Genomic DNA, 69864 nt, shown 5'->3' with positions numbered 1-69864 from the left:
CTCCTTCTCTTTGTTGGTGCGGTAGTAGTATTCTGTACAAATTCATTTTAAATACATGCTAAATATTGCATTGAAAATCGATGAAAACTGGACATTTTCATGAATTTATAAAACACTTCAGGCAGCCTGGAGTGCAAAGAGAGGACGTATGATCACTACAACTAATAAGATGCATTATTTTATGGCGTATATTGCTGAGTAACTCAAGTGAACGCTGTGCAATACCCTCACTGTATATCTATCCATTTCTGCATACATTTTTCATTAAAAAGACTGTTCTCAAACTGCATTATGCATCTCCAGGAGCTATTCCAGTGAGTCTGGGACATGTCAGAGTAGAAGTAAGCTCGGCAGTACGAGGGACTAATGCATTGCAGGATTCCCTGGTGAGAGGGTGGTCTCTCACTCTGCCTGCTCCCACCTCGTCCTCTGAAGAAACCATCTTCCTCTCTCCACTGTGAGTTCCAACTGTTTCCTTCACCTTGCTGCTCTGATTGCTTAATTTGAACAAGTGGGTGGTTAATTTTTTTTTTTTCTCCCACAGTTTGGACGGAACAGACAGGCCTCTCTCTGTCAACATGACCTCTTCACTCGCGGATGGTGGTCCTGTGCAGATGTCAGTGTGCGTATTCAGCTCCCTTTGCCAGTTCTACAACCTGGAGGAGAGGCGATGGAGCAGCAGAGGCCTTCATCCACTGGAGGGCAGCACACTCCGTGCAGCCCACTGCCTCACCCAGCACCTCACTATGTTCGGGGCCAGTGTGTTTGTTCACCCGGGGGCCGTCGTCCTGCTTCCACCAGTATGTTGGATCAAATTCTAAAGCATCTGTTATTCTAATTTAAATGGTGCCTGAAACAAAGCTGGGAGAAAAAGAGATGAAACCTCTGTGAATGTTCCGACAGTCAGGAGGACCCGTGAGAAATGTTCTCGTTGGGATTGTCTGTGCTGCCTTGGTTCTGATTCACCTGCTGGTGGGGCTCATCGCCCACAAGCTGGACCACATGGACAGCCTGAGGCTGAGCCAGGTCCCTCTGTGTGGGCGACCGGGCCTGTTCCACTACCGAGTGCTGGTCAAGACTGGCTGGAGACCAGGAGCAGGTCAGCTGAGGATAAAGTCATAAGGATGTAGATGTGAATAAAATGAAGCATTTTTGTATTTGAATGCGTGAAACCTCAGTTTTTTCACTCGGGTAATGATGAGTACATTGGTATGACCCATCAGGCACCACAGCGCATGTTGGCATCAGTCTGTATGGTGTGAACAAGAGTGGGTCTCGCCATCTGCAGAGGGATGGAGCTTTTCAGCGAGGCAGCTTGGACCAGTTTCACGTGGAGACGGATGACAACCTGGGAGAGGTTTGGAAAATTCGCATCTGGCATGACAACACAGGTAAGCAGTGACCCCAGGTATATGGCATTGAACTATCTTGGCATAACTGATGCGGAAAACAAGAATAGTCATAGTTACTATGGAAATGTCTGCATTTCATTAAAAATAATCTTTCTGATGGAGTATGCAAACACGGAATTAACAAGTCTCTTTCTAGGTTTGGACCCATCGTGGTACGTCCAGCATGTGGTGGTTTGGGATCCTCAGACAGACCACATGTTCTTCTTCCTGGTCGAGGACTGGCTCTCACTGGACAACCAGAAGACTGGCACAGTGGAAAAGGAAGTACTTGCCTCATGTAAGCATTTATATATTACTTATATACTCAAAAAAATCTCTGAACATTTCATTAAAGGAAACCTTTTATGAAGTAATCATATTAAAGCAGCTTATCATCATTCATTCAACACAGACCTGCAGCCTGGCCAAGTTTTTTTTAACCTCTATCTCTTTATGGCTCCCTGCCACTTGATTGAACAGTAACGACAAATCTTTAACGCTCAGCTTGCCAACATGCAGCATCATGTACTTGTAATTAAACACCAGCCTCATAGTGTTTGACTCAAAACATGTTTGACACTTTGGCTACATTTATTATGAATATGCAACCTTCCTAACCTTATAAATGACACACACACGCACCCACACGATTGCCACGACCTTGAGTTCATAACTTCCACAAGAAGCCTGTCTTTGAATTGTGGGGGAAAAAGTTGAAAACCTGGGAAAACCCCTCAGAGGGACAGGGAGACCTATGAAATCCTCACAGCATCAACACATGAATCACAATATGAGTGATTTAATCACAACAAATACCTTCATTTTTAATTATTGAAATGTTACTATTTGCAAAACATTTTAAAAATCTGATGATTATAGAATATCATACTTCAAGAACATACTGTAAATCAATCCAAAATGAACAAAAAATGCTGGAAAATCTTTTTGAGTTGAATGATTTTTGTTGTGTCTGCTGTCTGACAGCTCTGTACTTAACTGTCAATGACAACAATCAGTGAAGTGATTGAATTAATAACACCAAGGCCCTGTGTATCAGATGTTTCAAGTGATAACACATCGTTTTAGCATTTCTATTTACAGAGAAGATATAGCAACCAAGCTTTTTCTTTTGTCATCCTCAGGTCCTGAGGAGTTGAGTCAGTTTCGTCGGGTTCTCTCCTCCCAGATGGTGTTTGGGCTGATGGAGCGCCACCTGTGGCTGTCGCTGTGGGAACGCCCTGCTCACAGCCGCTTCAGCATGGCACAAAGGGTTACCTGCGCCGCCCTGCTTTTGCACCTTTACCTGGCTTTCGGAGCCGTCTGGTATGGAGCTGTTGGCACCAAAGAGCACAGGTGAGACGTTTTCCGTGCAGTCCTGGAGCGTGGACTCTTCTGAAGGCATAAAACTGACTTGTATCCCTTTCACGGTAGTGAACCTGTATCGGCCAGACTGCTGGTTAACGTGGAGACCATCGCAGTTGGAATGACAATCGCAGCGCTGGTGTTTCCTCTTCAATGCTTTCTTTGTTTCCTCTTCAGAAAAGCTCACAGTCAGGTAACCCAGCAAAGGTTTTCACTTATTTCTGTAGTGTTTTACATTTTCAGATGGTCTGATTTATCTTTTTTTAAAACACTGACTTTGACAGAATGTTGGGATAACTTTAAAAAGCAGGCTGGACCTTTAACGGAAAGTGACCTTCTCCAGTGTGATTGAAGGTCATTATGGGTTTGTTCTTGCGCTGTCAGAGTGAAGTGTTCCCGACTATCTGAAAGTACTCTCAGAGGAGCTGAGGTCGCAAGCTTGTGTTTACGTGTCTTCCATCCAGGTAACTGTGGACATGTCCGTTCCTCCCTCCCCTGTTTGTCACTCTGTGGAGATGGACGTCAATCTTGGGCAGTCGGGGCTCTCTGGTCCTTCTTTTCTGTCTTTGCCGGATTCTTCGGGGAAAGTTAGAGACAGTCCTTCATCCGTGAGTGCAGACAAACATTCTTTTTTTGGTGAATTTTTCTTGTTTTCTCTAGAATCCCGTCTCAAGTGTACTTCTGTGTGCTTCTAGCTGATGGAGAGCAAGGCGTTAGACTCCAGCATCCTGGATTTTTGGGCCTTCTCTGGCTTGACAGCAGGAACACATGATGAGGAAGAAGGCGTGGTGTCGTGGCAGTCGTGCGATAGCCTCCTGAACTCCCCTACAAACGCGACGTCGACACCTGATGGCTACAAAGCTTCGCCCGCACGTGGCACCGCTCGCCAGCTGAGACGGAAGAAGGCCGTGATGCAGCTCCACCTGGCGATACCTGCGCTCCACATCTCTCCAGCAAATCTTACTTCTCCTCCTCCTTCTCATTCTCAAGATATCTTGACTTCTGCTAAACTCAGCCAAAGACCTCACCACATGATCCCTGATCCAACGCGAGTTGGAAAAAACAACTTGACATCTCTTTTAACTTTGTCCGGTGAGGAAACCTGTAATCTAAAACCTGAAAAGAGAGAATGTTTGGAGCCCTTTCGTGCATAAACAAAAGATTCCTCACACTCCACTTTTACATACTCGCTGGGACTTTGAAACGGGTTCTCTCTTTAACCACACATAATACAATATTTATGCAAGCGACTCAGAGCTGGCTAAGGAGATATAATGATTGTTCATGAAAACTTGTAATCTTTTAGCAGATTTTTCAAAGAATCCTGCGAATATGGTCAAACCATTATATCCATCCATCCATCTGCAGTAGCAGTTATGGACATAGATAACATTGGTATAAAATGTGGAGTAAATCCAAAATTGTTGGTCATATGACTGATTTAATCTAGTTTCAAAATTATTCTGGAATACGCAATCTGATGGTATGTCTCCATGTGTCAAATCAGAGGAGGATCTGTTGATGTCGATAGCAGCAGCTGAGGACACAGCACACGCTGCCAACAGCAACTCCGACAGCGGCCGGGACTCCCCGAGAACCATGTCCTCCTTCTCAACCAGGTGAGAGTAGCTCCTGTGCAGCATGCCTTTCCTCTGAAGAGCTGCCTTGTTATATTGTAGAACTTCCTGTGGGTTTCCGATTGTTCTTTTAGAAGGAGTGACTCCTGCAACAGCTGGTCGGAGCAGAGCGAGGAGAAGTCCCTGTACGGAGCTGCAACCAGCAAACCGGACATTCAGTCCGACTCCACACCGAATGGCCCCAGACTCTATAAGTGTCCTTCTGTGCTGTCTGTGGACTCGGTGGCGAGCACGTTCTTACCAAGCCCGTCCCCTGACTCCACACGCTCCCCGTCCACCACCCGCATAGGTACCACCGGAAACTGGAACTTGGAAAACACTCTGCACATTTCCAGATGGAATCAATGAAGATTTAAAGAAAAAAACAAAAACAAACATGCACCTCTAAAGCAGCGCAAAAGCAAACACTGCTGTCAAGAGATACTGGTTAGAAAGGCTTTAGAGCAACAGGTCTCAAGAGGTTCCTGCTTTTCTACAATGGAATGGTGACTTAACAAGCCCGGCAGGTGCAAATAATGAGGGAGCCAAGGATGAGCGCAGGGTGAAAGGGTTGTTAGCATTCTGATCAGCAAGTCTCACGAAGACACTCAAAACAACACTGTGAAGGATGCATTCAAAAAGCTTCCCGACTGCAAAGAGGGAAAAATGAATTACATGTTGATATAAAACCAATGAAGATAATAACAAAACTAAAAAGAGATTAAAAGATGCAAATAGATCACAATTTGGGAAATGATCAATGATTAATAGGCTAAAAAAATAAGTGTAAAACAGTGTTAAAAGTGGTGAAAATCTCCTGCCAAAAGAGAAAAGGACTGAGGGTACACATAAGGAATGCGATAGATCAAAGAGAAGCACAATTAGCACACAAATGAGACCAAGAGTCCACACAAAACAAACTAATTCACCACGGCAGTCAATGCTAATGTCAAGACGACAGATCTAAGTTTGACACAGAAAATCCAAATAAACCTTTTCTGAAAGGAGGTAGAAAATAATTGCAACGAGACCAGAATGACAGAGAGGACAACAGAACAGTTTGAAAATAGTTGAACAACAGAGACGAACAAATGAAAAAAAAGCAGTGAGACAAGAAAAACAAAGATACACCTGAGTGGAGGAGCTGTCTGAAGGTACTTTGCATCTCTTTCAGTCTTGTCAGGATCTCATTTGGTATGAGGAATAGGTCCTTGTTCTCAACTCTATCTCAATTAGCTACGGTAAATGTCTCCTTCAGAATATTACGTCTTAATCTTTCAATGTCTGCACTGTCTGCACATTTCTTTGAGGTGATGTAGGATCCCATATACATGATGTTTCACATCAAAATGCATCATTTTTTCAATTTTGCTTCAGAAAAGTTTTGCATTAACACAACAACTTTTTGAAAACGATATGGAGACACTGAAAACAATGCAACTGTTGACTGTTTTTGTAATGAAACCACACACACACATACACGTCTGAGTGTTTTTGAAAATGAAAATTCCTCTTTGGGGCCGTTTTCAGAAGCTCCATTTTCATGCACACAGATGCTCCACACACAACAAAAATTGAAAACCTTGTTGCTCGTCAGGTGTTGTTCGCGGTCAGCCCGGCCGGCTGCTCCCCCCCTGGGCTCTGAGCGCTCTCTACCTGCTGGTGGCGCTGCTCCTGGGAGCCTGCCTGGCAGCGGTGGGGCTCTACGGGAGTTTCTTCTCCAGTAAAGTGGTGCTCGCGTGGCTGGCGTCGGCCGTCTCTGCCTTCCTCACCTCGGCGCTGCTGCTGGAGCCTCTCCAGGTGAGTCCGACCCAGTCGGCGAACTCCTCACGTCTCTGGCGTTCAACTTCCTTGACTGTGGCTTTCATCCCCCAGGTGTGTGTGCAGGCTTTGGTCCACACGGCGCTGTGGCGGCCGGTGGATCCAGAGGTGGAGGAGCAGTTGGCTCGGGAGACCACGGTGGTCCGGGCGTTTGGAGAGCAGAGCGGGAAGGTCCGACCGCCGTGTGGCTACGGGCTGCTTCAGGCCAAAGAGGAGGCCCGGAAAGTCCAGGCTCTGCGGGCTCTCATGAGGGTACGAAGGAAATGTTTGGAGCTAATGCAAATAAATCCAAGTGCATCTTTCCATCATCTTTAAAAATTAAAAGCATTCTCAGCCACTGTACGATCTGTGTTGTTAGAATTTTGCTGTTTTTCCTGCAGCACTGCGTCTGCCAGCTGCTGTTTCTGCTGCTGGTGCTGCTGGTGAGCTACCAGGACGGAGTGGAGCAGAGGCAGGCCCGGCTGCTGCGCTCGGCTGTCAGACAGCGTCTTCACGCAGCACCCCCGGGGTTCCCCAACCTCACCTCACTCCGAGAGTAAGAAAGAGACTCAGCTTCCTGCTGTCAAAACATCACACACCCCTCCACACACACACCCACACACACACTCCAGACTTCAGCCACACTGAGCAAAACGTGAAGGGAATGCACTGAGCCGAAGACTCAGCAGAAAGTTGTACAAGTGACTTTTGTTAACCATGATAAGACACATTATATGCATTCAAAAATAAACTGCACAGTCGACCTGGTTCAGCTGTCAGCTGAAAGAGACCAAATATCCCACAATGCATTGCAAAGTTTGTATTTTCAGTACAGCCGAAAACCGGAAACAGACTCCCAAAACGCAATAAAAGTTTTTTCAAGTTTTTACTTGACAGTGTTGTTGCAGAAAGAGGGCTTATATTCTTAATTTTCTTGACAATAACACAGTTACTCTATAATTCCTTCTACCTGCAGCTGGTCGGACACAGAGCAGTGGATCAGTCACACCCTGTTGCCACACCTGCACCAAAACCCCATACTGCGCCTCGTCGGGTCACCACAGCTGCGGTACACGCACCTTCTGGGTACCTCGGCCATTGAACTCCAAGGAAACGAGAGCGAGACACGCCGGCTCGTCGCTGACCTGCGCATGGCAGGAACGAAGAAGAAGACCCAGTAAGTGGATTCGTTACAGCGATGCGAGTGGAGCTTCCAGACGTGCTGATTCATTAATCCCTTCATTCGGCGGTGGCTGAATTACTCCGTTCAAAGTGATGAGGCGTGCCAAAAACCCCAAACAACGCACTTTGTTTTCTTTTGAAAACAAATGAGGCGATTGTTTTCTCATGGAGATTATCAGCCCAAAACTATTTAGCATGTTTTTTTTCCGGTAGACTGAATCATTCTCCGCGTAGATAATTTGTTAAAGTGTAATTTAAATGTGTTTTCAATGGTTTGGTGCTTCTCTAATTGCTACGTTGTCTGTTCCTTCAATCTGCTTTTCGTTCTAGGTTTCAGAGGATTTCGATAGATTTCACACACCACCACAGAGAGTCAGGTTTATTTATGTGTGTGTCCGTACGATTAGCGCAGGCCGAGATGCAGCCGATCTCCTCCTCGCTCGCCATCAATCCTCTCGTCATTCCTTCATCGTCTTCGGAACCGGACCTTCAGTTTACGCTGACGGTAACAAACTCTCCGATCCAGAGGTCTCCAACTTAATATTAAATATAAAATACACATAGACCTGGACTGAAATTTGAACAACATGAATGCTAACAACAAAAGTGTACTCTGTGGATCCTGCATTCACTTCTCCAAACGGATCCACAGTAATCTCACTCTCTTCAGTCCCACTAAATAACTGGCTTATCTGTTGAGCTGCAGCATGCTGTGTCTGCCTAGAATATATTAAAGCGAGCTGGCGAAGATCAACAAAGGAGCAGTGTTGTAAGATATATCAATCAATCTGCGGTTCTGCCAGTTGCTTGTGCCCCTGAAATGCTGCCAGCTGTGCTTTACAGTGATTGATGATGAGATGAAGTGGAGTGGACTGATCACACAGGTTGACTCCAGTTAAAAAAACTGTTTTAGTCTTTTTAAAGACATGATTTGCTTGACGTGCCTCATTATTAGAAGCTTTTGAACTCCCTAACTTGACGCCGATGAGAGCCAAGCGCTCCATTGTTTTTCTGTCCTGCAGATTTTCCTCCTCGCCTCGGCCCTGCTCGTCCTGTTTGGGGAGCTGCGGTCCGTGGCCGCCGAGCGCGCTCAGTACCTGTATCGGTGCCATCACTGGTTCCAGCTCCTGTTGGCGTTGTTGACTCTGGCGGCGGCCGTCCTGCAGCTCCGCTCCCAGTCTCTTTCCTCTTCATGTCTTTCCAAGGTAAAAAAAACAAAAAACAAAAAAAACAAGAAAAACCTGGTAATATTTTTGACTCTCTGCTGTAAACATCCTATTATGTGTGTTGTTTAGTTTCGGGCTCGACCACGCAGCTTCATTAACTTCCACCGCGCAGCCCTCCTGGCAGAGAAGTCTTCCCAGTGCGCGGCTCTCCTGCTCACGCTGCTCGTTCTGAAGGTAAACTCCAGCTCCTTTCCTCTATTATACCACAGCATTGATCCCTGGTTTGAGCGCTGCAGAGACGACTCACTGCTCCGGCTGTGCTCCCCAGCTGCTGGGAACCCTGAGGTTTGTGCGGAGGTGGGTGGTGATCGGCAGAGTGCTGCAGAGAGCCTGGAGGGAGCTGAGGGCTCTGGCTGTCCTCGTCGTGCTGCTGCTCCTGCTCTGCACTCACCTCGGAAACACGGTATGAGAGGAAAAGTTCACCCGGAGCTCAATTTTCCGGAAGGGAGAGAGAACTTGACGTGTTTCTGCCCTCGTTTTAGCTTTTCTCAGGCTCGGTGGAAGGCTTCCTGTCACTGCGTCAGACCAGCGTCTCGGTGTTGTCCATCTTGCGAGGCCGGCCGGTGCTCCAAAGACTCTGCAGGGTCCATCCAGTCCTGGGCCCGCTGTACGGCCTGCTGCTGCTGGGGGGCTGTGCTTGGTTTCTGGCACGACTCTGTGGAGCCGTTCTTATCCGTACATACCGGTAAAAAACACCACCAGTCAAATGGTGATTGGATGCTTAGTTGTTTAGGTATGAGTGGCTCAGTTTAAACTTGTATGAAGTAGTATTATTTATTAATATAAAGTTTTGGTCTCGACGATGGTCTTTGGATCTATAAAATATTTATGACTTTGTCTTTCAGAGATAGCTTAAGCCACATGTAATTCTCAAGGATGTGTGGTAAAACAATAGATGAGATGTCTTTAAAAAGTGAATTTCGTTCATGTTCATAGTTGAATCTGTTGGTATTTTCCACAGGGCAGAGCAGGCGGAGCTGTTCCAACCGACTATCGAGCCTCAGGACTATGAAATGGTTGAGTTCTTCATCAAGAGACTCAAACTATGGATGGGACTCACCAAGGCCAAGCAGGTAGCTGCAGCAGTGCAACAGTTAACTCTTTGTGTGATGAACTGATGTTGACGATTGTGCACATTTCTTCTGTCCTTCCAGTTCAGACACCGTGTGAAGTTTGAGGGCATGGACGCTCCACCCTCCAGGGCATCACAGGAATCTCGTCTCTCCAGCCCCTCCTCCCCGTCGTCACCCTCCTCCTCTGTCTCCTCCCCCCGGCCCTCGTCCTCAGCGCTCTCGGTTCGCTCTGAGGACTCGTCGGGGTCTGAAACTGGCTTTGAAGTCCAGCCCTACCTGGACAGCCTGATGCCCTGTGCCACTGTCCTTCTGTCTCGCTTCGACAGGGTCAATCAGCTCATCGAAGACATCCACAACTTGGAGGTGAAGCTGGAGGAGGTTCAGGCCAGCAGAAGGAAAGCGTGGAAAAGTAACAAGGAGGAAAGTGAAGAAAGGCTGGGAGAGCTGCTGAAGCCAAAGGAACCTAATGAAGGAGAAGTTCGACACAGAAAGACTGGCCTTATTTACCCCAAGTCACGAATCTCCCTCCCGTCTTCATTCCCCTTCATTTCCTCGTCTCTTCAGTCTACGGCTGCATCGATCTGCATCTTTCCACGTATGCGTAGCTCCTACTCTGAGTCTGAGTCAATGCCGCTCCATCCTCAGCTCATGAACAGCACACTCCCTTCTGAATTCACCAAGGCTGCGCCTGGATTCAGAGGTTTGAGCGCAGGTTCTCCTGCCTTCGGCAGGCTTCCCAGAAGAAGAGCCTGGCACTCCGGTAGCTCTCATTCAGCCGACGCCACTCAGAGAGGCTTCCAGCTGCCCGGAGAAAACCTCACCAGCGCCAGACCGAGGAGTGAAGAGGGGCCGAGGGGACAGATAAGTGACGGCGTTCCAGTGAAGAGGAAGGCTTGGATCTCAGAAGAACCAGAGATCGAGTAGTATGGATCCCTTTTGAAGGACACTTTCGTGTCACCGCGTCACGGTGAACTATAGATGGTGGAAATAGGCATCGACTGTATGTTAAAGTCAGACGCGACAAATTCACCTGAACATGAAACTATCAAAAGAACATTTGGGCTTCCTTAAAAAATGTGTTGAAATATATCCAGATGTTTTGAGAAAATTAGTTACGAGACTCTCAAGTTGTCATTGTTGTGTAACATTTTAAGATCTTCTAATCTGTCAGCGACAAATAAACGTGTGACCATTTGGCTCACAATCCACTGCATCTTGTGTTTTTACGTTGCGTCATTCCCAAGAACAGACATTAATGTTCCGCTATGAATTCACGACAATTGTTGAGATTTTTTCAGCGATAACACAGGCTGATAAATATTTTACTAAATGTTATTTCAGGTCGGCAGATAAAAACCCTTCATATCTGAGTCAAAATTCTCTTTGACAAGATGACTGACTGGAGCATCTGCTTTAATCCAACTCGAACTAATCCAAAATATATCAACAAAGCTTTTCATCTGCTGAAGGAAACATACTTTATTATGTCTCAAAAAGCATAATTTTTATGCTTGTGTATCGCTACATTCAATCTCTCTAAATTTGGTTTGTAAAAACAATGCAATAAGAAAAAACTGCAAACTTTCAATCCCCATTAAGCTTCAATGGCCTTTACTGCCCATCAGTCTGCTCAGTATCTTAATGATTCTCTCCATTGAAACGTGTATGTACTGTATGTCTTATCATTGTATCATGAGAAAAGATAATCTTTTTAAAGAGAATATGTTTTGTATAGTTACTCATATTTTCATTTAAATCCACCACTGAACTGTAAACCTGCTTCTATAGCAGAGTTTAGTCAGAATTTCTTTTTTCTTTTTTGCTCTTTCTCACCTTTGTGCTTCATTAACTCATCTAGAGTAACTGTAATCTTCTGTGACTTCTTGAATTGAAAGTGTCAGCTCCTCTTGAAGTGAGAGAAGCTTCGGCGGTTTGGGGCACCGAGTGAAGTCAAGGAGGAAGGGCGTTTGAACAAAGACTGACTTTAAGTTTTGGGGTTTCAAGAGTTTCTGGAGGACAGTAAAAGCAAAAATATCCAAACAACCCTGTCAAAGTTTTTTAAAAACTGTTCCTTGTAAAATACAAAGTCAATTTGCTCAGTTTTACACTTAAAACATATATTTTTGGTGTTTTGTGACAACATATGATATTCTTTAAGACTGACTGCAAAAAGATGCAAATGGATAATTATCAGATCTTCAAATATTAACAACACCTGAGTGTTGAAATGATCCATTTCCAGTGTATTTTTTTTTATTGGAGCTCTATGAAAGGTTAAAAAATTCTTAAGCAAGTTTTGGTTTGTTTAATGATTTTCATGAGACTTCCTCGTCTATAAATGACTCAGGAAAAACCTGTGCAGGAGCAGGTCTGCTCGTCCGAACACTGATGGTATGAGGAAGTTTCACTCAGTCACATTCATGAACATTCCAGTTCAGCCAACCCTATTTGTAGAGTTCCTCCTTCAGTGGTAACCCTGATTAGTAGAACCTGTCAAACAACAGCAGGTACACGCTCTCTCTTCCTGCCTTGATAAAAACTCTGGGATTACACTGTGCAGGTGAGTGAACTTCCTTTGAACTTTTGGCTCGAACTTTGACATTTTTACGCACTGTCGCTTTGAATTAATGCTTAGTGGAAGCTATTCTTTACATCTTTTATGTAGAAATGTGTCTGACAAAAGAGGAAGAAGCATCAATACAGAACAGTGACTGGATGTCTCGGCTTCCACCTGAACTTCACACCGTTCCTCTGTATAATCTGGCCATACCAGGTGAGCAAATAACACAGCGTCACACCGCTACAGCCTCAAGTATACTCGGTGAAAAGAAATCCTATGGAACTCAAACACCCATTATGAAACATGGAGCACTTTTCTTAAATATAGAACTGATCCATATGGGAGACAGTGTTTGAAGGCATTGGCGGGATATAATTGGAAAGATGAACAATAATGCTGTTTGTTGTGACTTTTTAAAACGAAACACCGAGTATCATCAAGTCACGACAAGGAGGATTATTTTTTTAATTGAGTACATGAAAAGTGGTATAACTCTCTTTTATTTATTGTATTTGGTTTAATTACTGAGAAGAAATAGCATCTTTAGTTCTCAACGGCTGCTGCAAAATGATCCAAGCAAAACAGCTGCAGCTACAGCTTTCTGGGAAAACAAGGGATTAAACCTGCATCAGTCTGATTATTAAATCCCCTACCTGTGGTTTTAAGAGTAAAGTTTGTGATCTGAAGCTGCTCCATGCTTGGTGAAACCAAGCTGCTTTGTGTCTGTCTGATAATCTTGCCTGAGGGGTGACAGTTTCACACAGTTATGATAGAAGGAATTCGCTGAATGCAGAGTTGTGCGCTTAAAGCGAGCGAACAGTCCAGCATCCCTCTTATCTTAAATCTGGTACACTGAGGAATGTGGATGAGCGGTGCGGAGTTTATAAGATCACAAGCAGGAAACAGAAGCAGAATTCAACCATTTCTTCACTATTATACTGTGTGATTTGCTCTGTTAAAAGCAGTCTCTAGATTCTCATATTCTTATGGCAACTAAATATTCCAGATTTAGACGCATTTTTGTGTCATTTGACAAATTCAAGCCAGGTTCTATATTCCAATGTTAATTCAATTTTGATGAAGTACAAAAGTTGTCTGAGGGTTTATTGGGGTCGCTCATTTAATATAGTGTCTAATCTGTGTGTTTTGTGTGTTTTTCTCAGGAAGCCACGACTCCATGAGTTACGACTTGGACGTTAACTCTTCTATAATAGAGCCTGATAGACTGAAAAGATTCAGCGGAATTTACTGCCTGCGTAAAATAGTGCGCAGATGGGCAGCCACACAGGTAAGGGCCAGTTTACGACCTGTCAGGGATAAATTTATGCGTGCATATAGTAAAGGGTCGAAGGCGGTGGTTGACTGGGGTCGCTTCGTGCTGCAGGACGCGGCCATCGCAGCGCAGCTCGATGCAGGCGTCCGCTACTTCGACCTGAGGATCGCTCGAAAGCCAAACGACCCCAATCCCACGCGGCTGTACTTTTACCACGGCCTGTACACTCGCACCGACGTGGAGGTAACACACGTGCTTTATAGGATTATACATATACTCAGGGATCAATATTTAGGATTAAATCAAATTTATGGATCATTAGTTGCCAACTGGTTTCAGGAATTTACTGCTTCCTTCTCAGAGTCACTAAAATGATTTATGCAGATGTGAGGCGCAGTGAGAGTAAATGGAACACAAAGAGTTCAGCCCTGGTCCAAAATCTGCACTCGAGGTTAACATTTCTCTCTTTGGAAAATCAATGAAACAATTGCAAAGAGATGTGACAAGAAAAAAAATCATCAAAATTCACAGAGATGATTTAAAAGAGATGCAGCATCAACCTTATAAATCCAAATTAAGATCAGAATCAATACTGGGACACAAAGGCTTGCAAAAGAGCATAAATAGATACAAATTGATGAAAAAGAGATGCACAATTAGCACAAATGCGAGGAATACTTCGAGCACACAGCAAAACAAATTGACCAGAATGACATGCAAAAAGAAGGGTGAGCGAACGAACGAGTTTAAATGAGATGCAAACTGAGCAGAAATGAATGGAAATCCAATGCAATGCAGACAAAACACAAATAAAAAAGCATGAATTGTAGATGCAGCATGGCCGCACAGTCTGAGAGTGACTAAATGTGAATGCACACTGTCTGAAAGAAGATAAAAATTGAGCATAAAGAGATACCAAATAATGAAAAAGTAATTTAAAGTAATTAAAAGTGACTTATGGAGAACTAATGTCTCGCCTCTTGACTTGTTTTCAGACTGGTCTCAAGGAGATACATGACTGGGCAAAGGAACACCCCAAAGAGATCCTCATCCTGTCTTTATCCCACTTTGAGGGCTTCGACCCGGAGATCAGAGCGCAACTCCACACACACCTCATCAACTTCATCAAGACCTTGTTTCGGAACATCATCGTCAACAGATCGGTAACGTAGTTTAATTTCTACTAAGATCAGTCGGTGAAACCTATTTCATGAGTTGAGGCTTTTATTTTGATGCCCGACCGCAGGGTGCTCCGACCCTGAAGAGCTGCTGGGACCAAGGCAGAAACGTCATAGTTTCATATGACTATCCAGCAAACCAGCATCCAGAGATATGGGGGAAGATCATATACTTCTATGGCAACACTATGCACCCCGCGAAGGTTGAATCAAAACTGTGTCATGTTTTGGAGAAGGAAAGACCTTCAAAACGTGAGTTTACCCACATTATTGGTTTCCATACGTATAAACAAGATGTTTGGGGTCTTTCTTGGGAATAACTGCCGAACTTTGATTTGACGCCACAGGTTTTTTCGTTTGCGGCCTGAACCTGACGTTGCCGAGTGACGCCAAGGTGCTGGTGTACATCCTCCGCCTTTTCGACAGCCTCGGCGGAGTGGTACTGAGGAGCCTGCCAAAGCTGCTGGCGTGGCTGAAAAAGCAATCAGAGAAGACAGCTGTGAACATCGTGGCCTCGGACATGGTGACGCACCAGGACTTTGTCTCAACAGTTATTGATATCAACTTAAAACATGTGACAGGGTGAAGAAAACAGCTGAGAATTTTGATTGTCTTTATGTGTTTGGTCATGTATTTCAGTTTGAAAAGGACAAAAAGAAGGGACTCTTTTTCATTTGCTTCTATCATTCTAAAACTGATTTTTTTCCCCTCCACATTATGGGAAATTGACTTTAAGGGCTGTTGGGATCCATCAGTTCATCTTCTAGGCAGCTGTATCCAATTCAAGTGCTCTGGAAATATCCCAGAAGGCTTGGAATCACTGTGGACCGATCACAGGAAGCAGACATTATCAGACACAGAGAGAACATGCCAATTCTGTTGTGTCAAATAATTTTGTGACCTCCAAAGAATGTGACAAGATGAGCTGATATTTCACCCAAATCTTTAAACCAAGTCATGTATACTTAAATCAAATGAAATACAAGTTAGTTTTCCATTTCTGTATCGATGTATGCTCATATATTCTGTCATATGCCACGACTGAGGGTGAATTCACGATGGGTGGGAAATACAGTAATACCTGATTTACCCACCACACCAAAGTGACATTGTCTGTCCGTATTATTACACATTATATGCATTTTTATTTAGACTGCATTTAATGTTTATGAAGTGTTTAAGTATTTCTAGTCCATTGTATTCTATTCTGTTCTGTTCAGTTGGTTTGATTAAATGATTCAGCATTTTAATAACCAGGGTGCTAACTTCAGTAATGTGGTAAAACAAAGTACCATATTTTCCAAATGAAGAGTCCCAATTGAGTTTAAATCTGCCAAAAAAATATGTCATGAAGAATTAAAAATGCATATTACAAAATAGATTGGTGTATAAGATGCATTTGCTTTTCGGATGATGTGCATCTATAAGTTTTCTCCCAGAGCTGGCTGTTGTGTCTTCAACCCACCATAAACTTTCTTTATATTTACTGTCACTGTTTCTCTATTAATTTGAATTCTACTGTATAGCTTTTCTTTTTTATGCCTGCCCTCTCAGACAACTATGGTATGTTCTATTGCTATATTCTATTGTCACATCATGTCATATAGTCGTTCCACATTTTATGCAGGTTTTAATATTTTAATTTAATTATTCAATGCATAAATTATAAAATATCCAGGTGGGAAAAAGCCTCCCCCTGACCCGTCTACTGCTCTCTGGCGCCCCCTGGTGGAGTGCTGCTCTCTCTGATCCGGAAATGACCTTGTATCCCATGAAATGTATCTTCTTTCATTGCTTTCTCACAACCTTTGGTGCTCTTTGTGTTGTATTTTATGTTTTTTTGGGCTACTGTAGCGCCATCGTGTGTCAGCTTGCGGTATTACAGCGGATAGTGCCCTGGAAGTTTTGGTTTGTAGCAGCTAACGCTAGCATGCTACCAAAGTGACACCAGGTGGATTATGATGTTAAGACTGGCAGCATGGCGTCGGTCGGCGGCCACAAATAGCCACACGGAGCCCGCACGCCTGCTCGCCGCCGCTCTTCTGGGAGCGAACCGGCCACCACAGAGTTCGGGGGGCAAGCGCTTACTACACACTCTCCTCCCACCGAGTGACAGGTCTGCGCCGTCGCTCCTCCATCCAATCCCGGCCTACTACCTCAGGTAATGCCGCACTTCGCCATACTCCATTGGAAAAGCATGCGTTTTAACACGAACCTGATGTTTACCACCACAAGCGAAGATGACTCTCGAATACAGACTTTTATTGGCACTCCAAGTGACTTGTATTTCAATACGGCGTAACTCCACAAGCGATCAAGTTACGGGTATGTCCAATAATCAATCCTATTTTCGCAGAGCTTGCGCTAGTGCTCGTGCTAATCACTCAGAGCTAACAGCGTAAGCTAACGTCGTCCTTGTATGTTTTCTGTCAAAAATGATCACGATCCGTGTCATAAGATGGATCAGTATTTCGGCCGAAATTGATAACAAGCAAGAATGTGACTGAAAATGTCCAAACTTTTATTCGGTGAGCGTGAATGTACGTCTAAATAACAAATCAATGACAATTTGGGTTTTTTTAAGCGGAGTTCAACGTGGCGGTGTCGCAGCTAACAGAAGTTGCATTTGACAGCTCCTGCTGACTGCATGTAAACACATCGTTAATGAAGCAAAACAAAATATGCATGCTTGTTGTTTAAACACTTTCAAGCAGACGAATTTTGAACGCATAACTATATTTTAACTCTGCAGGTAAAATCAGGGACAACATGTCACACATCGTCGAATTATGTTGATATAATTGATATCATTTAAAATGTACCTGCACTGTAAGTATGATGGGACATTAGTGCTACATATTCTCTTTTAACACTGAATAAAGTAGCAACACAAAAGCTCTATAATCGTGATCGCATATCTGTTTTTCTAAATGTTTATAAACTGAGATATAGTCTCAAAACAGGTTTATAATTATGAGGATAACATATTATGTTGATACCTTATGATAAATAAACGTGATGTAAAGTTTCAGACATGTTTTTACCAGAATAATGCATCTGTATGCTTGAATATTAGTTTTCATTTATGACCAAGTATAATCAAATGTAATATTTTTAGATAAGAACAATTATTATGGATAATAATTTACATTAACAGTTATATATGCACTCTTTATTAAACAGCACAAATATGCATGTACATTAAATGAATGTGACAGAGCGATTTCTCTTAGGATATTTGCAGTAAGATTCATTAGAGTGATTGGAAAAAATGCTCTAATAAATATGTTAAAATGATGAAAAGTTTCTGCATATAGATAAATATAAAAGGACTGAGCACATAAATTAAATTGATACAAAGTAATACTGTGATTCTGTGTGTGCAGTCCACCTATCTTCAGGAGCATGGCGTCGGGGGGTGAGGGGCCTTCGTCCTCCTCCTCATCTTCCACTCCACACAAACACACCAACAGGCTGGCCAATGAGAGGTCGCCCTACCTGCTCCAGCATGCACACAACCCTGTCGACTGGTGAGTGGATCTGAAAGAAAGCAAAGCCCAAACTCTTCCTTTCATACAGTTTTTTGTTAAAGATGCTTCTCTGCAGGTTCCCATGGGGACAAGAGGCGTTTGACAAAGCCAAGAAAGAAGACAAACCCATCTTTTTATCAGGTACGGTTGCTTCATTCGGTTCTGATTTGAGGTTTGTTGTTGAGGGTTAAGGGTTTTGTTTGTTGTGCGATGGCAGTGGGCTACTCCACGTGCCACTGGTGCCACGTCATGGAGCGGGAGTCCTTCGAGGACGAGGAAATTGGCAAGATCCTGAGCGACAACTTCGTCTGCATCAAATTAGACCGAGAGGAGAGACCCGACGTGGACAAGGTCTACATGACTTTCGTGCAGGTTCGTTGTGCATTTTCACGTCCTGTTGGACCCGTTTCTCTGTTTGACGAAGTTTGGTTCTTTCAAGGCAACGAGTGGAAGCGGAGGTTGGCCCATGAGCGTGTGGTTGACCCCTGACCTTCGGCCTTTCATCGGAGGTACGTACTTCCCTCCTCGAGACCACGGACGAAGGCCTGGTTTCAAGACGGTCCTCACAAGAATCATGGAACAGGTAGCGCTCATGCAGGTTCTTATGAATGAAGGAATGGGAATGAACGCTGCAAACAGTGAATTTTGTCTGGTAGTGGCAGAACAACCGCTCTACTCTGGAGTCCAGTGGAGACCGAATCCTGGAAGCTCTGAAGAAAGGCACGGCGATCACCGCAAACCCAGGAGAAAGCCCTCCTCTGGCCCCGGATGTGGCTAACCGATGCTTCCAGCAGCTCGCCCATTCCTACGAGGAGGAGTACGGCGGCTTCAGGGAGGCTCCCAAGTTCCCTTCACCAGGTGAAAATGACAGGAACCTCAGCTTTCACCCCCTACAGAGAGAAACCTTCCAAACCACTCCTTTAACACTCTGCTTGTCCGCAGTGAACCTGATGTTCCTGATGTCGTACTGGTCCGTCAACCGCTCCACCACGGAGGGCGTGGAGGCTCTCCAGATGGCGCTGCACACGCTTCGCATGATGGCGCTGGGAGGCATCCACGACCACGTGGCACAGGTGCCGCCATAAACTGATTACACCGTTTTCCAAAACTTGCAATGGCGATTACTCCGCTCTGATTTGATACACGTCCTCTGCTTCTCTCTGTCTTCCTCAGGGCTTTCATCGTTACTCCACAGACTCCTCCTGGCATGTTCCTCACTTTGAAAAGATGCTGTACGACCAGGCTCAGCTGGCTGTAGCCTACATAACCGCTTCCCAGGTGTGTGCCTATTGGGAGGGGATAATTAGCTTCCAGCTCTTCGAGCAAATATTTGATTTGCATCCGAGTAAATATGAACCATCATGGTGGCAAATACAAGGAGGTCTTGTAAAAAACAAAACACCAGTCAGGTCAAAAACATGCAAATCCTTTCAGAAATACTTCTGTTTAATTAACATGCACATTACCTCACCATTTAAATCCCACAGTTCGATCTTTAAGGTTGACTTGTGTGTGTTTCCTCTTCTCCAGGTATCAGGTGAGCCGCTGTTTGCCGACGTGGCGAAGGACATACTGCTGTACGTCTCCAGAGACCTGAGCGACAAGGTGAAGCGCCTCTGCCACCGGGTGTATTGTGTTCCACGGGGGAGGGGTGTGTGTGTGTGTGCTGTGAAGTCATGAAAATCCACCAAATCAGGCAGTTTATGAGGATTAAGAGGAGAAAATATGAAAGTGGATGAGGTCCAAACAGTACGACACCAGCTGTTGTCAAAACTTGGCTGCGGGAAATATCAAGTGTGTGTTTTCAGACTTCCTGGAGGGCGATGGGTGGCAAACAGCCTCTTAAATCCCCCCAAGCTCTCCTCCGAGGGTCAATCCCAACCCTCTTTTTTTTTTTTTTTTAATACTCCTGATTAATGAGGCGACAGCAGCGAGCGAGGCACAATTAAAAGCACACTCGTTGCAATCATTATCTTCCCCGAGATTTATTACGTAATTACAGGCGAACGAATAACGCTGCTAAGGTAGTTTTACACTGACTCCAGATACAGTGAGTCTGATCTGTGATCTGCAAGGATATCCTCGCTGCTGCGGTCATTGCTGATGTGACATGTTGTTATCAGAGACTTTAGAGGGGTTAATTCTGTGTTTCGTACCACAATTACAGTTAGATTATTACTTAATGCTCTTTCTCATTTTGAAAGTCATGTCGCATTTATTTCAGCATGTAAAGAATTAAATGGGGGCATGGATCATAAGGATTCCACCAACACTGTGGTGTGTTTTCTGAAACAGTCCGGGGGCTTCTACAGCGCCGAGGATGCCGATTCCGTCCCGGCGTCGGGGGGAGCGGAGAAGCGAGAGGGGGCTTTCTGTGTGTGGACAGCGTCCGAAGTCCGGGAGCTGCTGCCGGACGTGGTGGAGGGCGCCACTGGAGCCGCCACGCAGGCCGACATCTTCATGCATCACTATGGTGTCAAAGAACAGGGGAATGTTGCTCCAGAACAGGTGATTTTAACATTATCACATAATTATAAATGTGGAATTGATAACAAATGCAAACACTACCTACAAATGCAACAGATATACTTTTTAATAACCTTGGCAGCTATACGTCACACAGTGTTGGAGGTTGTCCATGAAGGCGTTTCCTTGGCATCTGTTGCGCGCTGCGTTAGGTCGGTTTTTCGTGATCGCCGTCGCACCCACCCTCCTTCCCTGTCGTGCACCTTTGCCAGGACCCCCACGGGGAGCTGCAGGGCCAGAATGTGCTGATCGTGCGCTACTCGGCGGAGTTAACAGCTGCCCGCTTTGGCATCAGCCTCGAGAAAGTCGACGAGGTCCTGGCCTCTGCCAGGGCCAGGATGGCCGACGTGAGGACGCGCCGGCCACGCCCACATCTGGACAGCAAAATGCTGGCGTCCTGGAACGGTAAAGTTCAGACAAGTTCAGACTCCTCTGTGTTTACTCCTCTCCCAGGTGAATAATAGACACATTTAAATTCTGCATTAAACAAGGATGTCAAGTACGTATCAGATATTTATGCACATATTTATCAGCAGCAGTATCAAGGTATTACAGACACTTGTTGTCATTTTGTATTAGCATGATGCCAATTTAGACTCCTCCACTCACATTGTTTGTCCAGCTCTTTGTCTCAGACGTGATTGATTAGGAAAGCACACGGGCACATAAACACCGACGTGCCGCCGCAAACTCTTCTCCCGGGGCCGACGTCTCAAGACAGAATGTGTTAGAGAGGTAATGAGGCTCTGCGATCCCGGGAACTTTCCAATTAGACGCGAGACTCTCCTTCTTCCTCCCTAATGAAGAAACCTCTCCATTAATCACCTGTCCTCGGCCGCAACACTTTGAAGACCAGGCTGTGCGCTGCTCGGCGGGCTTTGATACGACACATGAAAGAGGAGTGCAGGGATGGAGCGAGGAAGGAAGGGGGGACGAGAAGGAACAGCGAGAACTTCAAAGAGCGGGAAGACGGAACCGAGCGAGAAGTCTGGCAGGGATGCACCAGTGGCGCGGTCGTTTCCAGCGAGTAACGGCCCGTCTCCTCTTCCTCAGGCCTCATGCTGTCCGCCTACGCTCGCGTCGGGGCCGTGCTGGAGGACAAGACCCTGCTGGAGAGAGCGCTGCAGGCGGCCCGGTTCCTCAAGGAGCACCTGTGGGACGCAGACCGCCAGATCGTCCTCCGGTCTTGTTACCGCGGCGACCACATGGAGGTGCAGCAGATGTAAGAGAGCATTTAGAAAGTGGAGCGAGTGAGTGGGTGTGGCTTGCTCTGATGGTACCTGGTGGGTTTTGTTTTTCATACGGTAACCATCTAGCGCTGACATGTAGAGGACGAGATTCACGGGATTCAGTGCTGTGACCTCCAGTGAGATATTTACAGCAGACTTGCTCCTTTAAGAACACGCAGTGTTTCGGTGTTCCCGCGTCGATGTCGGATGTGTCCTTGAAGATCGTGTGAGGGTGTGGTTTTTGGCACGTGGACGCTGCCTGTTGTTCGCCTCCCGGGCAGTGGGACATGTGGCTGGAATGACGATGCTCTGCGTGGCGCCTTGGGCGTTCCCGTTCCCCTCGCCCATTGTTGCTGCTTGGCTGCCTGGCCCAGCGCCATCTCTTGTCCCTGATAACCGTTTCCCATGCAGTGTGCGACAATTTCTCACTTGTGTGCTCCACCTGGCCAACAGCTTTTATCAGTCTTGACGAACCAGTGGATCCCGCCAGAAGGAGCGATGACAGTTTTGGCTAGATTTTCAGTTCCTTTCTCCAAGCGGACCATTTTCTAAAACTTGGACCGTGACATTTCTGGTGACAGATGATGTTGGGTTAACACAGCAACTTCCTCCACACTCCACAGCAACACTTCCTGTCCTCTTTACATTTTCCCTCAGCTTTTAAATAAGTAACTTCAGGGGTGCAGTGACACTTTTATTGTGCCCCTTGTTGATTATTTGTTGAAACGCTTTGTATTTTCAAGCATATTTGACATTTTTGTCTTAAAAATAAAACCCCAGCAGTGAAAAGGCCAAAGATTTTTGCTCTTTTGTCACTCTTATATTTTGTGTGAAAATTTCCCGATAGCTGTCAGTAGGGAATTCTCCAGTTTTTAGGGGTCTAAGTGACAGTCTGCTCAATTTTTGATCTGCCATCAGACTTGAAGAGGTTCCCCAGGCATGTTTGAGAGTCGTGAGCTCCCTGACACCGGGTTTTCTTGGGTCTTCCCTGTTTCTGTTTCCCTCCTGGTGTCCAGTGTAGGACTGTGCTGCTGTTCCTGCTGATTTCCAAACATTGCTCCTTTCCCAAGTGTTGCCATCCAGATGGAGCAGCCGTAGCTGTTGCTCTGTTAAAGAATTAATTTGCTCCGTGTTAAATGAGATGAATATACTGTTGAGTTTCTCAGTCAAATATTTTACTGTCCATTTATCTTATGCATGGTAATGATGTGCATATATTTACATTCATCAGCTGCTCGACCTGCGTCTTCGCACAGATGGAATCTTTTTACTTCTGCTTGTCCGCTTCACTCATTTAAGCCAAATCGTTGTAAATAATTGCAAGTTGTTTTCGTCTGTTTGGCTCCGAGACTGGAATGAAAGGCGTTCTTTAGTCACATCCATAGTTAAATAAGTTTGTCTCCCTCAAACTGGCAGTTTTAATCTCCAGTCATCCAAATTAGATTTGCTGTCTTCTTTTCACCTGTCGGTTTCTCATGTATTGGCTTTTTCTTGGCACTTAAATGCCACCTGTCAGTCAGCGGAACCCTGGGAAATCATGATGTGAGTGCGTTCATGACTGAAATGCAAACAAAGCGAAGTTAACATTCCCATTTCACCGCTCAAGGTCAAAAAACTTTCAAGACTGCCTTTGAATGATTTATACGATATCTGACTTAATCAATTCATTTTCACGCTATGAATATTCAGTTAGGTTGTGTGATTAATGCTGCCAGAAAAGGTTCAATCGGTTGGTAAATTTACTGCCGCACTTATTTTACCCATGTTCAGTGACTGCTGTTGAGCAGAGGAACAAACCATCCCATCGTTCTGGTGTTTGGATACTAATAATGTTGTATTTCTATTTCTAAATCAACCAAAAGTCAGGAGGGGGATTCCAAAAGTTAAAAAAAAAAAAAAAAAAAAAAAAGAACCAGGTCATGCATCATTGATTTAGCTGAGTTGACACTGATTTCAAGATGTCAACACACACAAACACTAACTCGCAGCCGGTTGTCGATGCCCGCCCCGTTCTCCAGGTGTCCCCGTTCTGTTGGCCAGCCCTGTGCCCCAGTTACTGTGAAAGAGCGAGCGTGAAATGCCACGGAATCAGCAGAAAAAAATATGCCAGCGGTCCCACAACATGCATGATGAAAGGCATACATTTTTAAAAACACACGCGTGAACTGATGCACACTTGTAGCCGAACACCGTGGCCTGGTTCCACAGCGCTCTCCTCATTCGTAATTGTCCAATTCGGGATGGTGTCAGCACTGGGAATGCTTACCAAGGCTCTTTTCTCAAGCCCGGATTAAGCCTCCATGCATGGGTAAATCACTCTGCCGTGCCAGGGACAGGTGGGCTGCGGGCCAATTTACCAGGAGGAATGGTCGGTGCTCAGACTAACTGGGTTAATATGCAGTGAAAGAGTTGAGGAGCTGATGCCGTAGATTTCTCTCCTGCCTCCGCCTGGCACTCGATGATTGAGAGTCCCATCGGTGTCTTTAGAGACCCGAGGTAGGCCTGAGAATTGCTGTGCTCTCGTAGCGCCAAACGGCGTCTCTGTGGATCTGTAGTCATAAAGTCTTGTCAGTGTCTTTGGCCGTGGATTGTAACATTTCACGAGGTCATTAACCTTATTAAATGATAACTCTAAATTCAATTAATCTTGGAAAAACGGGGAAAAAAAAGCGCTTGCTTTCCAGATTCATTGAAGCGTTTTGATTGTTTCCTCTAGCTTATATTTAACTGTCACATCTGTGAGCGGTTCTTTGGAGAGTGAAGCTAAATCTTCAGAAAATTACACTGTTCCCAGTGTGGGAAATGACACTTCAACAATGACGGCCTTCCCTCACACTCAGCGGAAAGTATGGTCTTAGTGTCTGCTTGTAATTTGTTGTATTTGTTATAATATACGAGTCTCTCTTCCTCTCTCTCCTTGAATAGAAAATGGACAGTTGCGCCACTCAAACAGAGTTTGTTTACTACGCCGGAGAGTTCTGCCAAAATTTGGCAGAACTCTGAGGTTGTGTCCGTGGACTTCACATTTTTCAATGGGTATTTTCTATAGGGCAGAGCTGTCAAACATAAGGCCCGTGGGCCAAAAGCAGAAGGCTCCAATCTGGTCTGAAAATCCACCAAGAAAATAGTAAAAAATTTAAAGAAGACATTGATTTTTAAACAGATTTCTTCATAGTAGCTGACACAACTTAACACTGAGACCTGAGCTGAGCTATTGGTGATGCAGCCATGAGAGTTTAAGAGAAATGAAAATCCTGACCCTCGCTTTTTCTCTTGTGTTGATAAAATCCACAATATCCTACGTTCGCCTCTCGACTACATATTTCTTTAATCAAAGGGCCTGGTTAGGTTTTCTGTTTCATGACCGAGTCAAAACAATGGAGTGAATCTGTGTGAATGAAAGGAATGACCGGTATTACTGCTCAATAATAACTCGCGAGAATCACCCTGTCGCTCTGAAATGAATGTAGGAATATAAGACGCCGTGCTAGAAAGCGAAAGATAAGAAAAACACAGTGTCACTGCACGCACCAGTGAACAGAGAGCAATTAGAAGAGTCGCTCGGGTATAGCAGATGAATTCTGGGGGTCTGTGGATTATCCCTGAAAAACAAAAAAACAAACAGCAGCTACATCGTCTGATAAATGAGCCAAACTGGGAAATCTTTCTGGATGCCTGATAGTTTTTGTCCTTCTTTCCTATCATTCTTTCTCCTGTTCACCTCTGCTGGCATTTTTTTTTTCCTGTGACATTATTCTCCGTCATTTCATATGCAATTGCGCCGCTCTAACAGTACATTCTGCAGCACGAGCGGGCATATTAAATTAATCTCAAACGTAAAGGTCGCTGCCGTTGTAAAATATTACGGGGCTCGGTGTGTTTACGTGACCCACATGGCGTTGGAGGCTCCCTACCTCAGAGGCTTATTCAGGGAGGTAGTTGGTTATATCAGGGAGCCATTGTGAAGCCATTATTCTAACTCTGTCTCCGAGAGCTATGATACGCCAGACTGACAAGGTGTTTTATCTCTGCCTTCAGGGAAATGACTCATTTAACGAGCAGTACCAAAGGCGTGAATGGAAAGACTGTCGAGGATCTCTGTTCGACTGTTGTATTGGGGATTTTCTTTTTCTTTTTCTTTTTTTTTTTTTTTTACTTGAGTGCCACTGAGGTCCTCTTGAGGTTGAGTCTCGGGCTGTCAACCCTCCGGTGGGAGTCACCTCCGACAGATGACGCCCCACCGTGCGACTGAAGAGGGGAAATCTCAGAGGGGAATCGAAAGCAGGGTTCAAGGGAGCCTCTCGGCTGGGAAATTCTCGATGTGAGAGCAGAGGCAACGTGGCGACTAATCACCAAAGTTTTGCGAGATTTGCCCCATAATCCTCCTGCTAGTTTGAATCTGCAGTTTATGCAGGCTGCCTTCGTCTGTCTTTGTACTTTCGGCCATCGCTGTAATGAGTAACAACAACCCTGTCCTCAATAGTGGGGCTGCTGAGAAAAGATCTTTGATGTGAAATGAAACAAAAGAAGAATCATGCAGATATTAACACAAAAGCAATTAAAAAGGTCTGCTGTAAACAAGTCTGTCTTTCACCTACATACTCTCCTCTTGGTGCTTACTTTCTTTTATCCCAAAGTAGAACGTCCTCGTTGTATCCACTCTTTGACCGTCTGCGTTAAAACTCTTTGATGGCTAAAAGTATACAGTCTGTTCAAGGCATTAGCGAGGAATGTGGCCGTTTGTCTGTCTGGGGAAGATAGGTTAAGATAAAAACTCCCAACCTCTCCGAGCCGTGCGCTTCGTCTCGTAAAGCCTCCGCCTGATTCCACCCTCTTGACCGCCGGCGACCGGCTCTCTCCTGACACGGCGCAATCTGGCCTCCTGTCACCGTCCCTCCCCGTGCACTCACTCAGGCCGGGTGGTGCTGTGAGAATTGGAGGGCGGAGATAAGAAAGAAATGCCTGGAGTGGGACACGGCAGAACCTCGAAACTGATTTTGAAGTAAAGGGCAAACTCTGACGACTTGTTACCGACAGCGCCGAACCGCACGTCTTCAACCGTCATTCACGTTTAACATTGGCAGCAAAGAATGAGTCGCTAAATTGATGCCGATGGGTATAGGCAACACGTGCAAGGTGTAGACAGACATCAAAGATAAACAGAATAGCAAGTAGGAAGAAACTGTAAAGTAAAGAAAGGTAAGGGGGAGAATGAGGTATAAAAGTAATCCCAGAAGGAGGAGGGATATTCTAATTATCATCCGATTTCTCTAATTATTGTCCTGCCTTGCTGGAAACTCCAGAGACCTCGTGTGCGCTGAAGTGTGTGCATACATGAGAGTCTTTGCTTTTACCGCCGAGAAGGCAGATGAATAATTTCACATGGGGAAATGCTTTAGGGAGAGATATCAGCTCGCTATGTATACTGGAACGGAGCCCTGCACCGTCCCAAATAACTGCTTCGATGTCTTTGTAGTCTATCTTTAAAGGCAGTCCACGTGGATTTCTATACCGTCTTGACAGAAACTGTCTTGATCTTCCCCGAGCGTCACAAACAAGCTTTTTTTTTTGTAAGCTGAGAACAGGGCGAAAAACAAGAAGCTGAACTAGTTCACCAGTGATAATTCATTTCAGCGCTCCTCGCATTGATCTATCAATAAATTCTTAATGAAAACTGTCCTCGTTCTCACTCCCCCGCCACTGATTTCCCATTTTTCCTCCCTCTCTGCGCCGTGCAGATACCCGCCCATCTCCGGCTTCCTGGACGACTACGCCTTCATCGTGTGCGGCCTGCTGGACCTGTACGAGGCCACGCTGCGGCCCGAGTGGCTGCAGTGGGCCGAGGAGCTGCAGCTCCGGCAGGACGCGCTCTTCTGGGACCACCAGGGCGGAGGCTACTTCTGTAGTGACCCCAGTGACGGCACGGTGCTGCTGCAGCTGAAAGAGGGTGAGTGGCCAAGGAGCAGTCGTCTCTGCAGGCTGTCGATCAGCGGCACGGATTTTAAAAAGACCCTCAGTTAATCAAATTAATTACTTTGATTAGCCTCATTAAAAGTTTGTATTGAGTGCAAGATATGATATTGTAGTGTAGAATAATAAGTCTCTAGAGTCACCCATAGCAGGGTATCATTGTTTGCACTGTTTCCATGAAAACAGACCCTGTTTTCACAATGTTGCCACATAAGCAACACTTTTCTGGAACATTGTCGTCTGAACAGGGCCTGAGCTGGAAGCATGGAAGCAGCATGCTTCAGACAAAGTCTCAGAATCCTCCATCCCGAACACCGCCCCACCCCCCCCAAGAAAAAAGAATGATGATGCTGGTGCTAAATTATACTCAGCAACTCAGCAGTATTTAAACATTTCTTTTTAGAAAAGAAATGTTTGTGTGAGCAGCCCCCAAAGTGCACGCACACACACACACACACACACACACACACACACACACACACACACACACGCCATGCAAGGCGCTCAAGTCTACTCATTGGGAAAAGTTTGAAAGTTTCAGTTTCTTTCCATATCCTGGTGCAGTCTGTGTCACTCGAGCGCTCAAGACTTTTTAATTGTTCAGGGTGATATGATTTATTTCAGTGCCATAACTGTAGTCTTAGTAGAAAAAAAGATAATGTGCTTTTTATTCTGTTAGTCTCTATTATGCATAAATCATCAGAGAAATTTTGGAAACAGTCCACCTCTGAACAATGTCGACTCACCAGTCGAAATATAAAACCGTTATTATGATACACTGAGTGCAGCCATGCCAGTTGCTCTGTGATATTTTCTTTACTGTGTGCTGAGTTGTTTCAGTGTGCTGTTATGCTTCCAGTAATGATATGCTGATTTTCACCTGGTATTCTCTTCATCGAGTCCCTACTTGAAAGTCAGTTCAGTTGTTGAGTTTGTGGACTCAGGATGATACATGTCAACCTCACGATCATGTTTCCTCTTAAAATTGAAAAAGTCTTCCAGGAACTCTAAATGTTTCTTCAAAAACACCTGTCTGGATGTCCTCTTTTGATTGACTGGGCAAATGTCAGTTGGAACTGTCTGACTTCACTGGACTCCACCCTTCCAAAGATTTTTGACTTTTCTGCTTGAATGATTTTTTTTTTTTTTCCCTCAGCCAGCCGACTCTACTGATCGGGGATACTCAGCTCATGACTTTTCATGTCTGGAGATCTGTCTGCTTGTGGAAAAATAAATAAGGACCTGATTCAGGTGCTGGCGCTGTGAGGCCGCGCTGCCCGGAGCTCCGGAGGATTGATGGACGGGTGAAGGATTAATGTTCCTCCCGCAGCATACCTCTGTGGCTCAGACGAGGGTGAGGATGGATCGGTCGGACAGGGTGCGAAGGCCCGCAGACACTCCAGACAGTCTGCTCATATCAACACATGGACACTGACCTGAGGGGCCTGGAGGAGAAACGCATGGATTTCCTGTTGTCTGTTGGAACGACCGACGAGCCTAATGGATCGGCGTAATCACTCATTTATTTGTTCATTCTTCATCCATATCTCTCATCTGCCGAAGCCCATCGCCGTATCGATCCAGCTTAACGAGACGGAAGCCCGCGCTGTAAAATCCCTGCCAGTTTCGCTCCAGTGCTACACTTAAAACCGTAAGAGAGGAAGCAGACATAGCGGATGGCTAGATACATGAATAGGCTGAGAATAAAAGAGGGGAGCAGAAGAATATTGACCTCTCCCGTCGAGCTTCAGCGCCCCGCAGCCCGCCCTCATTGCAGCCGTACCCCTCCGCCATGAAAGGCACTCAAAGACCGATGCTCTGATTCTCCGGTTTCTTTTATCATCAGATCTGCACAATATGTCTCCATTGTGTCTGTGAGTCCACCTGCTTCCCAGATACTGGAACGGCATCACAACTCGATCCACTTTCTGCCTGGTTTTCCCGGCAAATTAACTCCTTATTTTACATTTTAAATACAACTTTGTTTTTTTTCTCAGACCTCAGGTATAAAGGCTGCATCAGAACAAACCAAGAGCTGCTGATGTTAAATAAACATCATATTTTTCTCCTGTGCATAATATGCTGATTGCTGTGATGAAATTTGAAGGTACCGTAACAAATCAAGGCTCCGTCCGTTCGCCTATGGCTCTAGCGCTGGATCTGTCACTCCAGATTAGGGAATGTGAGCTGGGCTCCGAATAGAAAAATTAATTCAAAGTGCTCCGCTGGAACTGCCACGTTCAACTCAACTACTTGGAAGTTACCCTGCAGGGAACGAAAGCTGTTGCTGCTCGCTGCGCTCGCCACGTTCTGACCAGTTTAGCACGGTTTAACCCGATAAGCTCCGATCCCACCTGGCCTCACACGATAACGCAGTTCATCATGACAATGGACCCTCAGGATCTACACCCACTTAACCTTTGTTAGATTTAAGGGCTTCAGGAAATATGTTTAGAATGAATACGCGGCGCCCCGGAGGCTAAACGATAACCTCTAGTTCAGCACGGCACCAAGTATTATTTAATGTGGTTAATCCTTCAAAGATCTGTCGATACATACCGTTTATTTTGGGGACAGTGTTTAAAATAACTAATTTGTGCTAATTTTGGGGTTTGAAGAGAGTTTTTCTTTCTTAGAATACTTGACTGGTCTCGAGGGAGATATGGGAAAAACACATTTTGAGGGATTATGCATGTGTAATCCCATATAGCTCCCACCAGGTTCAGACCCCTATCATCCGTTCTGTGAGGCTACAGTGATAACCGCCACATCGCTGCACGGTCTGCAGCAAGGCTCCACCGGAAGACATATCGACCCTTTAATTGCACTCTGATTATCTGCTCTGATTCTGCCGCGCGGCCATGAGATTATTATTTTCATGCTGGCTGTCAGCGACTGTCAATGGATTGCCCAGAGTTTTCTTCGCGCAATCACGTCCTGTCCTTGAAAACTGTTTTTCTCACCTCTTGCCATTATTAAGTCAAAGTTTTAATTTGCTTCTCTTTTTTTTTTTTTTTGGAACTGCAATTCATCAAGAAGTAACTGCAAAACTAATCACACCCCTGTCAGACTCAATTATGTTGTGTTGTCTATACACTGTGTGGGTGTGTGTTTGGCCAAAATTACAGAAACATTCAACACACCCAAATGTTTTTTTTTTTTTTAATTCAGTCTGTGATTGCTGTTTTAGCAGAGGTAAGTCCCCTTTGCACGGCCCAGTCAGCCCTGATGAATGAAGTTATGGACTCAACCGGACACCTGGAAGTATTCTAACGGTGCCGGTCGTCGAGATCCTGATCCTGTACGTCTTCAGAGTCTGGAGCATCACTTGATGTGACTGAGACTTGGCGCCAAACCAGCGCTTTAAAGTCCTTCAGAGATTTTTTTCGTTATAAGGCAATGCTCAATAGCTCGTTGGTTGATGCTAATAGGTGTAGTTCAGACTGCCTCCATTTATGCTTTTCACAAAAGAGTGTGTTTCTGCCGTCCTTTGCTACCGTCATCTACCTGATCCATCTGATCAGGCCGCCTTCTGAAATCCACTAATGCCTTGTGGACTCTTGATCGCTGGTCTTCTATGACTCTTAAAAAAGTTTCCACAAGACTTTGAGTTTGCTTTGTGTTACTATGGTATTTATTCAGCTGTAGTGCGAGTGTACAGGAGCAGCATATCAGAGAAATTGCACATTTCCTCCGTTTACACAGAAATGGACTGGAAGTAGTTTTCAAAAAGTTGCTTTTTCATTGGCTCCAAGCAGCATTGTCATGTAAACAGACCTCCCAAATGCATCAAGGGTTTTTTTCCTTTTTCACTTGAAAAGATTGCCGTGTAAAGCAGGGTACACTCATACATGTAAATTAAAACAAGAATTTTTTTCTTTAAAAATAGTTCCAAGACCAGCGTCATTATGTCTTCTTCCATGTTGCCTTCTTGTTGTTGCTGCTTCTTCATTTTTGTGCGATCACATGAGATTTCTGGCGTGGAGGACTCGATGCTTGAGACAGAATCGTGTGTGTGTGTGTGTGTGTGTGTGTGTGTGTGTGTGTGGTCCGCTGTGTTGAGACTATCAGAGCACACCGCACACAATCCGATCAAAGCTGATCAGCGCCTGATTTTTTTTATCTTCACATGTGGGAGCGGGGCCTGAACGTCTCCCGATCTGTGTGGTCCGTACCTTTTGCTCATTTATTCTCCCTGCTCCCATTACATCAAATAAGAACGCTCTGTTATGTCAAACTCAGTGTTATTCACATCATTCGTCAGACACTAAACTGTTATGGCTAATCAATATTGCATGTCTGTGTCCGCGCTCAAATACATTTATGAGTCGCATAAATAACAGAGGTAACTGACAGCAGCCTCTTATCGAGAATAATTCACAGTCTGTGCAAATAAACAAATATTTAAATCTTTATGCAGCCAAAATGTTACAATTCTGTAGATAAAGGAGTTTTTTTTTTCCCCCAAGGACTGATGGGATATAAATATAAATGTGCCTGACCTTGATGTGCTCTCCAGCCTCTCTTCAGCTGCCAGTCCATTCCTCTGACTGATGGCTGCTGGCACGTCGGAGAAACTGACACTTTGTAGACATGCAGACATTTACCTTTGATCTGTCAGACCCGAGTTCCCGGTTTGGATCGAGTTGCCGGCTTCTTTTTTGTTTTTGCTCCTGAGCTGCTCTGACAGCGACCATCTATTTTAGCAGCTCCCTTCGCCCACTTGCATTTTTATTCCCTTTCTCCTTTCAGCTCCACTCAGCTGAATATTTTCTTCAGTAATAAAGGGCATGTGCTATTAGGCCCATTTTACCGCGTTGAATTGAAGCTCCCTTTGTAGCTGCTGTGTTTTCAGTGGAACATTTCAGGGGTGTTATTTTGTATAATTCATAATGTCATCATTTGTTTTTACTTGCTCTTTAGGAATAATACTTTTTCATATAAGAAATATAATTAAGTGTCTGATTTCTATGCTCCAGGCTGCAGGTCCGTTATTAGATCCACCAGTGTGCTGATGTGTGGCCACAAACGGAAGCTTTCGGACTCCTAACGTCATAAGACAGAATAAAAGGAATGAGCAGGTCTACATGCAAGGAATAAAGGCATCAGATGTACATATAAACTGCATTTCTGCCACCAGTTGTGGTTGGAAATACTTATTGTTAAAAGATGAATTTGAAGAAAAAACTGTAACAGAAGGATCGAATGAACACTTTGCTGCAATATTTAAATCTCAGAGTTAATTTTTAAGATTTCTGGATTCTTTTTTTGTTTTGTTTTTCTCCCACAAGGCTTGTTAGTGAAATCATATCAATGATGGCAGCATATGGACGAATGCAGCTGTCTGCAGGAATGAAAAAAACATCTGTCAGAAAAAAAAAGACGCCCAAAATGTCTCAATGAATCCGATCCAATAAATCCATAAAAATGGCTTTATTTTAATTATAAACACACACGTGCAATCTGTCACGCTCGTATAACTTTATTTAGTGGCTGAGCTTTTTCGTATTGCGGTAGTGTGATTGTGCGAACATTTAATCTCAGGAAAACACAATGAAACTCCAATCGGAGATTTCTATTCAGTAGATTGTCAGTTTTAATGTTCCAGGTGCCACGGCTGTGTGTTTTTCATACTGAGGAAACAGTGACACGCCAGCACACCTACCTGCCTGTAACGGATTGCAAGCGGTTCAATCAGGATTGGGATAACTCAGAAGAAAAAAAAAAAACAAAACAAAAAAGCTAATAGTTATGTTTGATGTGAAGTGTTGGCAGATCAAGGATGATGGCTGCGTGTGTGTAATCGCGCGGGGGAAGTGGATGTTCCCCGTGCGTCGTCACACCCACGTCTCTTCTGTGGCTTATCGGAGCCGACGTTGGAGGCTTTTTTTTTTCCTCCGGGGGGGATTGACGGCACCATTATGGCGGCGGCGCCGCGTAGGGCCGAAGCCCATTAGTGACGCTACATGGGCTGCAGCGCGGACGCCCCGTCCCAGCAGCATCACCTGTCACCGCAAGACGGATTACCCCACCAACGCTGCCACTCTGCATCTCACAGCCCTGCCAGACCCCCCGCCCACCCCCGTGTGTGTGTGTGTGTGTGTGTGTGTGCTTCCCAGAAGTAAGGGTGAAATTCTGCAAACTGACGTGTTTGTTTAGAACCGAATCTGCTGCGCAGTCACACACGTGTTCCCATTTGAGGAGTCAAAACTATTCAAGATGCCTCCAACCTTGGCCACTTCAGAAACGTCGGTGTGAGAATAGACTTTTAAAAAGCTTTTAGCACGAACGAGCGGCGTTTTTTTTTTTTTTTGTGAGTCTTTCCACGTGTACGTGAGCCTGGCAGCTGCTCTGTCACAGCCCTCTGTGCGTGTGACCTCTTTCCACGGTTTCTCATAAGAGGAGAGAAATGTGGAATATAGGAGGCTGACGGACTCTGACATCTCTCAGATTGTGTATTTACAGAGTGTGTATGTCGGTGTGTGCTGTGTTGAAACCTCCCTGCCATGGGGCTCAGGGAGAGCTGACATACAGTATATTGTGGGATAAAATCAAATTATTTCTGCAATTTCGTCATGCACGAGTCTTCACATGTGTACGTGATTGTTAATTCATGCCTGTCGTAAAAAAAATATCGAAGATGGAATGTGCATTAATGGATCTGTGACGTTCCCTTTGCTATTTATAGGATTTGATGTAAAATTTTAATTAAAAATGTCAACTCAAAATGTACTCATGTAGTTAAAGGAAGACCCCACGAGCCGACATGTAGCGCCATTATGAGAAAACCACCTCCAGGCCTGAGCTTGTTGATAAAAAGGCACAGATGCCAGTCACTCAACGCAGCCGAGTCAAGAGGTCGCGCGCTTGGTTCATCACATCACGACCTTTAGAGACTCCGGGTTCGCTCTGAGTCAGGCGCTACAAACGAGGCGTGGACTTTCCTGTGGAAAATTTGTGGGAACCGGATGGAGAAGAAAGCCCAGCTCAGCCTCCACTAATCTCAAAGGTGTTGGATCGGGTTGAGATCGGGGATCCGTGCAGGTCAGTCAGGTTCTTCCAAACCAAACTCAGGCGGCTTTGCCTTTAATTAGAGCTCGCTTTGTTCATTGCTCATCGTCCCGCATCAAGAGAGAAGAACCTTTACCGAGCTGCTCCCATGACATTGAAAGTGTTTCAGGCTTGGCTTCAGTATGCTCAAGAGTCAGGTAGGTGGAGTCGTTTACAAACCCCAGGCTCGTCTAGAGGAGTGTGATTGGTGTCTTTGCAGAATAGATTTCCACCGCTTCAGAGTCCAGTGGTGTTGCGCATTACATTACCATGTCGGACGCCTGTCACGCGGCGCCATTAAAACCCTTGCTATGTAGCTTTTTTTATGCTGATAAAGAAAGCTGATGAGGTCTGAAAGTCGGCGGAGTCAGCAAAGTCTCGGCCTACTGAAGTATCCATTGTCTCGGTGCTTGGCAGCTGTATTCCATGACTTTCATACGGCTGAGCTGCTTTACTTTACACCGAGACGACACTTCACTATCATACTTTATTACAGTTTAATGCTGAATATCTAAAAGAGGAAAACCAAGGCAGGTAATGTCTGAAAAACATGTTCAGTGAGACTGTCAACATCCCAGTATGCAGAGGAAGCATTATAAATGGGAGATTAAATTGTGCTTTAAAACCCATTAAGGAAAATGTTGCATGTCTTTCTTCAAGTCATTTTATGTTGCAGCATTCCAGCGGGACATGACATATTTAAGTTTATATAATGATGTTTCAAGTGAAAACACTGCATTTCTGCAGTTCAGCATCAGAAAAGGTTTTTGCAGGGCTTTGTAAACGTTTCCTCTTTACATGAAAATGGTACGAACTGAACAGGAGGACACGAGTTAGTGTGCTTCACTTTCACAACATGTTCAATGTTTAAATACTGCTGGGTTTGCAGGTGTAATTTGACACCAGCATCATTAAAGCGTGCATTTTTGAGACATCTGGAAAAAAAAGCACCTCATTGTGTTTGTATCTGTTAACCTGAAAATGTTCCTTTACTCGTGTCTCAGATCAGGACGGAGCAGAGCCCAGCGCCAACTCGGTGTCGGCCACCAACCTCCTGCGCCTCTCGCACTACACCGGAAGGCGAGACTGGCTCGACAAGTCCCAGCAGCTCCTGGCGGCGTTCTCCGACCGGCTGACGAGGGTCCCCATCGCCCTGCCCGAAATGGTCCGGGCCCTGATGGCCCAGCACTACACACTCAAGCAGGTGATTTTCGAACCAGCGCACTCGGTGGGAACGGTCACACACGTACGGTTGCTTCAGTGTATTCGCCCTGTATTACCAGGAGGAGGCGCCTTCCTGCAAAACCTCCAACACGCTTGAGAACAGTGTGCATCAACGTCAGGCTTACATTTATTTACATGACATTAATTTTTTACAGTGTGAAAGTGGCTTTTTCTGTCTACGTCACTGCTGTTTAGCTTTTCTTTCACCGCTGTTATGAGTGACTCTCAACTATAAAACTACCAATTCCCAGGAGAACACGGACTCTTAATTGCTGCAGTTTGTTAGAAATACCGTCATCATTTAGTGCTGCAGTTTTAACTTCTGCAACAACTTAACTCGTCTAACTTCATCTGGAATCGGCTGCTCAGCCGACCGTTTTATAAACCCCCCCCCCCCCCCCCCCCCCCCCCGGTTTGGATAAACATTTGCCCACAAGTGTCTTCCTCGAAGAGAGCAGCCGATGTGTTGATACATATTTTTTCAGCCCAGCAGGTCATCCGAGGACGGAGGCTTCTTCTAAACTCTCTGCTCGTCTGCACAGTTAATCCCCTGCAAACGCTCTTTCTGCCTCTTCCACCAGCCTCCGTGTCTTTAATGGGCTATTTGAGCTGTTCGGCGTCACTTTATGTAATCAGTTTTGAAATATTAACACCCTCAGTTTAGCCTGGAACCAGTGGAACCAGCAGCACAGTTGGAGTTGCCCTCAAGTTTTCCTCTTCACCTCCAAATAAAAGTTGTTTTTTTTTTTCGCTGCAGACTTTTTTCTCTGTGCAATTACAGAAACAGAGCCGCTCGAAGTAGCTGCAGAGGGTTTGTTAGCCTTCCGTCTGTCACAGGTGACCTGCGGAGGAGTCCGGGCCACGGGATCGAGGGGTAACAAGCTGAGGGGTGAGGCGAGGTGAGGGAGCCCGGTGGGAGAAACACCTGCCTCCCTTGTTACCGCTACAAATACAGTACTGACCTCCATCGCTCCTTCTTCCCCTGGCTTCCTGCGTCTGACGGGCCACCTCTGCCCTCTGATTTCACTCTGTTCACACTCCGTCTCATTATCTCACTCCTTTTCAACCTACTCTTTTGTTTTTTTTCCTTCCACTCCTCAGGTTGTGATCTGCGGCCAGCGGGACGCTCCGGACACGGCGGGCCTCCTCGCCACGGTCAACTCCCTCTTCCTCCCGTACAAGGCGAGTACTCGGATTCTCCCTCCCTTGATTCACCCCTGGTTAATATCTGCACCGCTGCGGCGGTTTGCTCCTTCTTCCATCCAGAGTTAAGGAAACGCACACAGCTCCTGAGTGTGTTTACCGCAGTACCGCGCTGTTTTCTGGAGTGGTTATTGATTTCACTGTTGATGTAACTTCTTTAATACAGGGATGCAGAGACACCGATGTCGGTATCTGCAGAGTACTCGTTGTTGTGTTCATAAAAGATTCCCAATAGACAGAGGCGTGGAGGTGATTCGCTTCAATTTTTCACTCTGCTCACTTGAGTTTGCAGTGATCTGTGGCGACTCTCCACCGACTGCAGCCACTCCTTCACTCTCTCGTCCGTGCGGTCAATTTGCTCCTCCTTGCTGCTGTGAACACCAAAAACAGTTACATGTCGGGAGTCCTCACAGCCGTCAATTCCCGGCTCCGGTATGAGCGGAGGACGTGGCGCGTTTTTATTTTGACAAGCTCGTCGAAACACAAACTTGTCACCGGCCTCCAAAAAAAAAAAAAACAAACCGCTCGGTCGAGTCAGCAGACGATCCCTGGGTACGTATTTATCTGATCTATAAAACTGCAGCCACTCCTTTGCTCTCTCGGCCACACTGCACTCGGGAGCCTCTTTACTCTCGTAGCAGCTCCTGATTGTAGAACAGCCACTAACGGCTGAAGAGTGATGCTCTCGCCCCTCTACCTCCCGCTGAAGGTAAATACTCGGCACTTTGCCATCACGTTCACGCAGTCGCGTCTCCAGTCCCCCCCCCCCGAGTTAACCGTCGAAAAGCGAGGATCGTCTCGCGTCTACTCCCAGCAGGCCCCTTTCTGCAGAAGCGGAAGACTTAACCTTTGAAAATACGCACTCACGGAGATGCGTAAACACGGCAAAGCGAAGCAGCCTGTGGATGCTGACTGGTTTAACTGTGGTTCTTTAAAGGTCAGCCCGAGCGCCTCTCGTCTCTCTCAGGGTGACTATTTAGGCACCGTTTGACCTCAAACCCCTTTCCTGACATCTTTAAATGCCTGTTTGATGAGCTGGGTTTTGGTGTGACGCCGGCTGTTTGTTAAGAAGCAGACAGCTGTCACTCTGAGTCAGACCTAAACTCCACGTTGGATGTTTTCTCACGATCGCATTTCTCGCCGCTCTCAGCCTGTGAGGATTTCTCCACACTTCAAAACTGTCGAACGCATGAAAGCGGCTGCGCATAAACCAGACCGACCACAGAGGGACAGTTTGTCTGGAGTCCTTTAGCAAATGTTGCTGCGACAGAGCGAAGCTTTACGTGCCGGCGAATCCAAACAAAGCGGACTCGTACTCGGCTTTGCTGCTCCAAGACTTGAGTTCTGTTCTCTCGACCAGGCTGAAACTGAAATTAGAACACTAAATTAAAGCAGTGAATGTCCAGCAATCTCTTTTTCTCTCTCTTTCTGCACACACACACACACGCACACACACGGGCTGTATCAACAGGGCTCCTGTTGAAATATAGATGAGTAGTGCAGTATCAGGCGGCGGTTGCAGTAACATCAGCCCGTTTCCAGATCCCTGCAGAGAGAGACGGAGACCGGGACTGAGCCAGAAAGAGACATTATCAGGACGGATCTATTATTGAAGAAGGAATTGGGGGGGCGGGGTTGGAGGGGGGCTATCGCATTCAGCCAGGGTGAGTCACGTGCCGAGACCTTGTCTGAGTCGGGTTAATCCCATCTACACAGTAGGTTTTCCTGCCAAGGAGAAAAAAAAAAAACCGTATGATTTCTGTGAAATAATGATGAGATGTAGTACATGGGGGTCAAACCTATGGCTCTTGAGTCACAGCAACCCCCTGGGACAAATAGAACCTGTAGTTTGATGAAAACCACAAAACCAGTTCAATTCTCCATCAATGTCAAAACACAAAACACTCTGTTTTCTTCTCTTAGAAACTCTGGATCAAAGCATCTTCCTATTGAGAAGTATCCCAAATCCCAAATATATTGCAGTCCATTTTCTGCACCGCCAGGTTTTGTCTGTCAGCTTCCCTACCTGACATTGAGCAGAGGGGTTCGCCGTCAACAGGTCACCACAGCCGTCCAGCACTGACACTGATTGGCCATCAGTAGAGAAAAACCCCCTCTGGTCGACGTGAAGACCTTCAACATATCAAGAACAATCAGTTAACTTCACAACTCCATTAAGGATTTTCTCTCCAGATACAATTTGCACTTCTAATTCAAACAATTCCAACCCCAACTCTAATACTTATACAGTGTTAACAGCAGGGGGAAAAATGTATGCAAAGTTAGATAACGCAGAAGATTACCTGGAAGAGAGCCAATTAGACTGAGCGAGGAGAACGGGGGGAACCGGTTCGAAACAGATAAAGGATAACGTGGATGATGGAGTCGAGGAGGTGAATTATGTAAGCGCTGAGGAGTGGGATGAGACGGAGGGATGTTAAACGAGATAAAGGGAAGCAGGAGGAGGTGCGGGCGCGGGGATTGTGCTCCACGTTACATTAGGTAGCTATGAGCAGGGAACATGTCTAATTTAAATCCAATTACTCTTCGCCTGTTTTCCTGGGTTTTAGGACGGCACAGGCTAATTGTGGTGAATGAGGTGCTCAGAACGCTGCTCATGCAAACCTCAGCCCACACACACACACACACACATATACACGCCGAGATCACCACTTCATTTAATATATTTACTATTTTAATTTGCCGCTTCTTTCCGCGCTGCTCGATTCACCCCGACACCCGGAGCTTCTTCCTCACTTTGCCGCCCGCTGGAATCAGTTAGGACCCTCGGTCGCAACGCAGCTCCTCTCTTGATTGTAATCACTGCAATAAATCGGGAGTTAATTTTTCGATTATGCAGAAATAGCTGCTTGATTAGAGTCGGGTCAAGTTGCGATGATTGGGAAGGTGGTGGGATTGGAAAAGGGGGCGGCGGAGAAGAAACGGAGAGGGATGGAGCCTTTCTTTCACTCCTCTGCCGTCTGTGTGTGCCTGTCTGCGCTATGTCTCCCTCCTATGGAAGTGTGATATAGCGTGTGAATACAGTCATAGCAGGGGAGCAGTGTGTGCAGGTGGCAAACTGCAAGAAATGCTGCAGTTTTTCATTTTAGATTCATTATAATTGACAAAAAAATAATAATGTCCAAGCACTACCCTGTGCTGTATTGTTCGGTCAGTGTTTGAAAGTAGCAACAAACAACGTCAACACTGTCAGGAGGAGTTACTTTAATGATTTGCACAGTACTATAGGCTTGACATGTAACACAGTTTCACCTTAGATGGTGTTGCTGCCAGAACGAGATGACCTTTTCTAAGACTTGTCACGGATTGTGTCGTTTGGCCCCTTAATTATGACATGAGGTCTTTGAAATGGAAAACACACAGACTACAGGGAAAAGAAAAAAACCTGCGCGAAACACTGGGACTGAGTTTAGGTTTAGGTTAAAGATTCTGGTCATTTCAGACTCCCACAGACAGTGTAATGTGGATTTCATGAATTTCTGAAGTTCTACCGTATTTTCTCCATATCCCATCAGTGAATGCATGAATCAAGCTCTTGTTCCAGTAGCAACTGTGTGCCAAGGAAAAGGTTCTAAAAAAATATGTCGATTACTAATGTGAAAATATGAAAACTTTTTTTTTTTTGTGTGTCGTCGATGTTTTTTATTAGTATCTTGACGCCAGTAAGTCATAGCAGCCACTCACCCTGTGATGTAGTGAGATGCTGGTCGTTCCATTTCAGTTTTTCTCCATAATTTCTGGCATTTTTGAGTAAGCAGACACAGTTCTCTGAAACAAAAACACAAAAACTACACATTTTCACTTGAAACGTTCTGCAAATGGGGCCTAATTAAGTTGCAGTAAGACTAATTATTTGGGGCAACTTATAATTGCAGGATTAATAAGAGCTTTTTTCAGTTTCCTTCATTCCCCGAAGATATTTTCTTACTCTAGGTATCATACATCTTTTTTTCCGCTCCAGTTATCTCTAGAACAGCTGTGAACACTTAGATCACTTACCTCGATACCTTCTGGCCGCTACTTTAAGCCAAGAATAGCTCAGCATAGCGCTGTAACCTCCTCACGTGTTCTTTAATATCAATCAATGGGTAAAACACAAAAAGTTGGTGAGTATCTGCCAGAATTCATCCCCTCAAGCTACTCCAGCTTCTTCCCCAGCTTGTTAAAGCTAATTGGCAGCTGTAAAGATGCAGCAGTGGACTGGCGAACTGTTCAGATGTATCCTGCCTTTTGTCCAGTGTCAATTGGTTTAAGCTCAAGCTCCTCATTACCTTAAGTAAAGAAGATGGAGAAGACTGATGAATGTGTTGGTTATTTACTTATAGTGACTTTATAAAATGCGGATTGCATTAGCTGCTCAGTTTAACCTGCCAGAGAGGATTTATTTTGTGACACGTGTGACAATAATAGTCCTTGTGCAGTTGTTCAGAGCTTCATAACGCCCTGTACCAGAAACATCCCTGCTTCTGCTGTAATTGTGGCTCACCAGATGGTTGAAGGAGAGAAATACAGGTTTGTCAGAGGGTCGGACTCGACAACACAGGATCGGATTAACCTCCATATTTACCTAAATATAGCCTCCAAACAGGCCAGATTGTGACAGCTTCACTGTGGTTTATTTATGTAACGCGTGGGGATTTAATGTAAACTCCGCAGCTTGAGCCGCATGCAGGAAACGTATCACATCAGTTTCTGCATCCATCAACTCATTAAGGTCATGGAGACGGGATCGTAGCCCAGCTAGCACTGGACAAAAAAATCACAGATCAGTAGAGTGTCCCTCTCAGAGATTTTCATCTGGTTCTCTCATTGATTCCTGTATCCATCTGTAACAGTTCAAGAATGTTACTTATTATTATAGTTAAATTCCTGTTAAACTGGGACCGTAAATATACTGTTTCCGTTTTGTATTTTATTTTGAAAACCCTACAGCGGAAGTTTGCCTCTCGTTAAATGCAGTGCACTTTCGCGAGTTTCAGTTTCGGCCAATCTTTTGCTGTGGTTCAAGCGGAAACAGATGGAAACAGATGCCGTTGCCATTTTTTAATGTTTCTGTTTGCTGTCCCATGTTTGCAGAATAAATCACACCAAGAGCATCGTCAGTCCAGCTTCTTGTCCTCTTTATCACAAACAACCGACCACCATAGGAGAGGTTACATTGGTGCCGTGACCCGTCGATTCTTCTCCTGGCCTGTGGTGTCTCGAGTACGACCTGGGGATGGATTTGTTGCCGGTACCCTTCATGTGTTAAGGTGGACGTGTTACCTGGACTATGTTTACTTTGGTGACTGAAGGCTGATTTGATCATCTGCTACTCACCTCCTCCTGTCTTAATTTTGCTTGGATATATTAATCCTGTTTTGTGATATTGAGTGTTTTATTTTCATTTGTATTCACAATGAACACCATGAATGGGGTTTTTGACACTCCTCTCAATGTTGGTAGGGGGAGGGGGATGTTGCACACTCCTGTACATCTGCAATTTGGCACTCCAGCTCAGGGACGTGGTATTACTGTGGGAGATAGTCACAGGCCAGGGCTTCCTCCGGTCAGTGGGGATTTTAACCCTTCACTTAGCCGCCCTGTAGGTGTCTCCCATGAGTCCAGTGACACTACTCCCATGATTCCCAGCCCTAATGTCCTTGCTACGGAGATTGTCAGTCAGATGGGTGATGTCATTCAGCAGGTTAGTCAGAGAGTGGTACAAGACATCATGACCCAGCTGAACCCACCTACCAGTACCCCTCTGTCAAATGCTGCATCTTCATCCTCTCATGGTGTTCCACCCTCAGCCATGTCTGATGCCTCTCATGTCCAGCTCGTGTCCCACAGAAAACTGAAGGATCCTCCGTGCTTCAGAGGGGACGACTCTGATACAGTGTCTCTCAGAGAGTGGGAAGATCTGATGAGAGCTTTTATCAGGAAGAGTTACCTGAGACCAGAGGAACAAGCAGAGGAGATCCTTGTTCATCTCAGAGGTAAAGCGAGAGATGTTGTCAGATTCGGTACCAGGAGCAGTGGCCTAGACATCAGCCGTGACCCAGAGGCCATTTATGGTTTGCTGAGAAAACACTTCGACTCTGCCTCATGCTCACCTCTCCCGCTGGCCGACTTTTACACCACTTTGCCAGAGAAAGGTGAGAACGCATTTGACTACTGGCTCAGGCTGCATCGTGCTGTTGACCTTGCTGCTGAACGCCTGGCAGAGCAGGGCAAGACACTGGATAGCCCTAGCACTGAGGTTACACGCATGTTTATAAGGAACTGTCCCTCCTCTGAGCTCTCTCTGACCTTCCGATCAAAGACTATGGACAAGTGGACTGCCCATGAGGTTCAGGACATTTTGTACGAGTACCATTCGAGAGTGGCATCCTGTGACAACAAGGTGGTTCGAGAGAACATCAAGATTAGCACTCACCACACTGCTACTCTGCCACCTCCGCCACCTAGTGATGAACAGAATCCATCTCAGTCACAAGCCTCGGATTCTGCTACCTTGGAACGTCTTATCAACATGCTGGAGAAAGTGCTGCTTCAGAGACCTGTTCAGTCCGCTCCGAACAGGTTTCCTGGTTCTCGGCGTCCCAGGGTAGAGGGGTTGCACAACATGCCTTGCTCTGTTTGTCATGATGCCACTCACTCCACCTTCACCCACTGCCGTGACCATAAGCTCTGTTTTCTGTGCTACTCACCCAATCACTCCAGACGTGCTTGCTCCACCCGTGTGCCAGCAAACCCTCAACAGCAGGAAAACTAGTGGATCCGCACCAGAGGGAGGACAGTGTGGATCAACTGAGTGACCCTCCCAGCTGTGACAGTGATGACTTGGAGTCTCTGTACGAGTCTCTCTGCTCTTCTGTGCCAACTGGTAAAACCGTCATTGTCCAAATGGTTCAAAAACTTCATAAGTCAGATAGCTTGTTCTACACTGATGTTTGTGCTGCTGGTGGTGTTCAGCTAAAAGCTATGATAGACAGTGGCTCCATGTCATGTTCTTTGAGTGAGGCTGCTGCTGAACGGATCCTGCAAAATTGCCCTGACTTGAAGACTAACCCTGCTAATGACATAGTTGTTATTGGAGCTGGAGGCCACCATGTCTATCCAACAGCAGTCTGTGACTTGGAGGTGACAATCTATGGGTTCAAGTTACTCATCCCGACACTCATCATTCCTGGACAGACAGACGACATGATAGTAGGAAGTAATGCTATCAAGATGCTCATACATTTGATGAAAGAGTCTGATGATTACTGGAGGCTTCTTGCTTCACCTGTTGACACTACAGATGGTGAGAGTGGCCAGTTCCTGTCCCTGCTCTCCAACTCTGAGAAGTGGCAGGGAGGACCCATGCCTGACAAGATTGGCACAGTGAAGTTAAATAAGAGTGTTAAGCTTGAACCCCTCCGTGAACATCTTGTCTGGGGTAAACTTCCTGCAGCTGCACCCTTGTCAGTGGGGAGCACAGTAATTGTCGAACCAACTCAGTCAAGAGCCAGGCCAAGAAACGTGCTCGTTGGCAGAGTCATCACACCTCTGTGGGGTGACAGGTGGGTCCCCCTAAAACTAATAAACCCCAGCAGTGAGGCAGTAACTTTGAGGAGAAACTGTAAAATTGCAGACGTGTTTCCATGCATTGCAGCTGAAGAACTGTCCTTACCTGAAAAAGTTTCCATCAACAGCCAAGGTGTCGCTCAGAGTTCAGGGTCTTCAAAGTCTCCAGAACAGAGAAAGAATGTTTTGAGCAAGTTGGGACTACAAGACTTGGATCTTGAGGGGTGTGAAGTGTCTGATCATTGGAAAGATAGGGTTTTGCAGCTTATCGAAAGATATGAGTCTGTCTTTTCCAGAGACAAGATGGACTGTGGGGAGACCACAGACTTCGTACACAAAATACACCTTGTAGATGAGAGACCATTTCGCCTACCCTACCGACGAGTACCCCCCAGTCAATACGAGAAGCTGAGAACTGCACTCAATGAAATGGAGGAAAAGGGCATTATCCGGAAGTCTAACAGTGATTACGCATCACCGCTGGTCTTAGTGTGGAAGAAAGATGGCAGTCTGCGCATCTGTACCGACTTCAGATGGCTCAATGCTAAAACAGTTAAAGATGCACACCCACTGCCTCACCAAGCAGATGCTCTTGCCGCTCTTGGGGGTAACATCTTCTTTTCCACCATGGATTTGACGTCTGGATTTTACAACATACCGCTATATGAGGCACATAAGAAGTACACTGCATTTTCTTCACCATTTGGCCTTCATGAGTATAATCGGATGCCCCAAGGGTTGTGCAACAGCCCGGCAACCTTTATGCGAATGATGATGTCAATCTTTGGAGATGAAAACTTCAGCAGTTTACTCTGCTACTTGGATGATCTGATGGTTTTCGCCCCCACGGAGCAGCTGGCCCTTGATCGCCTTGAGATGGTGTTCTCTCGTCTGAAGAACCACAAACTTAAGCTGGCTCCCAAGAAGTGCCATCTTTTGAAGAGGTCAGTAAGGTTTCTTGGGCATATCATTTGTACAGACGGCGTGAGGACAGATCCTGACAAGGTGAAAGCCATAGCGGATGTGGGAGAGAAGGAATTGATGGAGAGTGATGGGGTCACGCCTTCCTGGAAAAAGATCCGTTCTTTCTTGGGCATGATATTCTATTACCAACATTTCATCCCTGACTGCTCTGCTAAAGCTAAACCTCTGTTCAGGCTCATTTCTGGTCGACAAGCCCAGCCTCATGCAAGGAAAGGCAGAAAGTCCAAGAAAAAGTCCTGTGTTCCACCAGTTCTTGGACCGAGCGATTGGACAACTGCATGTCAAGAGTCTTTTCAAGCCCTCAAAAATGAGCTGACTTGCAGTGTCACCTTGGCTCATCCCAACTTCAGTGAGCCCTTTATCCTTGCTGTTGATGCATCTTTTGATGGTATTGGGGCGGTCTTGTCTCAAGTGTCACCTGGTGAGACAATCGCACAACCAGTTGCTTTTGCCAGCAAGACCCTGACCCGGTCACAGCTGAACTACCCAGCACACAGACTGGAGTTCTTGGCACTAAAATGGGCCATTTGCGACAAATTCAGTCATTGGCTGAAAGGCAGACATTTCACAGCTTGGACAGACAACAACCCGCTTTCTTACATCCTGACAAAGCCACGCTTGGATGCATGTGAACAAAGATGGGTGGCTAAGCTTGCAGCTTATGACTTCGATCTTAAGTATGTTCCAGGAGTGAAGAACACCGTTGCTGACACTTTGAGCCGCGAACCATTTGTTCAGTCATGTGTTGGCCATCGGTTGCTGAAAGAACCATACATTACCTTGCTGGATGAAGTCAACGGTGTTGTCAAAGGCACAGTGCAGGATGCATTCCGGCTGACGAACAACTGTCAAGCTGTTAAGAGTACTGCATCACAACCACCAGGCCCTGGGGTTACGCCTGATACACGGCCTGAGGGTTCCATCAGCTCAGATGAAGTGTCGGCTGCTCTGGGAGCTCATGTTGGTTGTGGTATGACCTGCTCCAACCTACCACTGCCACAGTTACCTGAGGAAGACTCTTCCACTACTATCCCTCAGAGTCAGCTTTTGAGTCTCCAAGAGAATGATGGTGTGATAAGCAGAGCCCTGTTTTACATGAGGCGGAAAAGAAAAGCCACTCGACGTGAGGCAGCCTCTGAACCGAACTGTGTCAACAAGCTTTTAAGACATTGGAAAAAGCTTAAGGTGATGAATGGGATCCTGTACAGAGTTAAGAAAGACCACCTGCTTAACAAAAAACAGTTCCAGTTTGTTGTGCCAGATGACCTTAAGCCTCAGATTCTCCTCGGTCTTCATGACAATGCTGGCCACCAGGGTCGTGCACGAACACTTTCCCTTGCCAGAGAAAGGTTCTTCTGGATTGGCATGGAAAAAGACATACTCAATCACATAATGCGATGTGAGAGATGTATTGTGGGAAAAACACTGGAACCTGAAGCACGTGCACCCCTTGAAAGTATCCAGACATCCGAACCAATGGAACTTGTGTGCATCGACTTCTGGACCGCCGAACTAAGTGACAAGAAAACCGTTGATGTCTTGGTCATTACTGATCATTTCTCCAAAATGGCACATGCTTTCCCTTGCCGCAGTCAATCTGCAAAACATGTTGCCCGAAGATTGTGGGATGACTTCTTCTGTGTATATGGCTTTCCCAAGAGGATCCATTCAGATCAGGGGCCGAACTTCGAAAGCCGACTCCTGAAAGAACTGTTGGAGATGGCGGGGGTGCAAAAGTCGCACACAACACCTTATCACCCCATGGGCAACGGCGTCACTGAACGTTTTAACAGGACATTGGGAAACATGTTGAGGACCCTTCCTGCAAATGCGAAAGCCAGATGGCCCCAACTGTTGAGATCACTAACCTTCTGCTACAACTGCACAAAACATGAGACTACCAGCTTCGCTCCGTTCTACCTCATGTTCGGGCGGGTGCCACGCCTCCCCATTGACATCATGTTCCAGCATGTGCTCCAGGATACGAGAGTGATCAGCCACAATGACTTTGTCTCCAGGTTGAAGCAAGACCTCTGTGAAGCGTCGCAGATCGCTCTCAAACACAGCCTTAGTGAACAAGCACGTCATGCCAAGCTCTACAACCGTAAAGTCAAAGGCTCTTCGCTGGCTGTGGGTGATCGAGTCTTGCTGGCTAACCGTGGTGAAAGAGGCAAAAGGAAGCTTGCTGACAAGTGGGATTCTACTCCCTACGATGTTGTTTCAGTGAGGTCTGGCATTAATGTATACAGGATCAGAGATTCACAAACCGGCAGAGAGAAAGTTGTGCACCGAAACCTTCTTCTCCCGGTTAACTTCCTCGATTTGGACATGGATACTCCTACGTCTCTTGACAACCCGGGTGATAGAGATGCAACACGTGAGAATGACCAGGATTCTGTGGAGGTGGACAAAACTGAGGGTTTTGACAGAACTTTGGACTGGCTCATGCGAACGCCTGAGTTTACCGACCCAGCCAGTGGAAATGTGAGTGTGGATGGGGACTCTTGTGCCAGGAGTGAGTCCCTCTCAGACAGCGTCCCCAGCTGTGTCTCTGTTGCTCCTGTGCCAGAACTTACATTGGAAGTGGACACCAGGGTATTACCAGCTCCAATCCCTGAAGTTCAGTCGACGGAGTCAGATCCCATCGGTGTGGTCCACTCACCTGAAGCAGATCCCATCAGTGTGGTCCACTCACCTGAAGCAGATCCCATCAGTGTGGTCCACTCACCTGAAGCAGATCCCATCAGTGTGGCCCACTCACCTGAAACTGAACCCGGCGGTGTGGCTCACTTGCCTGAAGCAGTACCTGGCAGTGTAGCTCACTTACCTGGGCCAGCCTCAGTTAACTTGCCTGCCCTGGCTCCTGCAGATAATGCTGAGACTCTAGCTATCTGCACGCAGCCCCCCAGTGTTCAAGCGAGTCATGGTGGTACTGTGACTACCAGATTAGGCCGACAGGTGAGACCTCCGAGAAGGCTGATTTCTGAGATGTCGGCTCAGAGAGTTAGGGAAGCTGTCCCTGTTTTCAGCTCTATTGTGGCGTTCTTTGATACCTTGTTTGAAGAATAGGTGTCAGGATTTTTTCTTTTTTTTGTTCTTTCTTCTTCTCTTCGCCCTTAGTGCTATTGGATTTGACTGTCGGTGTATAGTTTTCTTTGTTTTGCTGGAACTGGGGTGTGTCTTGTGTGTTGCTGTCGTTGTGATGTTTTGGAGGTGTATATGGCACCTTCTTCTAGTCTGTATGTAGTACTGGGATTGGTACCACCCAGTTCTTTTACACTCCTTTGGGGAGGATTTTAACTGTTGACTGTAGTACGTCTGTGATTGGCTTCACACTGGGCGACCCCTTTTTCTTTTCTTTTCGTCTCTTCTCCGTACTTGACTGTCTCCCCTTGTTTTACTGTTGCTCAAGCTTTGGCTTGAGTTTAACAGAATTTATGGGGGGTGTATGTAACAGTTCAAGAATGTTACTTATTATTATAGTTAAATTCCTGTTAAACTGGGACCGTAAATATACTGTTTCCGTTTTGTATTTTATTTTGAAAACCCTACAGCGGAAGTTTGCCTCTCGTTAAATGCAGTGCACTTTCGCGAGTTTCAGTTTCGGCCAATCTTTTGCTGTGGTTCAAGCGGAAACAGATGGAAACAGATGCCGTTGCCATTTTTTAATGTTTCTGTTTGCTGTCCCATGTTTGCAGAATAAATCACACCAAGAGCATCGTCAGTCCAGCTTCTTGTCCTCTTTATCACAAACAACCGACCACCATAGGAGAGGTTACACATCCATGAACGGGCTTCTAAAGCCGACCCCAGCTGACACTGGACATAAACCACGCTCCACCCTGGACAGGTAGTCAGTCTATTGCAGATATTACTGGCTGGTTGTCCATCAATTCACCGATCCATCCATCATTAATTGTCCAGGGAGATGAAGCCTCTCCCAGCTTGGCGTTGGATGAGGCGCATGATTAACCTTTCGACGTTTCGCTCGTCTGCCGCCAAGATCTCCCTCTGTTTCCCCCACTCCTCATTCCATATTGCTGTCACTTATTGAATCAATTTCACCTCTATCCAGCTTTAATCCTGAAAATGTACGTTAATAGGACTGTTTCTTTCTTTGTTCTCATGGTTGTTCAGATAATGAAGCAACAAAGCATCTTGGCTGTGCTGCCGACAGTGTTTCAAAGTGTGACTTTCTGCCAAAAAAGTAATCAAATAATGTTTCACAGGTGCAATAATTCCCATTGTTGTGAACCTGAGTACTTCTGTCAGCGCCGCCTTTTAATCAGTGACTAGTGATCAGTTACTTCTGATGAAAATAAGGATTTATGTGTTTTGAATTAAGCGGCGCCGACTCTTGTTTCAGGCGTGTCTGTAGCAAGTGTTTAAAATTGCGAGTGTTAGCAAGGGATGCTGGAGACAGAATGAGCTAAAAGCATTACATGGATTTGACAGGATTTAGGAGGTAAGATGTGAGAATTTTTTAAACGGATGTATAGGTGTAAGTCGTCTTCCCTCCCATTTCCCGGGAGAGGAGAGAGAAGAGGCTGGAAGGAAAGGATGGTCTTTTAAGTGGAGAGAAAGCTTTTTGCAGAACATCTGTGGAGAGGAAACGACTGGGTATCTCTAACAAGGCCTCTGAGACGGGAGGTATAAGTCGGTGGGGTGACACGAAGTGCAAACAAAGGAGGGGTGGGGGGTGGGGGGGCGGAGATAGAAATCCTGGTCTGAGGCTAACTAGCGCTGGTAACGACCCAGCGCGGAGGAGGATTACAGCTCGGCGGTCTCACAATCCCGCTCGGTGATCTCTGAGCTCCCGCTCCTCAATCTGCCGCCTCGCTGCTCCTTGGCTGCTCTCCACCCTCCGTCACAATCCCTCCGTCCACTCATCAAAGCTCCGGAAAGACTGTATGTGTGTGTGTGTGTGTGTGTGTTTAGTATTGTGTATCCAGGCATCGATTCTTCTGTTGTCAGTTAATGACCCTGCTAAGCCCGATAACCAGTCAACAGAAAGCAGATTGATTGACAGCTGTGGGACGGGTTCCAGATGGTTCTCTGCAGAAGGAAAGTGCATTCCAAGACGCATCGGGGTCACCCATCGTCTACTTTTCATTTTCACTCTTTTCATGTTGAACCTGTTAATCCGGCATGTTGCATATACTTTAAGTCTCCTCGCCCTCTTCTCCTGTCGTGTTTCTATCCAGTAATTCCAGCATGCGCCAGTACATCCGTGAAGCTATGGGGGAGGTGCACGTGCACGTGCACTCGGTCCCCGGCCGTGAGTGGACTGCTTTAACAGCGTTGTTTGAGATATAATCCTCCGCCCGTGGTTGTATCTCGTCTGCTGGAGTTGTGCGCCGCGCTCCACGCTCATCCGCATCTCGGCTCGGTAAATAAAACCCACGCTGAACCGATAAGACACCCATGTGCACACGCACACACACACACACACGCACACACGCACGCACGCACACGCAGTTGCAGATGCCCACGTGTTTGCCTCACTCTCTGTTTATCTGCATAGGCTGTGAATATTTTCACTCGGGCGTGGATTTGGGGGACAGTCGAATGTCGCGTCCAAGTTTAGCTTGACCTTCGTTTTACATGTGAAGAGCGAGTTTGAAGAGTGAAATATTGACAGGAACGGAAATTATAATGTCTCACCAGCGGCGTTTAAAACTATTTAGATTGTGCTCTTTGTGTATCGATTGATTCGGGTTTAACAAATCACTGTTTAGTCATAATTATATAATAACCAGGCGTTGGCGTTTGTATTTAACTGTCATGAGGTAAAGGAAGAAAAGTATGCTCTTAATGCAAACGTGAATATTTGAGGGAATGTAATCTTTATTCACAAGCAATTTCATCTGAAATTAAACCTTTTCCTTCATTTTACGTGTCTTGTAACTCGCTATATTTACTTGCTTACTCTTTCCTCTTCGTTCCTGATGGAACAGGGTCAGATGCTGAGTGCCGGTGGACGACCGATTTTGTGCAGTACATTTTGCCTCAAGCAGCGACAGCGCTCTGTCCGCTAACTCTGACATTCTCCTGCGTCTCCAGGCGTGTCGGGGTCTCCCTCTCTTGCACCCCCCACCCTGCGGGAGTGCTCTCTTGGCCTCCTGACCGTGTGACCAGTCCGACCCCCCGCTCATTGAACGCTGCATCGTTTGCTTCCTGAGCTCGTCATTACAGACTCCTCTCGTCCACCAAATTGGCAGGATGCTCTTGTTGATGCAACACCTGCAGTTTCTGCTCCAATCCCTTGATCAGAATCCAGGTTTTCATGCAAGAGCGCCGCCTTCACATTGACCCAAAGATTCTCAGCTTGGTTTTTTTCTTGTTAGTGCCAGACTGGTTTCAGCCTGCCTCAGTCAGGAAATCACTGTAATAACAACACATATTCTCTTCTCCATTTATTTCTAGATCAACTATGGGCTCCTAAATAATGAAGCTGACAAGTTTTATACATTGTAGAAGTATAAATAGTTCAGGCCAAAATTAAGTCATATGGTAAAAATAAAGACACGTCCTGAACTAAAGTCTCATAATTAGCTACTCTAGTGAAATTCAAGAATATAGTACACATAAATCCTTCAATTAGGTGTAGTACAGTGTTTTTCTGCTCGACTGAAAATTCTTTTTCACATTCTGTAACATATAAGGTTTGAAAACTTGTCAATTTAAGTTTCATCCATGGTAGGAATAGAGAAAAAAAATTCAAAGAGTGAATGAATCAAGCTTTCTCTCCAACTTCGAAAACACTCTGAATTTCATGTTGAAATCTGTAAAAATGTGTCCTGCAAACCTCTACCGAGAACAACCGTTGTAACCAAGCAATTTGTGGGGCCATAAATAGCAGGAAGCAGCCTGAGCCCAGTCTCATTGGCAGTCAAAGGAAGGAAAGCAGTTCAGAGCATTTTGTTTCGTTGGCGTTGCCAAAACTCAGTTTGCATTTACACATGCTGGAGGACGCTCAGTCGAAGAACACCGCGCACCGACGTTTCTGTCAGCTCCACAGAGATACGGTACGAGCGGTTCATCGAGTACAGCCTCAATACTTCTGATAACTCAGCCTGAAAACAGTGGTTTGGATTGGGTTGCCACTGACGGGCGTCCTTTTGTCCGATCATTAAAGTGTGTAGCGTCACAGCGGTGTTGCCACTGTTGTTGCCACCCTCGCTCCGCTGCGGCGAACACCGTAAATGTTAAAACAATCCGCTTAAAGATTTGAAGGGCGGGCTGTCTTCATGGGTTTTGATCGAATCCCAGAGGCTTTCAGTCTGAACAGATCATCGCCGTTCTGGAGATGGATATCATTCGTCACGCTGACAACTTGACAATGAAATAAATTTCTTCTCATTTATCACATTTTACTGCTAAAGCAGTCTCGACACGCTTGACATGAAGTATTTCTATTCCAGTCCATAATCAGATTCAGTCATCCGTAAACACACACACACACACACACACACACACACACACACACACACACACACACACACACACACACGCTCACAGGCCAAGGATGACAGCCGCCACACAGTCTTATTTGAGCAACTTACTAACTTTTTAGTGAGACATTGTTGATCTAATGCAGGGGTGGGGAATCCTGGTCCTGGAGGGCCGCAGACCTGCATGTTTTCCATGTCTCCCTGCTTCAACACAGCTGATTGCAATGAGGCTCGTTATCTGGCTTTCTGCTGGACTTGGCCATGAATCTTGATTCGATTCAGGTGTGTTGAAGCAGGGAGACATGGAAAACATGCAGGTCTGCGGCCCTCCAGGACCAGGATTCCCCACCCCTGATCTAATGGCAACCTCAGGATTACAAAATGACTTGATATACGCAGTCCTAATTCTCTAGATTCTATGAAAGGAAGAGTCAAACGGCAGAAATGCTGAAACCAGTGTATATGGCCACTAGTGGGTGCTGTTATTTAGTTGTATGATTAAACCAGACACATGCATGCAGAGATCAATAAACCACGTTGAGTTGCTATTACGAGTAACGCTGGTACTATAAACTCTGAACATGGAAATGCTCCATTGACATTTGAATGGCTTTAACATCTCTGTCTCAGACATTTGTTCTCTTATATAACATTTTTTAAGGTACCCATCATGTGCGATTCCATAGAAACTACCAACACTGCACGTTGTAGTTTTTTTTACATCAGGACGTACAGATATTACTCCACATCCATCCAATCCATTAACTTTTACCACTTTTCACATCCTTCAATCTTTCAGGTCAAAGTTACAATTTTAATGACATTATATAAATGGGAATAAATGAAAGATCCTTCTAAATTCTCCTTGTTAGTTTTATCGGTGACATTTTTTAATCTTTCCCGTTGATTTCAGCAGAAACCAGAGCACTTTGTGACAGCCCTCGGTAGAACATAAAGGAAAGGTTTTGCAGTCGTATGGAAAGTAATTAACAGATATTCTGCTTGGATCGTTCAGCCGTCGTCTTTGTGCACACCTCCGAGCTAACAAGTGTTTGAAGCTCTGCTGCAGCCGTACATTTCACCCTCTGGCACAACTCCCAGTTTTTTTTTTCCTTCTAACACTTCTCAGTTATTTATTTTTTTTCCCTCTCGCTTTAACTGAAGCATCGTTTACTCAGTAGATTGTCATTAAAAGACAACGTATGTCTGCGTTAATTTACGTTGCTGTAGCATGAAATCGGAGGGAGGCGAGTGCTCGCATGATTTCCCCCCACAGTGTGACGTAACACCCTTTTCCTTGGTGCTGGTGGTAATATACATGGCATAAGGCTCTGTTTCTCAGCACACATCTGCCCATGCTTGGATATTATTACTTCTATCTGTGTCGAGGTGGAACAGAAGCTGGATTTTCTGAACTTTATTTGTCATTTCGTCTGGCTCCGTCACCGAGAGCTAATGAAACACCTCCGTGGGAGTCGGGCGGTCTTTTAATCTCACGCGGACAGATAGTACCTTGCGGTTCTTGGGGCTCGTTGCAGTTCATCTGGCTTTCAGCAGAGTCATGGTGGCTGTGAATCTTTGACCGTTAGCTAAAGAGTCTGAGTCGGGAGGGAAGAGGCGCTTGTAGCAAGTCCCTTCCTCCCAATCACTGCAAAAGAAGATTTCTTTTAAAATTTGTTAACTTTTAGGTGAACATGGTCATTGTTGGCAGCCAGTTGTCTTAGTTTTCGTTTTCAATCAACAAAATCGTCAACTTCTCCTGACTCATTCTGATTTTTTTTTTTTTTTTAGTTTGTTTTCTATGCATCTGCTTGATTTATTCTCTAGATCTGATCAACAATGCATGAATGCAGTCATTGTGGGTTGAGGTGTGATTTCCCAAGAAATCTGGCACTCTCCAACATCATTTTGAATCGACTCACAGGGAGCGTACATTAATCCTGCTGCCAAAGGCATCTGCTCATGCTAACTGTTGCAGTCACGCGTTAGAATTGAAATATCTCAGTTGAAAGTTAACATTTAGTAGTTAACTTCCGAACGCCAACCATGATTTTTGAGGTTTTTGTTTTCTCCTCCTGGTTATGTGCCAATTTAAAACATACGCACTTAAATTACGCCACAAACTGCCAGATCAAGCTTCAAATCAAACCGTCAAAGGTATCAAATTGTGAACATGAATTCACTCCTTCAGGGCATCGTAAATGTCAAAAACCACAGCAGAAAGGTTGTTTTGAGGCTGCTGGAGTCACATTTAGTTAAGCTTTCTTTATGGCTACACATTGTGCTCAATGTTTATAGAGCTGAAAAACAAGGTTTGATGATGAGAAAACCCATTGTAGGTCTCAAGATATAGCAGCAAAACGGAGACGTGTACGTCTGGGTAATGTTTCTAAAAAATGTCAACGTCCTTTACAAGTGCAGCCCAAGAATTATCAGACACATTATGGAGAACTCAAGACAGCTAACCGTGTCCCTTGCGTGTTAAACTTGACGCGACTTTTACAATAGCGACTCGCGAGAATTACATTTGATCTTAAGCGCAACACGAGCTGATGAAGTATGTCGTAAGTGTCAGAGGCTGATTAAGGGCCGGGGCCGTAAATTCTGCCCAGACATCGAGGCGTCCGCACATCTCGCTGCAGACGCTGTTGATTTAGTGAAGTAGGGTCCCGTGGAAGCTGTCAGCGGCCGAACACCGCCGCGCGGCGTGACGAAGGACAGAGCGCACCGTCAGAGCGGGCTCGTTGTAGCTCGGGTCAGAGTGAACTCTTCTGCCGGTTCTTGCAGTAGTTTTTGTCACAGTTGTTAACTGTAAATCTGTCGTTTCACGCTTTCGTTTTTCGTTGCAGTTTATTTCAGTGAAGCTTTGGTTTGATGTTCACTCACTTCCGTTCATTGTCGCCGTCGAGTTTTTCCAACAGATTTTTCTCAAAAATATTAAAAGCCAGTGACTTTTAAAGTGAACATTCTTAATGTTTTTACTGCGGCAGCTGTCAACATAGGGACTCATTAGGAGGAGAACAGGCCGTTTCTGATGTTGGGAGAAAGTAAAAAGAGAAAGTGGAAGGTTCTGAGCAGATTTAACAAGGTTACAGATGATGATGGCTCAAAAGCGGATATTTTAGGTTGCAGGTACTTTTCGGTGTTCCCTGTATGCACTGAATCATTAAATAAACGCAATCAAATCAGTATAACCAGCTTTTTTTGAGCTTTATGCAGATAAAACAACACATGCATTTGTTCGTTCAATTCCTTTATGGAGGCGTGAACACCACTGTCCCATTTCTAGGACTCACGAGTATCAAACCAGTTACCCAGGTACCCCTGGAAGGCAGAGTCTCGCTGTGTTTCCACCAATGCTTTGATCTGTTTCAGCTGACGCTGACACGAACACTAGAGGTGGCAGACATCAGACGTGCCATCTATTCACAGAATACCTTTGTTGGCGTGTGGAAAAGGCAGAATTTCTTACACTGCTTTGACTCCTTTGTGCATTTTATATGTGGTTCTGCGTTCCCCCCCCCCCCCCCCCCCCCCCCCCCCCCCCCCCGTATGCCAAAAATATTGCCTCAGTGATCCCATGAGTACCGTGGGCCGGAGGCAGCGACTTCGGGGAGGTTTGAATAATTCTGTCAAATTATATAAATCATGCAGATTTCCAGTCGCGTTGCAGAACCTGCCGGTGTCAAGGATTTTCCCTTCATTTGGGAACAGCGAACTCAATCAAGAGCGCCGACACAATCCAGATCTGTGATTCATTCCTCCGAACTCACCTTTCCGTTAAACTCTCTTCGCTCCGGTTTTGTTTCCAGTGGCGATTCAGAGGTTGCTCAGGAAAACTAAATAGTGTAAGTTTGCGTCCTCAGACTGCTGCCAGTGAACACGCTGCATCCTCTGCCCTTGGATTTGATTATGTGCACACGCTCACGTCCGTTTCTGTCCTGGGGTGGTGGTCCAGATGCTACGTTGTTATGATGACTGAGCAGGTCGCTTCATTCGCTGTGTGTGTGTGTGCGTGTGTGTGTGGATACAACAACAGCAAGGGGTACGGAGGAAGTAAATCTCCTCTCACTTGGCTGAACATGACGCATTCGCAGGCGCCCTCATCACTCTTCCCCCATTATGACAGGAGCTCTCCAAAAGTGTGTGTGTGTGTGGCCGGCGCGCGCGCGCGTGTTCTTCCCGCCACGCTGGCAGGAGGCCAATCCCGACGAGCCTGCGCGCCCGGTAGCCGGAGTCCGACGTTAAAACGCTTCCCCGGGAGCTGCGTGTTTTTTGTGCGTTGCTGTCAGCGCAGGTACACGGCGTTCTCGCTAAGTGTCTGAGCTCGGACAGTTCGGCGGGGAAGAAGAGGCAGAGTGGGAGGGAGCTGTCAGAGAAGGGACATTCACCGGGCGGGAGTCATGTGTGTGTGTGTGAGTGTGTGTGTGTGCTCCAGGGTTGCCCAGTTTGAGGGGATTAACCCTGTGGGAGTCTGAGTGCGCTCTCATGTGTAGCCAACTGTGCTGTCTGCTGCAGAATTCGCGCAAGACGCCGGGCGGCCAGACCACACACTTCGCTCTCAGCTCATCACACTCGCAGAGCTTTGTGTATACATTCACACATTATCTTCCTCCCTGTCTCTTTCTGTTGTTCCACTTATCCATCTCTCACACACACACACACACACACACACACACACACACACACATGCATGGGTTTGCGCCGGTCCTGTCCACGCCCCGGGGGCTCTGAGCAGATCGTGTTGTTGTGACACAGACAGACTCGGGTGTGACCTTTAAGCCGAGGGCGCGTGGCTGGATATGGTCCTGGCCCAGTGTGCCGCCGCATCAAGCTGACAAGCTTTGAGGAAAAAAAAAATAAAACAAAAAAACAAAAAGAGTCGAGACAGGAGAGGGAAAAGGTTCGGCTCGGCAGGGGAAATCCTTCTCCAGTCTCCATGGTAACGGTCACACCGTTATGACCGCATTCCATCACACTCGTCTTGCCGGTCTTCCCCATATGCAGAAATGTTCGGAGCCTGGCCCCGATGGCTCTCCTAATGAAGCCTGAGCCGTGTCGAGTCAGTGTGGCGATGCTGCTATTGAGAACAAGATAAAATAGATGATTATTGTCTGACGTTAAATTTTATTTACGTTGGGTAATAGAAATGGAAATGCCTCGCCACTGTTGAGGCATCGGGATGGAGCGGGCGTTCCATCCACTAACGGCTACCGGCACAAACGGGAATTTAAATGGCTGAGGGGAACGCTGGGATGGGAAAGGGAGTTTTATAGAGACTGCATGGAGAGGGTGGGAACAATTCTGCTGCGAGGAACAGAAGAGAAGTTTCATTTGCCCTTAATAGCATTAAAACAACTTCAAAAAAGGTCAATTAAACCTGTATTTCCCTGAAGGTTTCATTCCGATTCTTTCTTTTCTTACCACAATCACAAAATGTAGAAGACCTGATGTCTGGTTTCAGTTATTTCAGGGTTGAGGTTCGAAACAGTAAAATGTCTTTGCAGCTAAAAGCTGTGGGGAGCCAGCTGAGGAAACGCTTCTCACCACAGTAAGAGCAGCATCAGCTGATCAGCTCTAACAATGCATGTAGTTTTAGATCTGTTAAAATGCCATTGTTAATGAATCACAACACACAAGTCAGACCCAATCCTCAGCTCCCTTGTGTGTGTTTGTATCCATGCAAACCAAGACTGTTCATCTTCTTGCAAAGCCTCACCTCACATGTGACGCATCTTCTTTCCTTTTCAGATCTTCCCGCCTCCTTCTCCTCACAAGCATTTGTTTTCTCACTTTTATCATGTCTCTTTGTGTTTGTTGTCCGTTCTTGTTCAGTTGTCAACTGAAGGTGGTTCCCTGCCACGTGGAGAAGACATATTTGACAGGATGACTAACTGGACAGTCCCACTTCAAATCTGAGACCACACACACACACACACACACACGCGACAGAAACAAAGACAACCTTGAGCCATGTTCACACCTTTGTCAGCTGTTAGCATATTTAAATGATGTGTTTGGGTGTGAGTGAGGGAGGAAAACACTGGTGTGTGTCCAGGAGCCGCCTCTGCTGCAGGCACAACTCCTCAACCGCACACTCATCCACACACTCCCTTCTCTTTACTCTATTATGGGCATGAGAGCCTGGCAGCCGCTGCTGGCCTATGACTCAGCGTGTTTATTTTGGGTGAGTGTTACAAGTATGTGAATTGTGTGGTTGGATGAAGGAATTGGACAATAGAAACGGAGGGTGTCTGATCGCTGCTGAAACGATCCACCGTTAAGATGGGATTGCTTCACGTGTGCAGGGCTGAGCCAGTCGAGGTAAATCCAGGCCTTTAACAAGGTTTCCTTGTTGGTCTTACAGGTTTTGATGTTCACCGACGGTAACCCGGAGAGTTTCCTGTGCCAGCGCCTGCCCGCCCTCTCCTCCATGACTCAGCAGGGGGGCGTGGCCACAGCCTACGTCTGCCAGGACTTCACCTGCACCCTGCCCGTCACCGACCCCCAGGAGCTGCGGCGGCTGCTCCTGGACGGCCCCGCCGACGCGCAGACGGACTGACTCCAGCCGAGTCCTCTCTCTACGCACAAGTAGCCAAGCTTAATTTCGCCGGTAGCAAGTGCAGCTTTGCCAAGAAAAACAAAGAAAAAGCTTTAAAAGCTAATGAACTACATCGGTAGACGTCAGGCTTCTCCTGCCAGCCGTTCCATTGTTGCAACTAGGATAGGCCGAGCTAGGAGGTAGCCGGAAATCCCTTTATGGACATCATTAGTTTGACTTTGAGCTCAGAAGTCGAACGAAGACTCTCGAAGATGAACCGAACCTCTCCGAGCCCCGCGTTCCTCCTCCCGCCTTCACGTCACATGGATCTGTCCCCAAACGCCTGCATGCCTACATCTTGTTTGTATTCCGAGGGTATAAACATATCTGGTCCGTCCTGCAGGTTTGTGTCAAATCCACGTGCGTAGGTTTTGTCAAAGTTTACAGGTTCTGATTCCATTCGTCGCGCCGTCGCCGCGAACCGGCGGCTCTCTGACAAGCATCCCGTCACCAGCAGCTTCTTATCCGTTATCTCGGGCTCCTCTCCCCGGCTGCAGGTGCTCGCGCCTTCTGCATTTTATCTTGAGGTTTAGACATCAGGAATACGCAGCATGTATACGCACAATAAATATTTCTCTTATAAACAGTGGCTGTCATTCTGAGAGCAAATGTTTATGTTTTGTCTGAAGTTGTTATTCTCTGGGTGTGACTGCTGTCTTGAAGGTGGAACCTGTTGTGCTTTTTTTTTTTGTTGCAGGTTTTCTTCAAATTCTGTAACTTTTTTAATGTTTTGCAATATAGAATGATTCTTGTCTCACAGTGACTTTTCAGCAAACCTTCACTGTTTTTTTTTTTTGAGACATTCAGCGGTCAGTTTTAAACCGTCTCTTTCCTCCATCATGAAGACTGAATGTTTCAGGATTCCACCTGCTGATCCAAGAATACCCATCATCCATGGGGAAATCCTCTGCTGTCCTCTCTTTTGGTTTCTCGTGTGTTTCAGGAGGAGGATTGAAATGTTTGGGTGACCGACACAATGCCTCACGTTTACCCGACGTGTGTTTCAGAAAGAGGGGAAACGTGTCGATGCTGATGGACGTCCAGGGAGTTCTGCTGCTAGGAGCGAAGACTTGAATGGACAATGAGGAGAAAAAAACGTGAAGTTTCTATGGCAGCCCCTCCGTCAGCGCCTTCCCCACCTGCACTTGTTTACCTCTGTCTGCTTTTGTCAGCCGATTCTCCCCCTTCTCCTCTCGCTGTTCAGATCTGGCGAGGCTCGTGTCACCCGCAGAACAAGGGAAGTCACTCTGGCAGGCGGCAGCTTTTCCGGGAAGAATCAGAAATTGGCAGGAGAGAGGAAAACAGGGCGAAGAAGAGCAGCACGAGGAGGAGTATGAGGTGCCGAGATAGACGTGGATAAGAGAGCGAGGGATCACTCTGCTCCATTTTTTTTTTTTTTTTTTTTTTTTTCTGTAGAGTGTCCCGGCCCCGCTGCTCTGAACTTGTCAGATCGGGAACAGTCATGCTCTTTGCCACTGTTTTGGAGCTCCTTTTCGTGCGTTTCTTCCAAACCCCTTCACGGTCTCATTCCCCCCCCCCCCCCCTTCAGCGTCTCACCCTATCATCTTCTACCAGGTTGGGACCTCGCTTCGTCTTCATGGTGTCTCTCCTCCGTCATGCTTGCTGCCCAGTTGGAACCTCTGCCTCCTCATTTATTCAGTCTTCTATCCTCTCACACACACACACACACACACACCGGCTGTCTGCCTCCCTTCTCGAAATTCCATCACTCCTCTCATTATTGTCCACCGCTAATTGTTTTGTTTCGCCGGGCAGACTAAATTTTAATTAGCGCAGAGATTAGCGGTCGACCCCGGCTAACCCGCCGGCCCCGCTCATTACGATGCTGTAATCTGCACGCCAATGATCTGACTATATATTATTAATATCTTCATACATGTCAACATGGAAAAAAAGGCAGATAGCCAATAAAAATGACCAGCTAGCCGAGTCAACGGCTGCAGCGTGAAGTGATAAAGAGGCAAAATGTTTTCTAAGACATACGACGGCGTCCAGTTGACCCAATTGCTTTGAGATAAAAATGCCTCAGATGTAAATTCACCTGGGTGCAGCTGCTTTTCCAAATGGTTTTCGGGCTCCAGCGAATGCGGCTTGGTTGCAAATCAAGGAAGAGCTGCACGCCCAGGCATCTGTCCTTGTACGCATTACCATGATAAGGTCAGAGTTGTAGCTCGCAGCCAGTTTGCCGATTGGATTATACTCAATTAACAGAAACCGTGCTCAGAAAGCAGTGGGCAGCCAGCGAAAGACACGGAGTTGAAATAATGTGTTCGGTTCCCCGAAAGGCCCTTGAAGCTACATTTTAACCCACATTAAATTAATTTAGCACCTCATTTTTACAAAGTGCAGGACTAAGTGTTACAATAATTAATATGCAGTGTAATAATGGGATGAAGCCCTTTAATGTAGGAAAGCCCACAAAAAGCAAAAAAGGTTTGATTCATTTTTTTAACTAATAAAATGGCCACAGTTTCTCAGTCACAATGAGCAAATCGTCTTGAAAATCATGTCGAAACGCAAATGTTGGGGCCAAGTTTCTCAAAGTCCTGATCAAAGAAGTTGGTTATTGCTTTTATATTGAGTCAGAATGTCTGTTCTAATAGTTTACGAGAATATTCTTCTCTATCAATATTCACCAAATGATTTTGGGCATTATGGACATCCAAATTATAACCTGCAAAATTACTTTTTGTCTCAAATCTCCAGGATTTGAATAGTCCAGATAGGAAATCAGGCTGATCAAGCACAATCTTCAGTTACATGGGCCATAAGTAATCCAATTAATAGCCGATCCAGTTAAAATAGTCCTTTTTACCTGATTAAACTGACCATATCCGATTCAAATCAGGATCAGACTGGATGAGATGATCACGTTCCATATAAATGAAATAATGATTACTTCCCATTGTTGGTGCAGAAATGATCTTCCTGATCAGACTCAGATTAGTCGAGCTAACAAATCCATTTTTAACACTGCTGGGCTTAAAGTAGGATTGAACAAAATGTCCTCCTGTTGATTGAGCTCACACTTCAACGGAGACAGACGTCTTGTTTGAGTAAAACCTGAAATTTAAGATGCATTTTAGTTGAAATGTTGAAGCAAACCAACACGAGCCACTTTTTTGTGTAGGGTGTGAAATAAGATTAAGAGTCTAATTATTCGGCATGTAACCTGATCCGTCTTGGTCTGAGATACGAGAAATTATTGAGTCGTGTCGTTCTGCGTGTGTTCTCATCAATCCGTGTGGAATGAAAGCGAGTGTCTGCAAGGCGAGGCTATCTGAGGTTGCACGTGTGCGCTGCTGTCCTTGCTGTGTGATACGGCTGCCGTGTCTCAGTGTGTGTGTGTGTGTGTGTGTGTGTGGTAATGAGGCCACAGGGGGGCTGGGAACACCGAGGAACGTTCAGAGGGTGGCGGCGGCGGCGACGAAGACATTGATGCTTTTTTTATTACGCTGTTTCTGTCACCCGAATCAAAAACAAAATGCATGTTCAGATTCTCCGTTCTGATGCCGCCTGTCGAAACGTGTCACAGTTTGAACTGTTCAAGGAGCTTTTTGTGAAGGAAACCTTTCAGATATCAAGTTTTCTTTTTTTTTTTTTTTTTTGTCGAACAACTTTTCGTCTCCTGTGAAAACTTGATTTGCAAGCGTGTGGTCTGTGTGGGTGCGTTTTTGAGAGAAGAGTGTCTCTGTGAAGCAAGTAATCAACCCAGAGAGGGATTTTTTTTTTTCTTCTTTATGTGAGTCTGAGCAGGTTTCCCACCCTTGGCGCCAGTCTGAAAAACCCAAGAAGCTTGGAGAAAATCAATACTCCTTCCCATCAGCTCAACTTGGTACCATGTTGATCACACACACACACACACACACACGGGAATCCAATCCAAAATCTTCCCACTTCCACCGTCTTGATTTGATATGATTGCGTTTCCACTTTGAAGCCTTCTTCTCATAAATGCAGACTTCAGCTGACGTACTGACTGAATCCAGCTTCATTTAATCAAGCGAAACATTCAATATACACATTTGTATCCGTGTTTTATTTACCTGCACTGTGTCGAAGTTAGTGTATGAAGTTAGTGTATAACACTCAGTGGCGTTCCAAATGTCCAGTGCAACTCTTTAAAAATAATTTTCATAGAAATAACGTTCATCAGCGTGAGATGGAGTCGACATATTAATTAACATGATCTAGTCTCAACGGTGTTGCTCCATAAGGAAACTTTCTTTGGATATCTGTAAACAAAGCTTAGAATCACAAACAGAAGCTAAAAAAACACTATTCCTCATTTTTTTAATGTCCATTAACCAGAAATGTGAAGATCAGCCCTGAACAGCATTTCTGTCAAACGCGCCGTATAGAAGATGGATGAACCTGAGAACACTTTCCACTAAATATTGAATCCAATCTGAGACCGTAAACGTGCCACCTTTTTCCCCAGGTTCCTTTGTACCTTTTCCATTTCTTTTTCTGCCACTGCTCATTGAAAGCTGATAAAGATGGGTTTATCTAGAGGGCCCAGGGGTGGTTCCCGAGTGATCGATTGAGCTTCCCGATGTGGGGGTGGGGGATGGAGGTGGAGAGAGGGCTGTCTGTTTACATCCATCCTCGCTTCCTCAGGGGAGATAGAAGAGTAAAATCCACTGCTTGAAATCCACAGATTGCCCAGTGCATCGCAGTACAGTACATACACTCCCTGTCTGCCCTCCGATGCCGTGTCTCTGCGACGTCTCGGCCAACACAGTTTCCGCACAAGTGATTTGTGGAAGGCCGGACCGGTGGATGCCGGGCGGTGTCGGAGGCAGCAGCGTGTCGGAGGCGGTCGTGAGCAGCAGAGCGCATCCAGGCGAGACGTGGCGGTGCCAGCAGGCGTCCGGACGGAGCTGGAGAGGTAATGGAGATGTACAGATGAGAAACACTGAATGTGATTTAGAAATATGAACCCAAACGACCACGAAGGGTCCCTGTGAACATCACAGCGTGGAGATGAGCATCTGTCCTCTGAACATCTGGAACGTCTTTATTCATTTTTTTAAGAAACACTGCTTCTGTGCATGCAAACCACAGCCGTAGTAAATAGTCTCCAGAGTGGCACGACTTCCAGTATTCATCAGTATTTACTGAATTTCCAACACAAATCTGATACTGATTTGATGGCATGATTGTGCGAAAGCCGGGTCGACTATGTGTCGGTTCCGGAGAGAGGGAAAACACGTTAAAACACTCACGCTGATCACAACAAGTTGGTGTAGCTTCAGTCGATCACGCTCAAAAACTTTTCAAGTATCCCCAAACACATTAATGCCGATTCCCTCCAATTTAACTCGACAACTTTCAAGCAGCACTTGTGAACAACTGAACTCGGGGTTGAGCGTTATTTTTTTCATAATTACACTGCACATCGAGGAAATGTGTCAGAAGCTTCAGTGAATTATGGACTAAAACAGCCCCCACGTCTTGTCATCACAGCTGTGGTTTTAAGTCTTTTTGCTTGAAGCTTTAATTCCCCCTCCATTCCTGGGACATTTCAGGCTAAAACCATGTTAATAATCATTTTCCCAAAAAAAAAAAATGTTAGTCGCAGCACAGTGAAAAATTGAGAAAATGGATGAATCAGGTGACTTGAGGCAGCGATGAGGTGCAACCCGAGGTTATTTCACCCTCATGGACAATTATATTACACGAGAACACATACACATGTTCTTTATAGTCTTCAGCTGATATCCACCTTCGTTTGGTTCGTCCTTGAACCTGTAAACCACCCTGGAGTTTGAAGTAGTCACAGTAGTCCTACAAAAAGCTAAATTACTTTCATATGCATGTTGGTGCTGTACCTTTTTGTAAAAATACTTAATTTCTGCCCAGTTGTATCCATTTATCGAGTCAAGGCCTTTACTAGTAACAGCTGTGAAAGCATGTGATTAAAGCCATGCGCAATAAAATCTGTTTAATCTGTCCATTTGTGCGGTTGTTCTCACCCATTACCCATTAGTACTGAGCAAATGTGACACATTTCATGAATAAAGAGGACGATCATGACACTCAGATGAAGAAAAACCCTCAAATCCACCCAATTTAAAGGAGAGATACGAAGCACTGCAGTGTCTCAGCCAATGTAGTGTTACAATTTAACATTTCTAAATGGCAATGATGCAAATGAACCGTAGTTTTGGAATGGGTGAAATGGGTGGAGGTCGCTGGTGCTCCCCCTGGGACAGCCAAAGCACCCCCAAGAAATCTGACATCTAATGGTGAGTGCTTGATTTTTGTTCATTTGATGGTTGAGACCCAAATTGTGGCTCCTTCTGCTTAACTCTGTCTTCATGTGTGTCTTTTTTTAGCAACTAACTGCGTGAGTTTGTGCTTTTAGTGTACGAGACCCAATTGAAAACCTGCTGTGTGTTTTGCTAAGGACTGATTTGTTCATCCCTGTTCGTGACAATATTGTGTTGAAGTTTACATCAACATAATTTTTTTTACATATATTTTTGATAGATTAGATATTAAAATATTCCAAGCTCATTCAGTTTAAATTTCAGTGATTCTGCTTTAAAAAAAAAAAAAAAAGAAAGAAAGAAAAAAATCTTCTCAGGCTTGGTGCTGCAGCTGATCCCAGCTGACTTTGAGCAGAGACAGAGTTCACCCTGAGCAGGTCCTCAGTTCATCACAGTTCAAATACAGAGAGACAGACATTTACACCTGCAGTCTCTCATCAATTAGCCTCAGATGCACTCAGAGAAAACTATACTTGCAAATGGAGGATATACAAACATCTCTGGTTCTCAACCACGAGTCAAACCAAAAAAATAGTCCAGTATGGAAAAAAAAAAATTAAGAATTTATAACACAAAAACAGAAAATGTATCAAAAAGAAGTTTGTATTTTGCTCTTGTTGAGACTATTTTGCCGCTTTTTGCTTCGTTTTTCTACAAAATTGCAATTATCCTACTTATGAATCCAACAAACTGGTGGTTTAAACAAATCTGCAAGCCTTCATCTTAAAGCAGTGAGACATTTCAGTTTATTAAAACTCAGCCGGAAGTCCGCCCCCCCACCCACCCAAAACATAACACGCATATTGCATGACAAACATGTAGCTATATATAAAACAAAAGCTCTGTTCACTTCCCCTCTGTCGGCTGTGCGTGTGTGTGTGTGTGTGTTTGTGTTTGTGCGCAGGTGACACTGGGAAAAGAAGTAATTACGTGTTGGTGGGAAGACGGAGAGGAAGATGAGGTGGAGCGAGGAGAAAGAGTCAACAGGTCAGTTATTTCCGAGTGTGACGGACAGACAGAGATATGAGGTGGGCGGCCACACAAAACACTGTATGGATTTTTATTACTGTACCTCGGGTTATTATAGTTTTAGCGCTGCATGGAAACGCCGCCTGTCGTCCCTTTGAGACCAGTGATCCAGTAACCAGTTTTATTGGCCCCGTTCGGCCTCTTTGCGTGAATGTTTAACGCCGTCCTCCTCCTCGTCGGGTTGCCTTTTTCCAGGCGCCGCACCCATAAAGCTGCCCGGCGGAGATGAGGGATAGCGCCGGCAGAGGAGCGATTCAAGAACGAGAACAGATCCTATAGATTACAGCACGAAGCCTCGTGTCGCCTGTGACGCGTCAGAAGAAAGTCAAGGTACCTGGGGGAAAAAAAAAACAATGCACAGGGAGCACATGCAAACTCCACACAGAAAGAACATCTCCAACTCTTTGTGATGTTGGGAGAAAATCACAATTCCCACTGGAGTTTCCATGTGTTCCTGAGCCTGAAGCTCTAAGTCAGAGGTGTCACACACACACGGCTCACCAGAGGGTCGGGCATCGCTCCGAGAACAAAATTACAAAGATATTAACTTTATTTCTTCAGTTTTAATAACTGCGGGTTTGTAAATTATTCACTGAGGATTACACTGTTGTAGAAACAGTGCCGGAGGGAACGCAACGCCGAGAATCAAACACAGACCTCAATAATGCAACAGGGAAAGCAACCATCACGTTTTTCTCTTTTTTTCAAATGGTTAACCTTTATCTTAGCAGGTGAATCATTCAGGAAACATTCCTATTAGTAATCACAACCTGGCAGAATGTACAAACTAGTAACTAATGCACATATTAGTTACTTATTAGTTACATATTAGTATTAGCAGCTTATTTTAAAATAATAGTAAAAAAATAATAATAAAAAAAGACAATATACAAAACAATCACAGCTTTAACAAGCTAAAACTTCAGAAAATGAACCAAAAGCATTTCTTGACGTCTGTTGTTCTGCGCGTTTCTGGTCTCTTTTTTACTTTTTTAGGTCACACACCTGATTGCAATGAGAGCTCGTTACCGGGATTCAGACAGGCTTGATGAAGACGTTGCATCAGACGGAGGAGCTGAAGCAGGGCGTGAGCTTGAGGACCTCGAGGACCAGGATTGAGAAGCCCTGACAAATAACACGGATCAGGTGAGCAGTTCTAACAAAGATGCTGCCCAGGTGTGTGGTTGTGAGTGGGCGGAGCTTCACAGCCCTCAGTGCTAATTTGTGACATTTGTTGCCCATTTTCTTTGCTCTTGATAATAGCCACACTCTTTCCAACCAGTTCTGGATGTTTGGTTTTGTGATGCCGCCTTAGTTTTGAAAGGTATAAGATAAAAAAATAAATAAATAAAAAAACTCGGTATATTGTTTATATACAGTGAGAATTGCACATGTTCATCGTCCAATGCAGCCTGAAGAATTTTGTATTGAATGTATGTGATCGGTGAGATGTTGTAGAGCAGATGCGTCTATTAGACTTTGACCTGCACTAACGTAACGATAAAGCCTCTTGGCTCCCAGCACCAGCAGCATCCACACACTAAAAACTACAAGATGGCGACAGTGTCTCGTTGACGTCCGTCAAGTTTTAGTCATTATATTAAAACTTCAGTTCAGTATATTCAAAGTTCATTTTATATTATTTAAGGTTTCATTTAAAATATCCCAGTTTATTTCCTGAATTACTGATCATAGTTTTTTTTTTTTTTTTAATACTGACATTGAGCCCCACAGAATAAATTTCTATGGTAGGGATGTTCCGATCCGATTACGGACTCGCTCGGGATCGGAAGTTTCCTCCCGATTTGGACTCTGTTGGATACATATGTTTATTTTTTCTTTAATTTCCTTTTTAACCCATTGAAGCCGGGACGCATTTACAGTAGTGGCGTTGTTGCGCAACTCTATCATTAAACCCGGAAGCGCTGTTGCACAGTTCTACCATTGACGCCGGGTCTTTTTTTCTTCTTCTTTGCGCTAATCAGCTGTTTCTTGGGCAATGAAATGCATCAAACTCTCGCATATGCATAACTGATCCTGTTTCCGGGTCCAGATCGTGTTGCTGCGCTGCCTCCTAACTTTGTATTGAACGTCTCTGGCCACTTGCTGCACACTGAAGCATGCTTCAGCGGTCATGCGTGCCCGGCTTTAACGGTTTAAATGAGTTGTATTTAGGCTTTCTGTCCTACAGAAAGATGTAATTACAGAGAAAATTTATTTATTTTCTGATTGTTATTTTTAGTCACAAAAATGCACTGTTCTAAGAGTTGTTTTAAATTGACGTTAAGAAAATAAAAAAGGAGAACTTTTCATAAGTTTTTTTGTTTTTTTTTAAATAGATAATGTACATAATTTTACTATATTAGAAAAGAATCGGATCGGGACTCGGAATCGGCAGGTACTCAAAATGATAGGACTCGGACTCGGACTCGGACTCGGACTTGGTGGCAAAAAAACCTGATCGGGACATCCCTACTCTCTGGTAATTTATGTGAAAACATTTATCACTTGTCACGATCCTACTTTTGTGCAGCC

At 45.5% G+C, this 69864-nt stretch overlaps 4 protein-coding genes across 6 annotated transcripts in view; all 4 read left to right on the top strand.

Moving 5' to 3' along the window:
- pkd1b (polycystic kidney disease 1b) overlaps nucleotides 1-10856 on the top strand; it is a 22221-nt gene extending 11365 nt beyond the window's left edge. The window contains exons 12-32 of the mRNA XM_030098842.1: nucleotides 648-800; nucleotides 904-1099; nucleotides 1224-1391; nucleotides 1549-1689; nucleotides 2534-2744; nucleotides 2823-2946; nucleotides 3218-3361; nucleotides 3449-3845; nucleotides 4261-4372; nucleotides 4468-4679; nucleotides 5967-6169; nucleotides 6245-6442; nucleotides 6571-6725; nucleotides 7146-7346; nucleotides 7682-7856; nucleotides 8374-8556; nucleotides 8647-8751; nucleotides 8846-8980; nucleotides 9060-9262; nucleotides 9539-9650; nucleotides 9732-10856. Of these exons, the coding sequence (XP_029954702.1) occupies nucleotides 648-800; nucleotides 904-1099; nucleotides 1224-1391; nucleotides 1549-1689; nucleotides 2534-2744; nucleotides 2823-2946; nucleotides 3218-3361; nucleotides 3449-3845; nucleotides 4261-4372; nucleotides 4468-4679; nucleotides 5967-6169; nucleotides 6245-6442; nucleotides 6571-6725; nucleotides 7146-7346; nucleotides 7682-7856; nucleotides 8374-8556; nucleotides 8647-8751; nucleotides 8846-8980; nucleotides 9060-9262; nucleotides 9539-9650; nucleotides 9732-10574 (4371 nt within the window). The 3' untranslated portion in view covers nucleotides 10575-10856. The remainder of the gene's footprint in view (nucleotides 1-647; nucleotides 801-903; nucleotides 1100-1223; nucleotides 1392-1548; nucleotides 1690-2533; nucleotides 2745-2822; nucleotides 2947-3217; nucleotides 3362-3448; nucleotides 3846-4260; nucleotides 4373-4467; nucleotides 4680-5966; nucleotides 6170-6244; nucleotides 6443-6570; nucleotides 6726-7145; nucleotides 7347-7681; nucleotides 7857-8373; nucleotides 8557-8646; nucleotides 8752-8845; nucleotides 8981-9059; nucleotides 9263-9538; nucleotides 9651-9731) is intronic.
- A 1226-nt stretch (nucleotides 10857-12082) lies between these two features.
- Nucleotides 12083-16153, top strand: LOC115392878 (PI-PLC X domain-containing protein 1-like). The gene is made up of 7 exons (XM_030097535.1): nucleotides 12083-12210; nucleotides 12316-12423; nucleotides 13374-13498; nucleotides 13595-13726; nucleotides 14479-14646; nucleotides 14730-14913; nucleotides 15009-16153. Exons 2-7 carry the CDS (start codon nucleotides 12318-12320, stop codon nucleotides 15245-15247), a joined length of 954 nt encoding a protein of 317 aa, XP_029953395.1. The 5' UTR covers nucleotides 12083-12210; nucleotides 12316-12317; the 3' UTR covers nucleotides 15248-16153.
- A 416-nt stretch (nucleotides 16154-16569) lies between these two features.
- Nucleotides 16570-60634, top strand: spata20 (spermatogenesis associated 20). 3 transcript variants are annotated; one of them, XM_030097527.1, is made up of 16 exons: nucleotides 16570-16822; nucleotides 18048-18191; nucleotides 18268-18332; nucleotides 18409-18563; nucleotides 18631-18774; nucleotides 18848-19049; nucleotides 19134-19264; nucleotides 19365-19469; nucleotides 19722-19796; nucleotides 20487-20699; nucleotides 20930-21122; nucleotides 21771-21939; nucleotides 27685-27893; nucleotides 35971-36170; nucleotides 37292-37372; nucleotides 59771-60634. In XM_030097527.1, exons 1-16 carry the CDS (start codon nucleotides 16620-16622, stop codon nucleotides 59963-59965), a joined length of 2484 nt encoding a protein of 827 aa, XP_029953387.1. In that variant the 5' UTR covers nucleotides 16570-16619; the 3' UTR covers nucleotides 59966-60634. The 3 variants fall into 3 exon arrangements, with proteins under 3 accessions (XP_029953387.1, XP_029953388.1, XP_029953389.1); XM_030097528.1 differs by lacking the exons at nucleotides 37292-37372; nucleotides 59771-60634 and adding an exon at nucleotides 36972-37085; XM_030097529.1 differs by lacking the exons at nucleotides 35971-36170; nucleotides 37292-37372; nucleotides 59771-60634 and adding an exon at nucleotides 29073-30886.
- LOC115392874 (uncharacterized) lies at nucleotides 42795-49673 on the top strand. The gene is made up of 2 exons (XM_030097530.1): nucleotides 42795-43392; nucleotides 43546-49673. The coding sequence occupies exons 1-2, from the start codon at nucleotides 42813-42815 to the stop codon at nucleotides 44169-44171; spliced, it is 1206 nt and encodes a 401-aa protein (XP_029953390.1). The 5' UTR covers nucleotides 42795-42812; the 3' UTR covers nucleotides 44172-49673.
- Nucleotides 60635-69864: the final 9230 nt, after the last annotated feature.

The sequence above is a fragment of the Salarias fasciatus genome, chromosome 8 (genome assembly GCF_902148845.1).
Source record: "Salarias fasciatus chromosome 8, fSalaFa1.1, whole genome shotgun sequence".
NCBI classification, from domain to species: domain Eukaryota; kingdom Metazoa; phylum Chordata; class Actinopteri; order Blenniiformes; family Blenniidae; genus Salarias; species Salarias fasciatus.
Note: the sequence above shows the minus strand (reverse complement) of the source record. Positions and strands in the feature narration are given on the sequence as shown.

What these genes read in the sequence shown, in the direction of transcription:
- spata20 (XM_030097527.1), top strand. Translation starts at nt 16,620, where the DNA reads ATGATGTTAAGACTGGCAGCATGGCGTCGGTCGGCGGCCACAAATAGC. An exon ending in GCACACAACCCTGTCGACTG is followed by an intron (nt 18,192 to 18,267) that starts GTGAGTGGATCT and finishes GCTTCTCTGCAG; the next exon opens with GTTCCCATGGGGACAAGAGG. An exon ending in GGAATGTTGCTCCAGAACAG is followed by an intron (nt 20,700 to 20,929) that starts GTGATTTTAACA and finishes CACCTTTGCCAG; the next exon opens with GACCCCCACGGGGAGCTGCA.
- LOC115392874 (XM_030097530.1), top strand. Translation starts at nt 42,813, where the DNA reads ATGAACACCATGAATGGGGTTTTTGACACTCCTCTCAATGTTGGTAGG. An exon ending in GATCCTTGTTCATCTCAGAG is followed by an intron (nt 43,393 to 43,545) that starts GTAAAGCGAGAG and finishes CCACTTTGCCAG; the next exon opens with AGAAAGGTGAGAACGCATTT.
- LOC115392878 (XM_030097535.1), top strand. Translation starts at nt 12,318, where the DNA reads ATGTGTCTGACAAAAGAGGAAGAAGCATCAATACAGAACAGTGACTGG. An exon ending in GCAGATGGGCAGCCACACAG is followed by an intron (nt 13,499 to 13,594) that starts GTAAGGGCCAGT and finishes TTCGTGCTGCAG; the next exon opens with GACGCGGCCATCGCAGCGCA. An exon ending in GAAGGAAAGACCTTCAAAAC is followed by an intron (nt 14,914 to 15,008) that starts GTGAGTTTACCC and finishes TTGACGCCACAG; the next exon opens with GTTTTTTCGTTTGCGGCCTG.